At 34.7% G+C, this 72,089-nt stretch overlaps 3 protein-coding genes and 1 pseudogene across 3 annotated transcripts; all 4 read left to right on the top strand.

Moving 5' to 3' along the window:
* The first annotated feature begins 3,635 nt into the window (after window positions 1-3,635).
* LOC110717030 lies at window positions 3,636-37,848 on the top strand (annotated as a pseudogene).
* Window positions 37,849-53,029: 15,181 nt separating this feature from the next.
* On the top strand, window positions 53,030-53,620 carry LOC110717031 (uncharacterized mitochondrial protein AtMg00860-like). The gene has a single exon (XM_021895670.1). The coding sequence runs from the start codon at window positions 53,030-53,032 to the stop codon at window positions 53,618-53,620; it is 591 nt and encodes a 196-aa protein (XP_021751362.1).
* A 1,309-nt stretch (window positions 53,621-54,929) lies between these two features.
* On the top strand, window positions 54,930-57,720 carry LOC110717032. The gene is made up of 3 exons (XM_021895671.1): window positions 54,930-55,313; window positions 57,505-57,583; window positions 57,677-57,720. The coding sequence occupies exons 1-3, from the start codon at window positions 54,930-54,932 to the stop codon at window positions 57,718-57,720; spliced, it is 507 nt and encodes a 168-aa protein (XP_021751363.1).
* Window positions 57,721-66,136: 8,416 nt separating this feature from the next.
* Window positions 66,137-69,194, top strand: LOC110716925. Its single transcript, XM_021895578.1, has 2 exons — window positions 66,137-66,335; window positions 68,634-69,194. Exons 1-2 carry the CDS (start codon window positions 66,230-66,232, stop codon window positions 69,095-69,097), a joined length of 570 nt encoding a protein of 189 aa, XP_021751270.1. The 5' UTR covers window positions 66,137-66,229; the 3' UTR covers window positions 69,098-69,194.
* The last annotated feature ends 2,895 nt before the right edge of the window (window positions 69,195-72,089 follow it).

Genomic DNA, 72,089 nt, shown 5'->3' on the forward strand with positions numbered 1-72,089 from the left:
AAGCAGTGTCATTTCATTCCAAATTGTGATCTTTTTCTGATCGTCTCGACTCTCTTTTTCCTTATAAATAGAAGTCGTTTTCCCCGTTTTCATCAAATCAGTCACAATCATCAACAATAACCATCAACTAGCAACAATCATCATCAATTCTCATACACAACCCGGAATTCTTAATTCCCATGTTCTTAGCCTTAGCCCAAACACATCCTTGATACTCCCAAATCATCCACAATACTTCCTTTGCGTGATTCGAATACTCCAAATCATATTAGGCGTTGCCTTCGACCTCAACATGAAAGGTTGATGATTCTGAGGGTTTGGATAACGCTTTGATTTCTAGTAACATGTTTAGATAACGTTTGATTTTATTATTAGTGACATGCTAAGAGTTGTTATTAATCTGTTTAGTATCATGCCTGGGATCTTATTACTAACGATGTTTTGATGATATATTTATGATGATTGTTATGTTAATCATATGTTGTTTGGTTATCTATGATTTATTGCTATTGCTTGATCACGCCCCTTTTTGCAGGATTAAAGAGAATTTGTACTTGAATAATCACGCTTAATAGGATAATTAATAATTGAATTTAAGTTCAATATGATTTTAATTCAAGTGATCACTAATTTAGATTTAATTATGTATTAATAAGCAACCAACATAGATTAAACAGGTTTAGGATTAATTTGAGGTATGTATGTTGATCGAAAAGCGCGCATGAATATCAATAAAAATCAAGTAGAGGACTATTTTAGGGCGGGCTTGACCTCTTTTAGGTTAAGTTCGTACCATCATTCCCGAACATCCAGTCATGGTTCCAGACTACTATGGTGTTAGCAATCTCTGTGATTGTGAATGGGGTGTAACCTTCACAATCGTGAACGATTTACAAGTTCCTAAAACTTGTTGGCGACTCTTTTCTCTAGCTTCTTTTCTTTGGAGCCCCGCCATGCTTAAAAACATGACCCACATGTAGGGCAGGAGGTGTAAAATTCCCTACAATAACAAAATTATAATTTTTCATATAATAATTCAAACAATTAAATCAAAACCCAAAACAATTGTAAATGAAATTAAAAAAAAGTAGTAGAAATAAAAGGAAGAAGGGGGAAGGGCCATGGTGGCTGGCTTGTGGCAGTTCGCCGGCGAGTAGGGGGACGGCGGCCTGCAGGGCGATGGGCGGTGGGCGGCAGTAGTGAGCAGTGCTCACGTAACGGAGAAAAGGAAAAGAAAGAAAGAAAAGGAAAGAAAAAAAGAAAATAAAATAAAGAAAATAAAAGGAAAAAAAAATTAAACTAACCTTATGTGAGGGGAAAATTTTGGGGATTCATGGGGTATTTATAGGAGAAGAAATAGTAGAGTAAGTAGGGTTAGATTGGGCCTCATAAAAATAGTGGGCCAATCAAATAATAAAGTGGTTTGGACTTTATTTTGATGGTCATGAGTTGAGGAATATGGGTACATAAAAAAAATTCCTTTGTGATAACATGATTAATCAACCCAAATTAATAATTTAAAACTTTTGAAAATAAATTCCGAAAATATACAAATAAATGTTGTAAATAAAATAAATTTTCATTTATAAAATATTTAAAAATACGAGGGGATTAAAGGTTTCTCATGTGAAGAGAGTTGGGAATACAGTGGCTCATCTTGTCGCAAGATGGGACACTAGTGGTAGATCTGAAATTCTGAACGCATTTGTATGTACTCTTTCCCCCAAAGCCCTATAACTTTGCCGGAACTTGATTTGCAATAATATTGCCACTCATCACGATTTTCTTACCAAAAAAAAAAAAACTATCACGTGATGTGAAGTTTTTCAAAAATGTTTAGCCATTTGTTGACTCAAAGGCCTAAATATCAAAATGGAAAACATTTTCTCATTGAGTAGTAGTATATAATGGACTGTATAATCATTAAAATATTGTGGTAGTCACAAGTCAAACGATCGCTATAAAATTTTCAATGAAATTTCTATCATAGTTGTTTGAAATAATGACTGCCACAATTTTAAAAATTAGACGGCTGTGATTTAATGATTTTTGAATTAACTTTTAATGTTAAAATTAATTTTCCTTATTTTAGAAATTCAATTTAAATTTTTGAAAATTAATTACTTTAATTTTCGATTTTTTTCAAATTAATTTATGAAATTCTGTTTTTATTATTAATAAAATTAAAAATCAGAAAATAATTGAATTAATTTGCAATTAATATTAACATATAAATATAATTCAAGACTCATTAAATTTTAACCATTCAGTTTAAAAAATTATGGTTATCATTTTTCAAACAACAACCATAGAATCGCTTTCAAACCGGCTACCTATATGGCAAATGATCACTGTAAAAATTTCAAACCGGCTATCCATCTAGCAGTCCGACAGCGACAGCCGACAAGTCAGTCCCGCAAAGATAAAGTGAACCAGTTTCAAGGTCCGCCTTAACGTGCAGTGTTTGTGACTTTGTACATGGCCGGCCCTTACCCGGTGCAGGGTGTGCTGTTGCTCAGAGCCCAAAATCTGATGGAGCCCCAAACTCATGAATATAAGTATTTTGTTGCAAATGCATCATAATGCTTAGAATTTGGCCTAGTAGCAATACAACAATACAACAGGTAGCCTGGTCTAGTGATTGAATCCTATAACAGTTTATATGTTTTTTTTCTGTTTTTAAAAAAAAAATTGATTATAAAAAGTCATCAATACATTTAATTAACTATAAAAATTTTGTGTTCTTGGCTTTTTTTTCCCATACTCCTTAATCAAACGACTAATTGTAATTATTTATTCAAAGTTACCAAGGTAACTACACTACATGAGTCTAGTTTTGTATATTGTATATCTTTAATATAGAATATAAATAAATTAAAGGGCCTATAATTGTCTAAATTGCACAGGACCTCCATATTTATTGGGACGGCCCTGACTTTATAAGTCATAACTTGAAGGAACTAAACAATAAATTGGAACAGCTTATCTCGTTGTCGGATCGATTGAGGTGCCGTGACGAGTCACTGCCCTAAGTCAGAAAAACCCCAACTACGGTGCGGCTAGACTATGGGTTCTGACCCCAGGGTTAACACCTCCTCCGTCGGCGAAGGCACACTCCAATGGACGGAGTGAGACCGTCTTTGTTGGCTGAGATCTTGGGACAATTTTAGACAAGATACTATAAAGAGAGAGAAATAAGTGCTACAATGTTATTTTAGAGATAAGTAGAAGGCTCTTTTTCACACCCACTTGAAAAGAAGAACTTGATTTTTATAACCAGTAAAATGAACGTTAAAATTAATAAGAAAATTAAGAGTTTTGTAACTGAAAAATTATTTGACAATAAACTCTTAATTTTGTAACAGCTCACATATTATTAGTAAGATTGTAACTGACAATATCTTACTAGTAATTGTGGTACCGTTGACCAAGGGGAATAATTATCAATTATGAGCACTATAATTATAATTAAAAGTTTGGAGCAAATCTCCTACAATACTATGGCTGCTAAACTAAACCAATGTCGTTGGCGCTTGTTGTACCACAAAACCTAACTACCTTGACTACGACACGGTATATATTTCTGTAAACTAAAATTCTAAAGTCTAGTTACTAACACTGTAGTTCTAAAAAAGAAAAGTTTTGCTTCAATTTCTTTTGGAATATTTACCAACTAAACATGGTAAACTTGGTAGAAATTTTAATCTTGTCAATAATCTCAGCATTAATCCCTATCTCTCAGTCTCAACCTAATTTAATCAAGTCTCTACCCGGTTATGCTGGCGATCTTCCCTTCACCCTCGAAACTGGGTAATTTAATCAAGTGTTAACCACCCTGTCTATTATACACTCGGTTGTATCTATATTAATAGACTCTGATAATTCGCATCCGAGTATGTATACGAAATAGCGTAAATCCAATACCACTTACTCAATGCTTTTCTTCTACTAAAATGCAGATATATAGGGGTGGGAAAATCAGAGGAAATGCAGTTATTTTATTACTTCATTGAATCAGAGAGAGATTTTAAAGAAGATCCACTAATGCTTTGGCTTACTGGTGGTCCTGGTTGCTCTTCTTTCTCTGGGCTTTTCTTTCAAATCGGTAAGTGATAATTTCATTTCTAATTTTGAATATTACCAATCAACATTCAATTATTGTTTTAATCATTATCATTTTAAGTCAAATTATTTAGTCCCAAGTTATTCAACTGTTTTCAAGATAAGGCTATTCAACTGTTTTTTTAAGAAAGCTATTCAAATTTTTTTTTAAGTCTAACGTTATTTAAGCCTCGAATCCGTAAAACCTTAATTAGATACTTTGAGAGTAACGATAAGGGGATCTCTACTCTTAAAGTAGCCCTAATGGAGATTAAATAAATACTTAGGGTATGCTTGGATTGAGGGTAATATATTAAGGGGGTAATAAAAGTCAAACTTGAAAAAACATAAGTAATTAGAGGTGTTGTTATAGGAGGTGTGGTATTTACAAATGAAATATGATAGTTGTTTCATGAGGAAAAGAGAGAGATGGAGGAATTATTACCCTCATAATGAGGGTAATAATTACATACCCTCCCCTAGTGTAACAATTATCCCTAAAATGAACCTCATTCTTCACCTCATATCTCCACCATCATCACATAAATTGTCTTACAAGCACATCATCACTATCTCCTTCTTCCCTATTTACTTTTATTTTGCTTAGTTTGACTTTTATTACCCTACTAATACATTTTCCTCAATCCAAACATGCGCTTAAAGGAACGGGAAAAGGAAGAGAAAAGGGAGATGAGGGGAAGGAGGGACCCAGTCGTGGGAGGGACTTGTTAATTAAAAGAGAAAAATCAAGTTTATAAGTCTCTTTGATTAGCAGTTTTTTTTTCTTTTTTTTTTTTTTTCACGGGTGGCATGTGCTACATACCCCTTGTGCCTTCCTAGATCCGCCTATGCCCCCTTATAACCCACCAAATCTCCAATTACCCTTCCTTTTCCATCCTATTTTCCCTCCTTGTTGTGTATTCCCTTGTTCTTGCTTCTAATATAGGCTGAACTATGTTAGAACCCGTGCGATTTATGGTTACAAAAATTCTATTTTTATAATTTGTACATTTAAAAAAAATTGATCAAAATAAATAAGAATTATGCACCTTGTAACAAAAATATTTGTAATTTTAAAATTTTACATTTTCATCAAAATTATGATATAATACTTGTTCAACATCACCTAATACATATTTTAATGTAGGAGTCCATTTATTAGTATGCTATTTATAATTGTTTCATATTTTTACCATAAATTGATAGGCTGAAATTGAAATGTAGAAGCTTTTAATATTCAAATTTCAAAATTATTAAATATGGTAGCTCCACACAAAAAAAATTAAAAAAATTAAAAAAAAAAGACATCATCATTTTGCATTTAGGCGGTAATTTTTTTTTTTTTTGTGAGAGTGACATATGGACAGTGATGACGTCAGCAACGTTTTATTTTACTAATAGTTAATAGATTTCTTCATAACGAACACAGAAAAATAGAGAGGGAAATGGTTTAGAATAGTCATGTGAAGGGCACGTGTGTGGGTCAACGCCGAGAAAAATAGTCAACAGTGGAAGTCCGACAAAGGATTACAACATTTTTTTATTATTTTATTAATTAATTTCTTACAATATTTTTTTTATTAGATAATTTCTCACAAAATTTGTAATATAATAGGTAATTTCTCGCAAAAAATCCAAAATGAAAAATTATTATGAATTAAGTAGTAAAAAATTAAAGCTGTGGATTGAAAATATTAGATATCATTTTTGAAACTTATGAAAAAGAATGACAATGACAGGTTGTGTTTTCAAAACGTGATACACGTGAATATAATACTCTCTTCATTCCTAAATAATTGGCACAGTTAAACTTGGCACACAAGTTAAGCACTTGTTTGATTTTAGATATACTTCGTATATAATTAATTAAAAATAAATATAAAAAAATACTCTCTGTCTCAGATTATCTGATACAGTCAACTTTGCATACATGTCAATGCATTAGTTTGACTTTATTTTTATATAATTAAATACTAATGAAAATTATTGTAAAAATTATATTATGAAACTCTTTTTTTCAAAAAAAATTATATTATGAAACTTTATATCAAACCTATCTAAAAACATATTTTATGATAAAATATGTTTTTATTATGTTAGTAAAAATTATGGTCAAAGCTCATATATGAATAGTGAAAAAAATCCAACGTCCCAGATATTCTAGGACAGAGGGAGTAGTTGATATCATGAAACTTTATATTAACACCTGTTTAACAATATACTTCATGATAAAATTTTGTTGAAACAAAAATAAATTCTCATTATACACCAATTTAAAAACAAATTCCCAAAGTACCGTCCATGTAGGATTGGTATCTGGTTTGGCTTAAATCGCTAATGTCGTCAACGGTTTTATGTTAAAACCGCTAACATGGCTTGTTTGACATCGTTTTTTGTTTTCAATTTGAAAACAAAAAACCAAAAACAGGAAACAAAAAAGGTGTTTTCACTTTTCAGTTGTCATTTTTCAAAATTATCATGATTTTAATAAATTTGAATAATTTTTAATTCATTATGTGACATATTTCATATGATTTTGAAAAACAAAAAACAGAAAACCACAATGATATTAAACAAAGCCATATTACCAGTTTTAAAAGGAAAAGGGACCAGTTATTACTAAAATTTGGTCTCTTTGAACATAGCAATATTAATGTCATTTGCGCTCTCTTTACTGCTTTTGGCTAAGGCACCTGTCAATTAAGTAAGGAGGCAAAGAGACGACCTCTAAATAGTAAAAGGTGGTGTCTTTTCTGAAACCTCTAATTGTAGTAGCGGTTTAAAAGCTACGTACAATCGCTATTGCCGTTAGCGGTTTGTTTTAAGCTAAAACATTTTTAAAAAAAAAAAATTTGACACCCATCACCGATCCTACGTGGACTATATTTTTAGAATTTGTTTTTAAACCTATGCACAAAAGAAATTTACTTTTATTTTAACAATATTGTGGAAAATCGCATTAATATTTATACGTTGCTAAAAAAAAACATTGATTGGTCAAAATAAGTACTCGGTCTATGTTTGTAGTTGTTTAAATGAGTTAAAACTTACTTGACACTTTGACAGGTCCATTAGCCTTCAATTACAGTGGTTATCTAGATACAAGAATGCCAACATTACAATTAAATCCATATGCGTGGACCAAGGTACACCAAAATTTGTGTTCTTTAATTCCCTAATAAAATATGAAGAAATCAATTATACGAAATTGTTAATATAGCTAAAAAAATTCAGGTAGCTAGCATTATTTTTCTAGATTCACCTGCTGGCACTGGTTTTTCTTATGGAACAACTTCAGACTCATACGTCAACGATGATATTTCGCAATCACGAAGTATATACGAATTTTTGAGGAAGGTAAGTGATATATATATATATTGTTAGCTATTTATTTTGTTGCGTAAATAATTCTCCATTTATTTCCTTTTTATTTTTCTATAGGAAAAATTGGTATTATTAATCCCAACTTTGGGTCATTTACTTTAATTAATTCCAACTATTGATTATTTTTAAATAATTCCAACTTTGGAGGGTGTTTTCTTTTATCAGTTCAAATGGCCGGTGACCTGATTAAAGGGTAACTTTTTTTTTCTTAAATGCCACGTGTTGCAATTTCATTGGTTAAAAAAATAAAAAACAAACCCAACCACCTCCATCCCACCGCAGCCCCACCGCCTTCTCCCTAGCCCCCACCGGAAACCACCATCTCCCTCTCCAATCCCACCGAAAACCACCAAATTCCCCCGAAACCACCTGCAGCTTCACTCCCTTCCCTCGAAACCACTCGCAGCCTCACTCTCTTCCCCCAAAACAACTCACAGCCCCCACCTTCTTCTCTTGAAACCACCATCAAGCCACCATTTTCACCCCTAATTTCTCCCGAAACCATTGAAACTCCAGCCCCCTTCGCCAAAACCCATTTCCCTCAAAACACTCGAATCCACCAACCCAATAATCGAAATTTGGAGCCTAGCAGCCTCATTCACAAAAAATGCCGCGAATTGAACAAGGTAGGACATGAGACTGAGGGCATTGCGAAGAGAAATTAGGGTTCAAGTGGCTGAAGTTGGGTTCTTGGTGGGGCTAGGGGGGTCGGTTTCTGGCGAAGGGAGGGAGACGGTGGTTTTGGGTGAGGGGCCGGGTTTAGGGTGGCGATGGGGCAAGGCTGCTTTAATTAAAAAAAATCATTTTTTTGATTTTATTTTTTAAAAACTTTGATTTTATTTATTTTTAATTTTTTTTAACAAATCACGTGTTGACACATGTCCAATAACCTGATATAACAGGCCATTGACTTTTGTTGACTGGTTTGGGCCTGATGAAAGAAAATGCCCCTCGAACTTGGGATTATTCAGGAATAATTGATAGTTGGGATTAATTAAAGTAAATAGCCCAAAGTTGGGATTAATAATTACAATTTTTCCTTTTCTATATTGTTAAGAATCTTGCAATTATTTACAAATTGAGAGAACTTATAGATTATTTATAATTACTCCGTAAGATAGGTCCTGTGTCGTTACACACGGTGATTTTCAAGAATATTCTTGAATTAACATATATTTGATTATAAAAAATAAAAAAAAAATAAAAAATAATTAAATGTCTAAAATAATATTGGGTAATGCTATATGCAGCCCATAACCATTAAATACACTTTCTAAATAATAATTCTTGAATTAACACTATATTTTATTATATACAAAAATATGTCTTAAATAATATTGGGTAATAAGCATCAAATACACTTTTTAAAGTTGTAAAATTTAGGAATTTATGACAAAAATCTGCGCAGATCAGTGAAATTAATGCTTATTTGATTTTGAAAAAAAAAATTAATGTTATATGCATACCTAAAGCATTAAATACACTATCTAAAAATAGTGTAAATTAGGGAATTCATGACAAAATAAACACCCGTAACTTAGTGTAATAAATATTTATTTTTTCAAAATCTTCACATTGTTAACATTATTACATTGATCTACGCATGTTTTTTTTTTCGAAAAATAATAATTAATTATTTACTGATTTGCGCGTGTTTTTGCCATGATTTCAGAAATTTGTACAAGTTTAGAGAGTGTATTTAATATTTATATGCAGGCTGCATATAGCATTACCTTTAAGAAAATATGTGTAGATCAATGTATTAATGTTAAAGGAATAAAGGTTTTGAAAAAATAAACATTAATTACACTGATCTATATGTGTGTTTGTCCAGGATTCATAAATTTAGGGATGTCAATGGGACGGGGCGGGGCGGGCCGGATGTTGGCCTTCCCATCCCATCCCCACCTAAAATTTTCATCGATCCCCATCCCCGCCCCAACGGGTATAATTCCAAAACCATCCCCACCCCACCCCCCACTTAGATATCCACCCGCACCTAATCCCCACCCAAGACCCGCCTAATCCCTGCCTTTCAATACACAACAATACTACATAATTAATATCGATTAAAAAAAAAAAAAGTTATTGTTAATATTACATTACACACTTTTTTGTTTATAATATTAGCGTATTATAAAGTATCATATCTACTATTTTATTTTACATAATTTTATTTTTTTATTTTATAAATAGTATAAAAATATATAATTTTGATTTTAAAAATATATAAATATGGGTATGAGGTGGGGATGAGGTGGGTACGAAGTGGAGTGGGTGGGGCGGGGCGGGTATAGACCTAGCAATCCTGACCCAGACCCAACCCGAAAAATAGAGTTGACCCGATCCTGACCCGACACCTGAACTGACCTGAAGTGTTTGACCCGAACAAACCCGATACCCGAAATTGACCTGATACCCGAAATGTCCCAAACTAAAATTACCTTATAATTGAACTAAAAATGTCTGGTGCTAAAAATAACTCAAATTGTTCATCTTCAACCGTAGCCAAGATCATAAACCGAATTGATAGCTCTTATTATAACAATAACAAAACATAAAATTATTGATTTGAGCCGCTTGATCCACAAATAGAACAACCGAACATGAACCGACCTGATTTTGACCCGACCCGAATATGACCCGAACATACTTGACCTAAAAATGGTCTGACCCGAACATACTCGACCAGAAATTGACCTGACCCGAACTTGACCCAATACCTGACGCGAGTCATCCTGAAACCCGAAATGACCCGACCCAACTCGTACCCGACCCGAATGTGACTCAACCCGAAATTGACTCGACCCGTACCCGGCCCGACGACCCTTTTGCTAGGTGTAGGCGGGTACAACCTAAAATCCACTCCCTCCCCATCACCCATGACGGGTATGGTTTTTATCCCTATCCCCGCCCCACCACCCGCCAAACCGAGACCCATCCCTACTCCATTGGGGCGGGTCTCTTACTTGACCCGCCCTACTGACATCTCTACTTTATACAAGTACTATTTTAGGAAGTATATGTAATACTTATATGCAACCCAAAGCATTACCCAAAATATAATTAAAACATAAAAAGAATATATGATGATATGCCATAAAAGTTTATAATAAATAAAATGTTGACATGAAATATATGGAGTAATATTTTAAGTTGCTTGATTATTGAGAATACTACATAAGAGAGATCAAATTAATGGCATGTAAAAAATAAATCTATTCACCAGTAAATACATAGTTTTAAGATATTAATTTGATTAACAAGAAGAAAATGATATCAATTTGTTTATAAATTAAATAAATATATACTCCCTCCATTTTTAATTTTTTTTTTAATCTCCCTAATAAATTACTGTAATTGAAAAGTGGGTCCCTATTTTTACTTATTATGTAGGAGAGAATTGAATTGTTTAAACATTGGTATTATCATTTAATTTCATCTAGACCTATGGTGGGGTAAGATTGTAAGAAGGGATAAAGTGGAAATTTTCTCTCTCATATATAAAAGGAATAAACAAGAGTGGGAAGATAGATAAAAATAAATAAATAAATAAAAAAGAAAAAGAATATATTTAAACGGAAAGTGGAAAGATAAAAAACGGAGAGAATGCATATTGCCAATTTCGTATTTTAAAATACATATAGGGCTATTATAGACCCTTTCATATAAATCTTTACTTCTTTAGCATTATTATTATATTAATCTACGTAATTTTATTTTATTTTTTTAAAAAAGCATTAATTACACTTATCTACGCGTATTTTGTCATAAATTTTTAAGTTTGTACAATTTTAAAAAGTGTATTTAATGCTTATATGCAGTTCTTAGAATTGCATATTAGTATACTCCCTCCGCCCACGATTATCTGCACCAAACGTCCTTTTTACGGACTCCTAAGCAACACTTCTAGTGGAATTTACTTAAGTTTGGGTGGGTTAATTGTGGGAAAAAGGAGGGAAATTGAGGACCCCTTTTATGAGTGGGAAAATTGAGTGTAATTAAAAAATGTTAAACAAAGTTAAAAAAATAAAAGTAAGGGTAAGGTGGTCTTTTTACTCTTTAAAATTTACTAAAAGAGGAAAGAAAAAAATTTGTTGCACATAATATAGAGCACCCATTTATGATAAATGTTGCAGATAATTGTGGGCGTTGGGAGTATTACCTATAAATTTATTCTTGAATTGCTATACGACGACAAAACGTTACTAATGACGACAATGTTAATGACATTTTACCCTTATTTTAAAGGAAAGATTGTCAAGAATAATACGATATTTTACCGGTATTACAAAAATAAAAGGACTTTTTAATTATTCCACAGTAGAATGACCTTTGACATGCATCTGCTCAAAATAGAACGTGACCGGTTGGTGATCTATTTAACATGTTAATTGTAACACATGTCACAATGTAATTGGTAGTTTTTTTTAACAATAATCTTTAAAAAAATGATTTTAATTAAAAATAAACCCCCTTAAACAAGCCCCTTCCCGTTAACAGCCAAGCCACAACCACCACCACCACCCCTTTTACCGCCAGAGCCATCCAACCCCCATTCCCCAATCACGACCACCCTTCTCTCTCCTCTTCCCCAACCTCACCGGCCATCCAACTCTGAGACCCCCGCCTGCAACACCGACCAACAACGACCACCTTTTTCTCTCTCTCCTCTGCCTTCCCTTCTTTCTTTAGTAGAATAGGTCACGACTAGCACTCGAATTCCTTCCATTCCTTTCCAAACTACTGACAATTGAGCCAACCAAAATACCATGAAACAGGTGAATTCAAGTGGAGATGTTCCTCAACAAGGTAAAACATCTGCCATGGAAATGTGCTTGATTGAATGTGGCAATTACATAAAAGGGTGGTCGTGGTTGGGCGGTGTTTGGGCTTGGGTCTGACACGTGGGTTGGACGGCGAGGGTTTCAGCGACTGTGGGCGGGGGTTTCGTTGCTGGTGGGGGATGGTGGTGGCTGGGTGGGTGGGCAATGGGCGATGGCTGGTGACGAGGATGGTTGATCGAAGTGGGTTTTGTTTTTTTTCTTTTTTTTTTTTCAATTTAAATTATTTTTTTACAAGAAAATTGTAAAAACTAAAAAAGAAAAAAAAAAGTACCACTCATAATGCGCCACATGTAACAATTAACCTAACAATCAGGTTATCAGTCTTTTCTTCTATTTATAGAAGAAGCATGTCAAAGGTTATTTTCTTTCAAAATAATCAAAAAGTCATTTTATTTTTGTAACTTCAATTCGATAAAAGGTCGAATTATTCCTAACAATTTTTCCTATTTTAATTGTTACTCACCTTCAACCCACAAAATCAGACTACCCCTCACACCATCACCTAGACTACCACCACGAGTAATACCACACCCATCGCCACCACCACCGTACCACTGCCACAACCGTGCACCACCACCCTCTAATCATTGCAATGACGAAATGCATATATTTCAGAGGCATTGGGTGGGGAAGAAGCGTTAGAGGTTAGTAGAATAGCTGTCGAAAATTGACGCTTGTCAAAGACGTCTACACACTACAGTATGGACGTCTCTTACAGATGTCCATACCACAGTATCGACGTCTCCTACAGATGTTCATACCAAGGTATCAACGTCTCTTGCAAACGTCCATACCATGGTATGGAAATTTGTAGGAGACAACCATACCACGGTATGGACATCGTCTCCACCAAGGTGTTGTCGTCTTTGATAAACGTTTGTAAAGTAAAAAAAAAAAGTAAAAAAGTAAACTTAATTACCGACCCTCTAGCAGTGTCGGAGCCAGGAATTTCAACCGGGGGGATGGACTACAAACGTTGAACACATAAAATGTTTATCACTTAAATTCTAACTAAAAATCCAAAATGCTTAGTCATATATATGATCGAAGAAAGATGAAAAATAATTACCTAATTTTTAGGGTTTCATTCTTTTAAACATGAATTGTCATGAATCGGACCAATTTTCCATTGAATAGACTAGTTCAAATTAGGTGAACTATTTTACATTTTATAATTAAATTGAGAAATATGAATCAAGTACCAAATAGTATGTTTAAAACTACGGATTTTGCATAATGTGTAAATATGAAAATTTCAATTATAATAATTTAACAAAACATTAAAAATTATTAACAACCTTAACAAAATAACAATATTTAATTCAATATTTCAAAAAAATAACTCAATTAATCCGGTGGTAAGAAACTTGTTATATAGTTATAAGTTGACTGCTATTAGATATAACAAAGTATAGTCTCATTTAATTATCATTAACCAAACAAATTAAAAGTGAAATTACCATGGTAATCCACAAATTGTGAGGAATTAGTCCATACATAACATTGTAGAACCAAACCATACACATTACTACATCAATATTAGGCATAACTTAGTAGTCACTTATTTACTAACATACACATAATTCCAAGTAATTAATCTAACAATTTTAACCCAATAGAAATAAAACAAATTAAACAAAAATCTAAAAGATCAAGATGAAAAAAATACTACACTCTCTCTTCTATCTCTCTCTCTTCTATCTCTCTCTCTCTTCAAAGAATTCCACTAGTTTGTGATTTCCAATTTCTCCGTGACTGTCATACCTCCTCTTCTCCCTCCTTGTGTATCCACCAACTCTCCTCCTCCTACTTATTATCTCCTCCTCTTACTCCCTACTTATGTATCCCTCTTTATTTTTTAATTTTACTGTTTTATTTGCTTTTTTTTTTAGAAATGGGGGGTGTCCCCCATGTCCCCCTTTCCCTCCGCCCCTGCCCTCTAGCCGGCGTTTTCCCCTTAGTTGCTTCCCTTGCCGAGGCATGGGGGTGGCGGCGTCGTGCTTGTCTTGCTCGATGCTAATCTTTGATCAATAATATCTTTAATTATTAATAAGTATAAATTCTAACAATTGAAATTGATAATCTATTTATTGAGACGATTCTAACAAGTACCCACAAGATTAAATTTTTTTTCTTATATACAAACACAAACATTAATCAAAGTTGAACAAATAAATAGTACAAAAAGTAAAAATGGAGTAAGTATTTAAAAACGAAGCAAAATTTATGTATGCAGTGGCTTATGGGACATCCAATATTCGAAGCAAATTCTATGTACATTTCAGGGGACTCGTACTCAGGCGTTACTGTTTCACTTGTTGTCCACGAGATTTTACAAGGTAATTAGAATTGTACATGTCTTCGGTCATTTTATGAAATTATTAATTACTGTATATGTTTAATTCATGTATTAATATAGTCATTCATTAAAATTTAGTCTTTTTTTTTTCCAAAAAGAATAAGATATATGACATAGCTTAATGATTAGATAATAGATATCTAGTGTTTAAAGGTTGGACGTAAGGTTGCATATTCAAATCTTGTATAGTAAACAAGATGCATTGTTTTTTAATGTAGTTTGTTGACATGGATTGAGAAATAGTCGCGTGACCTTGGAAATGCTTTTAAAATCAACACAAATTTTCATACTTATGCGGCTGGCCACACGGTGTGGCCGGGGTTACTCGGTCAAGGGCTGTATAGCCGGGGTTACACGATCGGTTAAGGGTTACCTAGTCAGTGTTTTTTTGTGTGTCAGCTTGCTGCATAGTGTTGCTGGCTACACCAAAAAAAACGCGGTAAAATTTATCATTTCATAATTTAATCAATTACATACTACTAAAAGCAAATAAAAAAAGATGCTTGTCAACATTGCATTAAAAATTTTCCCTCCAAAAGTACCTTCTTAAAATAAATCATTGTTACTTAGGGAAAAAAATGTATCTAAATTATTACATTTGTTTTATATAAAATACTTTCCAAAAATATTAAACTGTCCATTATAACTGTTACATGTAACTTAAATATTTTCTCTTGCTTCTTTTTATTTTTAATATACACCATATTTTTAATACTCAAATCATTCTATTTATATAATTTTTATAATATTATTTTCAAAAGTATTTAATAAGTGTGCATCGTACGGAATTTAGCCTAGTTAAAGTACTATGTATAAATAATAATATATTCCCTCTGTCATTTTTTTCCCCATTTGATTTTTACATAATTTTCAATGCAACATTATAACTAAAAATTCTGAAGGTACATATTACAAAAAATAATACTCGTAAAAATTATATACAAGTATTTAGAAACTAAAATTGAGATGAATCACAAAAAATTCCCCATAACTATATTTTGAAAAACACAAAAGACATTAAAGTATAAGATTCTAATTATATTAAATCATCCAAAATTTCAAATGAGTCAAACAAAAGAATATGGAGGGAGTAGTTTTATACTTTTATTGTAAAGCTAGACTAGAAATACTTACTTTTTTTTTTAGCAACAACATAAGTAGTACACAAGTATTTATCTAATAAAGTCTTTCTTTGTGTATTTATAGGGAACAATAACGGATTATTGCCGAACTTTAATCTAAAGGTAAGTATCCCCTCCGTTTGTTTGTACGTGTCACTTACGTACCTTTTTTTTTTTTTTTTTAAACCGTCACTTACGTACCTTAATCGATTTTATTTATTTAACTTTATTTTGGCAAACTTTTACGTTTTTATAAAAACAAATCAAAATAGCTTCCCAATTAATTGCTATATGGGCACAAGCTATTAGACTTGTTTTAAGAAGAGATACTTTGTACTCTATATTTTCTATATTCCATTTTACTTACAACATTCTAATTTTTATGTATGTTGATGAATAATTTCAACCATTAATATCTTTAATTATGATTATGAAAAATATACAAAATGTTAGTATATTGAAAATAGGATAAATTGGTCGCAACAACACCAACTATGATAAAGGTGCGTGTAGCATCACAATCTTTTAAGGGTGCGGTCCACAACACAAACTATGTAATTGGGTGCACATATTAGCATAAATGACACGAATGAACTAAGGTTCCATGGAAAAAAGTGAAATCTTCATTATTTTATAATTGTTTAAACATTTTTTAAACTTACATGATTTTCCATCATGCGTGACTAAATTAGCATTTCCTTTTTTTTTTTTAATCTCCACCATTTAAGCGGATTCCTTCAAAAAGTTAGTGCTATTATTTTCCTTTGTTTGCTTCTTCAATTACTTTTTTCTAATATCAATCTCACATGATTGACTTAGTTTCCTTTCCCTCTCCACTTAGTCATATACAAATTGATAAATAAATAAATAAAAATCATTCGAAAACCTTTATTCTACCAGAGTTCAGGATACATAAGTAACTATCTAATACCAAGCCCCACAAAATGATTCAAAATACTTAATTCAAACTACAATTTTAGAATTGGATTTTAGGATATGCCAAATTGATTTTCTGGTTTTTTATGTTCAACACTTTAATTGTGGAGGTTGATAGTGAATAATATAAAGGGGAAAATTAATTATAATGGAAGAGGAAACTAAGTCAATCACATGAGATGTAAAAAAAAGTAATTGAAGAAACAAACGATAGAAAATAATGGCGATTTTTTTTTGAAATAATTCAATTTAATGGAGGAAATTGAATAGTGTTTAAAGTAAAACAATTAATGGAAGAGAAGACTACTTAGGTACGTGAGATGGAAAATTACGTAGAATGGAATTAAACAAAAAAATATATAAATAAAAAAGCATTAAAAATATTTAAGATTCCACTTTTGAAGAAATCTAAGATATGCCAATGTCATTTATGTTGTTACGTGCACCCAAGTGCAGAGTTTGTGATGTTGAGTTCACCCTCAAAAGGTTGTGCTGCAACACGCACCTTCATCATAGTTATTGCGGCCAATTTTTCCTTGAAAATATGCGAATCTAATAAGATGTCACTTGACTACCATTAATATTTTTAATTATAAAATGTTGGTATAATGTTTTAAAGTACCATTTTACTTTTTAAAGGTCTCTACCATAGCATGTGGTTTTGAAATGTGTCTCAACCATGCCTTAATAGTTATTTCTGGTTTTATAAATTTTCGTTAATTAGATACTTAATATATCATGCATGATTGCATTCTAATACTTCCTCCATTCTTTTTCACTTAACCAAGTGTAATTTGAATACACACGCTTACCTTTGACAGTCTCTTGTGATTTAAGCATAAGAAAAAACATTTATAGTCATGTGTGCTTGTTTGAAATGTTTCAAAAAATGCTACTCCCTCCGTCCTACATTATATTTCCTGTTTTTCTATTTTGGAGACCCAAAATGTTGCTCATGTTTCTATTTTTGAATAGTGTGTAAAGACCATAAAACCCTCATTGTTTTAACTTTATTTATTGAACTTCCTAAATTATCCTTGAATTTTTCACATGTCTTGTACTTTTTCCCACTTTCTCTTTTGTACTTTTTTCCACTTTCTCTCTCTAAATTTTGTTTATAATTTTACTTTTCACTTTTTTTAATATATTTTATCCACTTTCTCCTCCCATTTCTTAAATACCATGAAAAAACACAAATTGGAACTATAAATTGGGATGTAGGGAGTTGAGTACCATAATATGTGTTTTTATATTTTTTTTTACTTATTTTACCTCAGTTAACTATTATGTGCAACAATTGCCAAAAAGGAAGTTCCCTATTATGTGCATCAAATGTTTTTTTCCACTTATAGTAAGTTTTTTTGTGTGAAATGACCAACCTGCCCTCACTTAACCAACTTACCCCCTTAATCATTTCACTAACCATACTATATTATAACCCTAACTTAACTCATCTAATCTTTAAAAAAAAAATTCAAATCTCTCAACATTTAGCTTCATCATCAAATTTCTCTCTCCTCCTTCAATATCAAAATCTCACTCCTCCTTCCTCTTCCCCATCATCTGTCCAGATGTGGAGGTGGTCACCCATTGGTTTCGTGGGTGTGGTGGTTCTGGGCGGCACAAGTTTTGTGGATGGTTGTCTAGGTTTTGTGGGTTTCGTTGGTCGATCTAGGTGTCGGGGTCGTGGGTCTGGGTCTAGGTCTAGGTTTTGTGGTGGTTGATTTCCGAGGGTGGTAGGTGGCGTGGTGCAGGGTTTCGTGGTAGTGGTGGTTTAATTGAGATTAATTCAATTCGTGGTGGTGGTGGTTTAATTGGGGCTTTCGTGGTGGTTTCGGGTTTCTAGTGGTGTTGGTTTTGGAGTGGGTTCATGTTTTGCGGTGGGTTTTGGTGGTGGTTTTAGGTGGGTTCGTGGGTTTTGGTGGTGGTTTGGTGGTGATTGTGGGTTCTGGTTTTGTTGTTGGTGGTGGTGGGTTCGTGGGTTTCGGTGGTGGTTGTGGGTTTTGGGTTTCGGTGGTGGTGGTGGTGGTGATTCTGAGTTCTGGGTTTGGTGGTTTAGTGGTTCTGGTTAATTGTGGTTTTTTTTTTTAAAAAAAAAAATGGATTAATATTTAAGTACATGCTCTTATATTTCAATAATCATGTTTAAAAACTTTTGCCTACGAGCCCGTGTGCAACCCATAACTTTTACATTTTAATTTACGGATTTTTCACCAAATGCCCCGAAGTTATTTTTTTTTATTCACCATATATACCCATGAAAATTTTCAAATTCACCATACACACTTGAGTTTCACAAAAATGTTACCAAATACCCTTAATGACTAATGGCGGTTAATTTCGTTTGTCATTAAGGTTAAATATGCCACATGGCAGCAAGTTATTGGTTATTTTTTAAATTAATTAATTAAATCTTATAAAAAAAAGCTTAAATTTTTTTTTTAAAAACAAAAACAAAACACCACCTCTAACCCACCACCAGCGAGCCACCTTAGCCCAGCCACTCCCCACAACCGACACGGCCACACCCAGCCCAACCTCACCGCCACCGTCGCCTCCTCACCGCGCCAGCAACGCCTTCTGTACAGCCCTGCGCTAGTGCCCGCCCGTTCTCCTAAGCCACCATACCCCCCTCCCTCTTGTTAAACCTTAAAAACCCCTATCCACCTTAGCCGGACATCAGACAACCACCCAGAACCCCTTCGCCGACAGCCAGGTCACCGCTCACTCGCCGCTGCCCACCTTAGCCAAAAACCACCACTTGAAATCCCAAAACCCCAAAATCGAAACACTAAAAATCAAAATCTAGGGTTTCAATTATGGAGTTTTTTTATTTTTTTTTATTTTGGGGTTCGACGTGGTGGATCAAGGGGTGGAGATGGCAGGGGGAGGGGCAGTTTGGGTTCGCCGGTGCGGGGATGGAAGTTTGGACGCCGGCGGTGGTTTGAGTGAAGGGTTTCGAGGGAGAAAGCAGGTGGTTTGAGTTCATCCGTGCGGGGAGTGGGGAGTTTGGCGCCGGCAAGTGGAGTGTCGGGTTTGGGGTGGCGTCAATCCGGGGGTTCAGGCGGTGCAGGAGTTGTGAAGGTGCTGGGATTGCGCCGGTGGTGGCGATGGCTGGCTGTGGTGGCTTGGTGATTTTTTAATTTTTTTTTTTACTTTTTAATAGTTAAATGTATAATTATTTTAAAATTAAAAAAATAAAATAAAAAAACATCCAATAAATGGCTACCACGTGGCATATTTAGCCTTAATGACTAACGGAGTTAACGTATGTTAGTCATTTGGGCATTTAGTGATATTTTTGTTTAACTCAAGGGTATATGGTGAATTTGAGAAATTTCATGGGTATATGATGAATAAAAAAATAACTCATGGGTATTTGGTGAAAAATCCATTTAATTTATATTGTATATACGATACACTTTTATAAATTTGGGCATCGAATGTCACTTTTAGTTTATATTTATATTGTATATCGTATATAAACAATACGTCTTGTATAAAGCAGATTTGTTAATGACAATGCAATATTACACGTAACTGTATTTGTTTATAAATATTAATGTGAGTTTTTGATCAAAACTATTAAAATTTGACTATGAAAAGTCAAAATGGTACTATCAAATTAAGATAGAGGGAGTGGTAGATATATATTTTATTCAAAATTATTTTAAATTTAATCCGTATGTTTCACCTTTATTCAATAAAATGTGATTTAATTTTGTTTATTAAATAATTTTTAAAGGAAAGGTATACATCCTAAGAGTTTTGATATATATTAAAAATATTGATAAGATCATTATAAAAATTCGAGGAGGTCCAAGTTTATCTCTATGATAAATAAAAATTGTTTATCATATAACATTTTGGTAAATAAATTAACTACTCTATTTAGTCATGATCAACTATGGTATCGTTTTTAATGAAAAAGCCATTAATTTATTTACAAAAACACCATGTAATAAACAAAAGTTGTTTATCTTAGAGATAAACATGTATTTCCTAAGTTAATTCGTCAAAAAGAAGTAAATTATTAGATAAGTAATTTCAATTTAGCAAAAATTAGATGGGAAAATAAGAGGGTACTTGTGAATAAATTGATTTTTTTATAGTCAATTACATACATCATTTTGTATCTTTTCTTGATATGGTCGTTGATAACCTTAAAATATCAAATTAAATCTGTTGGACTTAGGGATTTACATTAGGAAATCCAAAGACAGATGATCCCACAAATTCAGTTTATAAATTTGGGCATCGAATGACACTCCTCTCTGATGAGCTCTATGAGGTAATATTCTTGACTCTTATCATCTTTTACATTTTAATTGAAATGTGCTTGAAAATATATGCCCTCTATTCGCCACAAGTAAAGAATAAGTTTATAGCATCATTTTACTCTTACTATTAATGAAGTGAGAAATATGTACTCTCTCGGTTCATCTATAACTGACACATTTTGATTTTCGTCATTATTTAAATAATACCCTAATAAGAAAATAAAGTAGTTATATATGTAATATGTAGATCATTTTATTTCAATTCATCTCAATGTGTGTTTACTACAAAATATTTTTTTTTTTTTTATAATTTTTTCTTACTAACAGCTATATATTTTTATAATTGGGTTTTTGCATTGTTAAATAACAAAACATATGTCAACTAGAAAAGAATAGATGAAGTATATCATTAGCTAATGGCGGATAGTAGCATTATTTTTTGCAATTCCTACTCCCTATCATTTTAAGCATGACTATAGTAGAATTTTTACCTCAAATAATGTAAATTCTCACATACCAAACACCCCCTTAGACACATTGTTTTGTCAATTACTCAATTTCTTTAACCATTTTATTGTCTTAACCTTTGCTAATTTGTTTACTTTGTCTCTTCAGTCTGCCAAAGTTAATTGCAATGGTGAATTCGCAAATTTATATGATAAAAATACGAAGTGCTTACAATATTTTCAAGCTATATCTCATGTAAGTCCTTGAAAAATTGTGTTGGGTGAAAGCAATAAGAAGAGTTTGTGTTGCTATAATTTATCGATGATCATTTATTTAAATTATTTCCTTTAAATAAAATAACTTTCTAATATTCAGTTTTAATATTTTATACATGCAGGCAATGAATGTTGTCTACTTACCAAATATCATGAAAACTAAGTGCTCTTATGTATCTCCTAAACAAGTAAAAAATTCAACACAGAAGTGTATAATAGAAGATCCAGTCGATTATCTGCGTTCCAAAGTTTATTTGTCCACACAACCGTGCCGGCGGGTATATCTTCTTACCTTGATTGTTAGCTTAATACTTCCTCTGCTTTTTTTAGATGTATCACTCTTAAAATTATAGACTCTTAATTAAGCAATTTTGAAGTAGAGAGAGATAGTGTAAAAAAAATAAAAAGGGCTCATATGATATATATGAGAGAGAGAGAAAATTTTAGGTGAAAGGAAATTAATGTATTTAAGTTTAAACTTTTATTTTAAAAAAGTGATGTATCTAAAAATACAAAACAAGTATTAAGAAAAAGATATTTTCTAACATGCATCCATGACTCCATGAGCACACATCAACTCTTAAAAATTTCTTTAATAATATATTCTAACAAATCAAATAAAAATCTTTTCACTACACGGGGTAATTTCCTTAATAATATAATTAAACCCGAAATTTTTTCGAATATTCAATCCAAAATATCCGCAATCAAAAAACCAGATCAGACAAATTAAGTCTTTGACTTCATGTTTGATTCAATATCACATAACATAAGACATTGAATCAAACAAAAATTTCCTACGTAAAAACTACGATCGTTGGGTAAATTTTGCACTATGAAACATCTCTCGCTTATATTGCGGGAAAATACAGACTTATTGGAGAGACAATCTAACGATCCTTTATAGTCGCCCGTGAGTATGTTTTGCTTCTGATTCATCTGATTGTATTCGAAAACTTGATAACTTTTGCAATCTCGCATAATTTTTCACCAACAAATCAATTTCATAACAATCCATAAGATTTACTATCACAAATTTAAAACTAAGAAATTTCTCCCTTGAAAAGAGGAGATAATCAGATAAACCTTGTCTATCGAAAGAGGTTGAAAAACCCTTTATATTTCGAAAGAGATCGGAAACCCTTTCTTTCGAGGGAGAAAGGTTCCTCTCATAGGAAGGAAACTAGGACATTGTCAAGGCTTAAAACTAGTTTGTCACATTCATTCGTTTTATTTTTTCTGAATTTTCAATATAATTGGTTTTTTTTTATTTTAATTTTTTTTAAAAAACCAAGTTTACTTGCTAGCCTATACTTGGGCTAACGACAAACAAGTTCAAGAGGCACTTCATGTTCGAAAGTAGAGGTGGCCAGTGGGCCGGGTTGGACCCAGCCCACCCTAACCCGCACGGCTGGTGGGTCACGTGGGTTCGACCCGGTTTCAACCCGGCACAGCTCAGCACAGCTCGGATGTAACCCGGGTTGTGTCGTGGGTCCAAAATTTTCAACACAACCCATTTCAACCCAGCTCGGTTTAACCCGTTTGATTCGACCCAACTCGCACAACCCGTTTTGACCCATTTAATTCGACACACCTAGCCCGTGAACCCACCTAACCCGACCCACCTAGGCACAACCCAGCACGCACGGCCCACCAACCCGCACGAACCAACTTGCCCAACCCGCACGACCCAACCCGCCCAACCCGCACGGCCCGCACAACCTGCACAGCCCGCACGGCCTAACATCCATTTTTTAAAAAAACGGCTTGTTTTTTGTATGCAATTGTATGTAACGGCTAGTTTTTTGTATGTAACGGCTAGTTTTTTTAGTGTATGATCATCCCTTCAATTTTCCCTATAAATACCAATTCCATTTCATTCAAATTTCCACACAACTCAATCTTTCTTTCTCTCTTACTCAAAAATTCTTAATTGTTCTCAAATTCTCAAGTAGAGGTGTCCACCGTGCGAGTCGTGCGAGCTGGGTTAGGGTTAGGTGGGTCGCGGGTTGGGGTTTCATGACACACGGCACGACACACGTAGGGTAGGGTGGGCCGGGTCGTGGGTTGGGTCGGAGAAGTTGGACACACCAGGGTTAGGTTCGTGGGTTAGACGAGTCGTGGGTGGGTCGAGCTGGGTTTGTGGGTTAGACGGATCGTGGGTGGGTCGAGCTGGGTTTGTGGGTTAGACGGGTCATGGGTGGGTCGAGCTAGGTTCGTGGGTTAGACGGGTCAAGGTGGGTTAGTGAGTTAGGGTGGGTCGAAGGGTGGGTTAGTGGGTTAGGGTCGGGTGGGTTTGTGGGTTAGGTGGGTTAGGGTCGGGTGGGTTAGTGGGTTAGGGTCGGGTGGGTTTGTGGGTTAGGTGGGTTAGGGTCGGGTGGGTTTGTGGGTTAGGGTCGGGTGGGTTCGTGGGTTAGGGTCGGGTGGGTTGTGTGGTGTTTTAATTTTTACAAAATTAACAATTTGATGGCTTGCTCTTAATTAAGATGCCTACGTATCCTTATATTATAAAATAAGGAATCAAAGCCAGCGTAGTTCTTATATTGTACTTCTTTTGAAATTTGGGGGGGGGGGGCTTGGACCTATCTTTAGAAAACTAAAATTTAATTTTGCAATTAAATTGTAATTTTCGAAAAATAAGTTGCCTACGTATCCCGAAAGAATCAAAGCCCACGTAGTTCTTAGCGTACCTGATTTAGACTTTTCTAGCCACCCATGTTTGTTGCATCATCATCCCCGGAAGCTGCATCATCCGTTGACGACTCCAATATCATCACAGGATCATCTTCATCGTCTTCGTCTTCCTTTAAACCTTGAGTTCTTCTTTCAGCTTGATCCCAATCTTTCTTACAAACACAAATTTGAATGCTTTCCGGAGTTAAGCGAGATCTTTTTTCATCTAACACTCTTCTACCTGCACTAAAAGCAGACTCGGAAGCAACAGATGAAGCGGGAACTGCAAGTATATCTTTTGCAATTCTCGCCAATATAGGAAAACTTTTTTTATGTTCTTGCCACCATTTTATAATTTGAAAGTTGTTGTTGGTCTCATGTTGATATGACAAATAATCATTAATAGCAAGTGTTGAAGAAGATGATGATGAGAATGATGTAGATGCTTTGTGTTTTTTTTTCATAACTTTATCAAGAAAACCAAATCTAGAATCGGAAGTGCTAGTAGTAGTTGGTGCCAAATCAAAACCATAAATAGATGCATAATGATCATAAAGGTCTCCCAAAACAGATTTGCATTTGTTAATATATTCACTAACATCATAATCGATACTTAAACTTGTATAATAAAATTCTAAAAGATTTTCCAAACCTTCAGCTTTGACACCGGGGTCAAGAATAGCAGCAATTCCATAAATGATTGGAAATTCACTAAAATAAGTATGCCACTTACGTTTCATGCTATCAAGAACGGGACGAAGTCCATCAATCTTCATATGCTCTTCGATGGTGTGAACAACTTTAACACACTCAATTATGACTAAGTGAATGTTAAGCTCATAAATATAAGAGAAAGTATGAGTTGCATTATCAAAAGCATTTAAAACATCATGAACAAAAGAAGCATTAGTCCAATGACTTTCGGTTATTAACTCAGTAGGATCAACACGAGTCTCATTGTAAAGTTGGGTTAAAATGTCACGATACTTTATAGCATCACTCAACAACTTGAAAGTAGAATTCCAACGGGTAGGGGTATCAATAGACCATTGTCTTTTCTTAAGACCTCTCTCTTTACACATAGCTATGTACTTTCTTCTAACTGACTGAGTAATCCTAATCCATTTTATAACTGTTCTAATTGGGTTTAGCAATGGTTGCAACTCAGCGGGTTGTGCGGGTTGTGCGGGCCGTGCGGGTTGTGCGGGCCGTGCGGGTTGTGCGGGCCGTGCGGGTTGTGCGGGCCGTGCGGGTTGTGCCGGCCGTGCGGGTTGGGTGGGTCATGCGTGCGGGTTGGGTGGGTCATGCGTGCGAGTTAGGTGGGTTGGCTCGTGCGGGTTGGGTGGGTCATTCGTGCGGGTGGGCCGTGCGGGCTGGGTTGTGCCAGGTGGGTCGGGTTAGGTGGGTTCACGGGCTAGGTGTGTCGAATTAAATGAGTCAAAACGGGTTGTGCGATTTGGGTCGAATCAAACGGGTTAAACTGAGCTGGGTTGAAATGGGTTGTGTCGAAAATTTTGGACCCACGACACAACCCGGATTAAATCCGAGCTGTGCCGGGCTGTGCCGGATTGAAACCAGGTCGGACCCACGTGACCCACCAGCCGTGCGAGTTAGGGTGGGCTGGGTCCAACCCGGCCCACTGGCCACCTCTATTCTCAAGTGTTATATAGAGTTTTATTTTTGTTAAAAAAAATCTCCTTAATAATATTATTAATATTCTTAAGATTCTAAAAAAAAAAAAAAAATTCTTCTCCATATTATAATTAGTAATCATAAAAAAAAAAAAAAAAAAAAAAATGGGCTCAAGAGGAGGAATGGGAAGGAGTCAAAGTGGTGGTCGAAGTGGTGGCCAAAGGAGTGGTGGTGCAAATTTTTCGTATGAAATTAATACGGAAAATTTAAACCAATTTGTCAATGAATATGGAGATTATGGTTTAGGAGATAGGCAAAATATTCAATCGCCTCCACCACAACATTTCTCCCACCAATCATCGAGTTCAACTATGCCACCACCATCGCAACCAACATCACAACCAACATCTCAACTTTCATCTCAAGGTAATTTCTAATTAAATTTTGGGTTTTTCTAAGCTATGCCCTTAAGGTAGTTGAGTTTCTAAGGTGTACCCATGCTTTTTCAAATTTCTAAGTTATGCCCCTCAACTCACTACCATTAATGAATGGTACCCTCCTTGGGACTTCCACGTCATCTAAAGTTAGCTATAAGTTTAATAAAAAGATGATAAAAGGTAAGGAAATGATAGGAGAAAGAAATCTTAGCCACCGCAACCCTAATAACAAAAACTGAAGCCACGAAATCACACTCTCAATTAACTTTTAAACAACTAATAAGGGTACATTTTGGTATTGATAAGTAGTTGAAGGGCACGTCTTAGAAACTTGAAAAAGCATGGGTACACCTTAGAAACTCGACTACCTTAGGGGTATAGCTTAGAAAAACCCTTAAATTTTTATTGTTATGAATATTTAAAAAAAACTATTATTAATGATTATAAAGTTAGTTTAGTTTCCAATTTTCTATGATTTACAATTAGTTAATTACCATGAAAAATGCGTTTAAATAATTATAATTAAAATATTTAAAATTTAAAAGCTTATCTTCATGAATAGAGTTTAAAATTAAATTCAATAATTTGATTTATGAAAGGTGGTGGCGGTGAAAGTAGAGTTCGAGCACAATATTCTTGGGTGTGGAAACATTTTGAACGAGTTGAGGTCACACCCCCGGGATGGCAACCCGGTCAACCAAAGAGGTTCACGTGTACATGCCTAGTTTGCAAGGCGCTAGGTGCAACTGTCAAGTCATATAATTGGAAAACGGGAGATTGAGCCGGAACCTTGAGTCGGCATTTGCAAAATAAACACGACTTGTTCGAAAATGGCCCCCGTCCTTCGATGGGTGGCGTCCAAACACAATTGGGTGGATACATGAACCAACCCGGCGGAGGTACACCTTTCATTTATAATAAAGATAGAATGATTGATGAAATGAGTACTTTAGTTATTGCTAATGAATACCCTTTTAGTTACGGTGAAAATGCAAATGTTGAGCATTTTAATAAAGTTGCATAACAACCTGCATTTACTCGTGTCCCCCGAAATACCCTAAGACGTTGTACACAAACTTCTTATTATAAGTATATGAGTGGTTTGATTGAATTATTTCGTACTTTTGATGGTCGTGTTAGTTTTACAAGTGATACATGGACTTCTAGTTTTGGCGAACCTTTTCTTTGCATTACTGCTCATTGGGTGGATGATGATTGGTTTATTCAAAAACGTATACTATGTTTTAAAGCTATGGAAGAAAGACATACTGGTTTTAACATCAAAGTTCGTATTTTGGATTGTTTAAAAGCATTTCACTTGAATAATAAAGTTTTTTCTTTGTCTCTTGATAATGCAACTGCAAACACAAAGTGTATTGACTATTTGAAAAATGACTCCGAGTTGCATTTGTTGTTGGGGGGTCTCTTGCATGTTAGATGTTGTGCTCATATTTTGAATTTGTCTGTTCAAGAGGGTCTCGCTGAGTTGCAACCATTGCTAGACCCAATTAGAACAGTTGTAAAATGGATTAGGATTACCCAGTCAGTTAGAAGAAAGTACATAGCTATGTGTAAAGAGAGAGGTCTTAAGAAAAGACAACGGTCTATTGATACCCCTACCCGTTGGAATTCTACTTTCAAGTTGTTGAGTGATGCTATAAAGTATCGTGACATTTTAACCCAACTTTACAATGAGACTCGTGTTGATCCTACTGAGTTAATAACCGAAAGTCATTGGACTAATGCTTCTTTTGTTCATGATGTTTTAAATGCTTTTGATAATGCAACTCATACTTTCTCTTATATTTATGAGCTTAACATTCACTTAGTCATAATTGAGTGTGTTAAAGTTGTTTACACCATCGAAGAGCATATGATGATTGATGGACTTCGTCCCGTTCTTGAGAGCATACTTATTTTAGTGAATTTCCAATCATTTATGGAATTGCTGCTATTCTTGACCCGGTGTCAAAGCTGAAGGTTTGGAAAATCTTTTAGAATTTTATTATACAAGTTTAAGTATCGATTATGATGTTAGTGAATATATTAACAAATGTAAATCTGTTTTGGGAGACCTTTATGATCATTATGCATCTATATATGATTTTGATTTGGCAACACCAACTACTACTAGCACTTCCGATTCTAGATTTGGTTTTCTTGATAAAGTTATGAAAAAAAAACCACAAAGCATCTGCATCATTCTCATCATCATCTTCTTCAACACTTGCTATTAATGATTATTTGTCATATCAACATGAGACCAACACCAAAATTCAAATTATAAAATGGTGGCAAGAACATAAAAAAAGTTTTCCTATATTGGCGAGAATTGCAAAAGATGTACTTGCAGTTCCCGCTTCATCCGTTGCTTCCGAGTCTGCTTTTAGTGCAGGTAGAAGAGTGTTAGATGAAAAAAGATCTCGCTTAACTCCGGAAAGCATTCAAATTTGTGTTTGTAAGAAAGATTGGGATCAAGCTGAAAGAAGAACTCAAGGTTTAAAGGAAGACGAAGACGATGAAGATGATCCTGTGATGATATTGGAGTCGTCAACGGATGATGCAGCTTCCGGGGATGATGATGCAACAAACATGGTTGGCTAGAAAAGTCTAAATCAGGTACGCTAAGAACTACGTGGGCTTTGATTCTTTCGGGATACGTAGGCAACTTATTTTTCGAAAATTACAATTTAATTGCAAAATTAAATTTTAGTTTTCTAAAGATAGGTCCAAGCCCCCCCTCCCCCCAAATTCCAAAAGAAGTACAATATAAGAACTACGTTGGCTTTGATTCCTTATTTTATAATATAAGGATACGTAGACATCTTAATTAAGAGCAGCTGAGCAAGTCATCAAATTGTTAATTTTGTAAAAATTAAAACACCACACAACCCACCCGACCCTAACCCACGAACCCACCCGACCCTAACCCACGAACCCACCCGACCCTAACCCACGAACCCACCGGACCCTAACCCACAAACCCACCGGACCCTAACCCACCCGACCCTAACCCGCCTAACCCACTAACCCACCCTTCGACCCACCCTAACCCACTAACCTACCTTGACCCGTCTAACCCACGAACCCAGCTCGACCCACCCACGACCCGTCTAACCCACGAACCCAGCTCGACCCACCCATGACCCGTCTAACCCACGAACCCAGCTCGACCCACCCACGACTCGTCTAACCCTCAAACCTAACCCTGGTGTGTCCAACTTCTCCGACCCAACCCACGACCCGGCCCACCCTACCCTACGTGTGTCGTGCCGTGTGTCATGAAACCCCAACCCGCGACCCACCTAACCCTAACCCAGCTCGCACGACTCGCACGATGGACACCTCTATTCGAAAGGTATGGAAGATTATTGACAAGTTATTTATGGTCCAATTATTATTTATGCATCTTATTAGATATCACTTACCAGTAAAATGATTTAATCTATAGTTATGACAGTAATTGAATTATATCAGGGCATGGTAAATTATTGGGTAAGATGTAATGTAAGCATATCATATATACAAAGTGTGGAAAGTACTGTAAGCTATCATCAAAGCTTTGGAAAAACGTTCCTCCGTTCACTAATATACAGGTAATGCATCTCTCAATCCTAGATTTCCTATTATGTCGTGTTTCATATTGGTTTTATTTAGAGGATTTACGTATTTCGAAACCCAAAAGCATTACTATAAACTAAGTTTAACCCTGTGCAATGCACTATTATCATATAATGATAGTGGAATTATAAAAATGACTTAATTCAACAACTAACTCTTAAAAATTTTACAAAAAAAAGAGATATACGCAAGAGAAAATATAAACATAAAAAAAGACATATAATAATTTAAATGGACAACAGGAAGTTTATTTTATATTTTAAATGCACTATTTATAACGTTGTTAAGTAATACTCCCTCCGTCTCCAAATATTCTTCCCATTTGGACTGTGTACGTTTGTCAATGCAAAACTTTGATCATAAATATCGTTAGTTGCTCATTAGTGAAAAATAAAACAATTGAATATTAATAAGGAAAAATTGCCCTGAATAATCCGACCTTTGCCTCATTTGCCCAAAAATAATCCCACATTTGGATTATTTTTTAATAATCTATCCTTTATACTCAATCTGCTCATAATGGTCCCAAGTGACCGGTTACCTATTAAATAGGTAATTTTTTTTTGTTTAAAGTATACGTGTCACCGTATAATTTGTGTAAAATTTTAAATTAAAAAAAATAGAATTTTTAAAAAAAAAAAAATCGGCAGCCACCCACTCCCCCGGCCCCAGCCACCGCAATATCCGTCGAATTGCATCCACCCACCGTGAGATCGAAGCTCGCGATGCAAGATGTACTGTGTCATCCTTGTCCCTACTGTTGGTGATTTGAGCGGCCGAAATCGGGCCGGGGGAAGGTAAGGGAGGCCGAAATCAGGGCGGGGGAAGGTAAGGGAGGCCGAAATCAGGGCGGGGGAAGGGAAGAGAGGTCGGAATCGGGACATGGGAACGATAGAGGTGCCGGAATCAAGACGGGGGAACGATAGAGGTGCCGGAATCGGGACGGGGTTTTCCGAAATCGAGGGTGAGGGATGGTTATTGCTTGCTAGTGCATCCCGAAATGCTGCCTGGTTTTCGGGGGAGGGTCTGGGGTGTTAGTGGTTCAGGGGAGGGGGGTCAAGCGGCCCCGGCGCTGGGTTGAGGGATTGGGTGGCTTGAGCCGTAGGCCAGGGACGGGGAGTCAGGCGGCGGGGAGAGTGGCTTTGACTAGTGGGGTGGTTTTGTTAAATAATTAAATAATTTTTTTTTTCTTAAAAATATAACTTTTTAAAAATTTATTTTCTTTTATTTTTATTTTTTGACCAATCACTGGTCGACATGTGTCAGGTAACTTGTTATAACAAGTTACATGAGCGGTTGGGACAATTTTGAGCTGATTGACATCAAAGGTCAGATTATTAAAAAATAATCGAATGGTTGGATTATTTTGGGTGCCTGAGGCAAAGGTCGGATTATTCTGGGCAATTTTTCCTATTAATAAACTATTCATTAAGACGAATCAAATAAAACCCGATATGACTATGTTATATGCCACTACAAGAAAACAACTTGATTCCGACGGAAAAAATCCGTCGGAAACATCGGAAATTCTGTCGGAAAATGGTCTTCCGATGGAATTTCGTCAGAATCTGTCTGTCGCAAAACCCTTTGTAGGAAATTCGACCTTTTCCGACGGAATTTCCGTCAGAAGGCTTGTTTCCGACGGATCTAATTCTGTCGGCGCCTTTTTTGACTTTAATTGAAATTCCGTCGCAATTTTCCGACGGAAATTTCCGTCGGAGTTGGAGAGGTTTCCGACGGAAATTTCCGTCGGAAGAGGTGTATTCCGACGGAAATTTCCGTCGGAAAAGTCAATAAAAAAATTAAAAAAAAACCTACCCCACCCATATCCACCACTTCCCACACCCCTGCTCACCACCCCAACCCACCCCACCGCCACCCCCTAACCCACCACCCCACCCACCAGAACGTACCAACGTAACCCCAACCCACCCCACCGCCACCCCCTAACCCACCACCCCACCCACCAGAACGTACCAACGTAACCCCAACCCACCCCACCACCGTAACCCCATTAGCCACCCCCTAACCAACCACGACCCACTGAACCCTAACCCACCACCAAATTCCCCACCCAACCCAAACCCACCCAATCCAGATCAACCACCCAACCCAAACCCACCCAATCCAGATCTACCACCCAAACCACCCCACCACCCACCTAAAACCACCGCCGCCGCCGCCGAAACAAACCCACCCACCACCACCCCACCCCACCTAACACCGTACCCACCCTCCACCACATGAAAAAAAATTAAAACACAAAAATAAATCCGAAAAATGAGAAATAAAAAAACGAAAAAAAAAACTAAACAACCACCCACACACTACCACCAGCCACAATTAAAAAAAAATCCGAAAAAGTAAGAAACACAAAACAGAAAAAAAAAAATCTAAATAAATTTTTTTTGCAAACTAGATCTAAAAAAAAATCAAACCAAATTAATAGACCGAAAACGAAGACATACCTTCAATTCCACAGGAAAAACGTCGAATTTGGGCTTTAAAGGTCAAATTCGACCATGAAAACTCTAGATCTAGAGTTTTCATTGTCGAATTTGATCATAAACACCGTAATTATTTGCTTGTTGACGAAAATCCGAAAACCCATAGTAATTTGTTGTCAAAAATCGAGGAAAAAAACCCAAGAAGAAACAGAGAACAAAAATGAAGAGGAAAGAGAAGAGGGAGAAAGGAAAGAGAAAAGAAAGAAAAGAAGGAGAAAGGTGATGGAGAAAGGAAAGAGAAACGGAAAAGAAGAAGGAGAAGAGAGGAGAGAGAAGGAGAAGAGAGGCAGAGAGAGAAGGAGAAGAGAGGAGAGAGAAGGAGAAGAGATGCGGAGAGAAGAGGAGAGGAGAGAGAAATGAGAAATAAAAGGAGAGGGGGGAATCCGGGTTTTTTAGGAGATTTAAGGGTTTTTTTTTTTATTATTATTCAATTATATTCCGACGGAATATTCCGTCGAAAAGCCCATAAATTCCGTCGGATTTTTTATTTCGTGGGAAATCCGTCGGAAATTTCCGACGGAATATAAATCCGTCGGAATATATGGGATTTTCGAGGGAAATTCATGTTCGTCGAAAATAGGCCTATTTCTTGTAGTGTGTATTAAGAGTAATTTAGAATATTCTCTCACCTTATAAATAGTGTCTAAATTACAAATAGGAAGAACAAAAAGGATAATAAATCAAAGTGCTTTTATTTCTTGGAGGTCTATCTTGGATAATATCGTGCTCTGCCAGGACATTTTAAAAGACTATAATAATGTAAGAAAGGCCCCTAGATGCACAATTAAAGTAGACATCAAGAAAGCTTATGACTCCATTAACTGGGTGTTTATCAAAGATATGCTGTATAGTCTTGGGTTCCCCTGTCAGTTTGTAAACTGGTTGATGGAGTGCATCTCCACCCCTGCTTACTCTATTATGCTCAATGGTGGGCTGTTTGGTTTTTTCAAGGGTGCTCAGGGTATCAGGCAAGGAGATCCCATGTCTCCTCTCATTTTTGTTCTGTGCATGGAGTATTTGAGTAGGTTGCTGAAAAAAGTGGGACAGAAGAGAGGTTTTGCTTTTCATCAGAGATGCAAGCCTATGAGACTGAATCATCTCATCTTTGCTGATGATTTAATGCTTTTTTCTAGAGGGGGTAAGTTTTCTGTTAACCTGTTGTCAAGAGCCCTTAAGAGGTTTGCTAAGGTTTCTGGCTTACAGGCAAACACTGATAAAACTTCAATCTACTTTGGGAGCATGGATGATAATGAGAAGACAAGTATCTTGGATATGACTGGTTTTAGGGAGGGTAGCTTTCCTTTTAGGTCTCTTGGAATCCCCCTAATGCCAAGTACCTAAAAGTGACTGATTTTGATGTATTGATTGACAAAATGCTGGCAAGAATTTAGTGTTGGTCTATTAGACACCTGTCCTATGCTGCTAGAACAGTTCTTATCAATTCTGTCCTGTTGAGCCTTCACACTTTTTGGGCTTAATGTGTTATGTTACCAAAGAATGTGATTGAGAGAATTAACCAGCTCTGTAGAGCTTTTTTGTAGGATGGTTCTGCTGTCCTCTCTAAAGTCCCCCCAATCTCTTGGGACTGGATTGCTAGGCCTAAAAATATTGATGGCTTAGGTATTAGAAAATGTTCTCTATGGAACAAGGCTGCTTTGGGGAAGTATGTATGGAAGGTTGCAACTAAAGAAGATTCTTTGTGGGTTAAGTGGGTCCACTCTGTCTATATCAAGAATAAAGATTGGAATGGCTACAAACCAAGCAAGTGTGCTTGTTGGGCATGGAAGAAAGTCTGTAGATTAAAGGATGAGATGGCTGAAGGTTTTCAAGACTGTAAATGGCTTGATTCAGGTTATACTATTTCAAATGGATACAAATGGCTACAAGTCTGAATTCTAGAGTCAACTGGACTCCCTGGATTTGGAACAATTTTAATATTCCTAAACAGGCTTTCATTGCTTGGCTTGCTGTTCATGGCAGACTGAAGACTAGGGACAGGTTGATCAAGTTTTCAGCCTGTGTGGATGGGGCCTGCTTACTGTGTGGGGATGCTGATGAATCCCATGACCACCTGTTCTTTGACTACAACTACAGTTTAGAGTGCCTGAAGATCATTTGTCCTTGGCTGGATTTGGGTGTGAGAGATTACTCATTAACCTCGGTTTGGAAGCATTGGAGAAGGATCACCTGTGGTTCTGTCAAGAGGAAGCTAGTGTTGTCCGTCCTCACTGCTCTAGTATATCACATCTGGCAGGCTAGGAACACAGCTTTATGGCAGAAGGCTGTTATGCACCCCCGGAAGCTTTGTAAAGTGATGTGTAATGAAGTTGTAATTCGATGTTAGCAATTAATTACTAATTCTTGGAGTAGGTCGGATTGTAAATGGCTTATGTTTGTTAAGGCTAGCATGCCAAGATAAGTTGGCTTTGTATTCTTGTATGCCTTTTTTTCCCTAGGTTTTGCTTGTTTTTTTTAGTTTGGTGTTTTGGTCCCTGTTTGGGGCTGTTGTAGTCATGATAAGGGCTTTTTGTGACCTTTTTTTGGTAATAAAATGTTACTTACTTACCTAAAAAAAAGGAATTAAAATAAAAAAAAAAAAGGAGAAAGGAGACGAAGGTAGTAATGATTTAAGAGAATTTGGTTGTAACTGCACCAACTAAGCACAATACGCACGCAATATCATAAAGTATTTTGGGTGCAAACAACATCATAGAGGTAATCATGCCTGACTAGGATTGTTGGCCCTGGCCTCGCCCAACTTGGCCTAAAAAATGCCCAGGTTTGGGAAGCCTTTTTGGGTTTGAAGTCCGGGCTCTAGTCAGCACATCTATTAGGTAGCCTAAAATTAAATTATTAGTAATAATTTTGATTTGGCCCGTAAAATGACCAGAAAAACCTGCTACTTTTGGCCCAAAGGCCCAGAATAACAAGTTTGGACATAAGTCTTTTGGCTTGAATTTAGACATAGCTTAGCTCGAATATCGTTCTTATAGTCATGTGAAATCTTGTTAGATTTTGTTTCAGTTTATACTTTACTAATATCAAATTTTTATAAATTTTACGTATTAATATTAAAATATATTAATGATTAAAACAACGCATTAACAAGCTTATAATGAAAAGTGTTGTATTAAGAAGAAAACTTTTATTTCTTGTGTACACTGCAGTGGGGATCAAGATGCACGAATACCATACTTGAACACGCAAGAGTGGATCTATAAACTAAATCTTTCGACAGAGAATAATTGGGGCCCATGGTTCGTTAACGGGCAAGTTGCTGGGTAAGTTATTATTGCAAGAGTGCCATGTATAGGCAGGCGTATAGCTGTATACTTCAAGACCACAAAACAAATTATATTACAAGTACATTGGTGAAATTTTTTAATAGAAAATAAAAGTTAATCACCTTATTAATTAAGATAAATATTTTTTAAAAAATTGGATATACAATAAACTATTGTACATACGCTAAAAAGTTACCTTAAAATAATCAAAAGTTACCCTGTAATGAATGAAATTTACCCAGTATATAAGTTACCTAGATATAAATAAAAGTTATTTATGCTATATTGATAAATGTTACCTAAAAAAGTCTAAAAATTACCTCGATGTACAATAATATTACTGTACATTGGATGTATACAAAAGTTTTTGATTTATTAAATGGTAAAATTGTAAATAAAGAAACAAATTTTTAATAAATATGGGGCCCACAATTGTTGATACTTACTCCGTGTTTAAATAAATGAAACATTGTTCTTTTGCGGCCGTGTTTAAATAAATGAAACGTTTTATTTAACTCTATTTTTTAATAACTAGGTTAAATAGCGTGCCATGCACGATGATTTATAGTTATATATAGTTATAGATTATTGATCGATAAGTATTATAATCATAAATTAGTCGAGGAATAATAAAAGTATGTGATAGGCTGATTTGTTATTTACATTTTTTAATTGTAGCATCTAATACACAACTTTTAAGAATATAATATTGTGATTTATAGTTGCCCAATTTTTTTTAAGAAAGATTTTTGAAATCTTTTTATTTTAAATATATTATTTACTACATTTTTTTTAATATGGAATACGTATGAAACATAATATTATTTTGTAAATGATTTGTTACCTTAACTAATAGATTTTTTTAATAAAAAATGAAAAATAACTAAGGACACACCAGGAGATGACACGTGTCATTACAGGTGTGTCTTTTAGTATATGTTATTATGATTGATTGATTGATTTATTGATGATTCTCTCTATTTTTTAATAATATTCTACTAACTAATGATCTCCATAAAACCCCTTACTTTCTTCTCTCTCCTCAAACTGATGCTCTAATACCTATTATTTTAATAAATTCAACTAACCTTTTTAAAACTCCGTGAAAATCAAAACGTTTTATTTATTTAAACACGGAGGGAATATAATTCTGAAAATGACATGCCGACTCGACATTTTTGTTGATTTATTTATGATTTTGCCACTTGATAAACGAATTTTGTTTATCAGGGTGATAAATTGTAGCTTCCTCAAAATTTAATTGTCACACAACTTGGGTGTGATTGATTCATTTTGTTGAAAAAAAATTTGTAGGATGGTTTAAATGATGTAGAGGAGTGAGAAAAGGTAAATTGAGATTGAAGGATGATATAAAATTTCACCTAACTTTTATATGTGGCTGATCACACGTATGACCAATTATTATAGAAATTACTTCATTACCTTTATAAGAATTACTCAATCAGTGTTATAGGGTTACTTCGTTAGTGTTATAGGAGTTACTTCATTAATTTTATAAGAGTTATTTTGCTCTTTTACGAACAGCGATATGGTGTGGCCAGCCGCACTCTGCACACAAAACGCACTGATAAAATTTTATTATCATGAATGATGAGGACCTAACTCTTTAAAAATTATGTGCAGGTATCTTACGGAATATTCAAGTACTTCTTATCATTTAGCTTTTGCTACTGTTAAGGTAAGATGTATAATTTTCTTTTTATATTTAATTTTACATAAAAATTTAATAATTGCCAAACATAATTTACTAATTTTTTATATTATTATTGATTATTAAAAATTTATAGGGAGGAGGGCACACTCCTCAGGAGGAGAAGCCTCGAGAATGCTTTGCCATGATCAATAGGTGGTTAGGAATGAGCCCTATGTAATTAAGGATCATGTTAACATTATGTTACTACTCCATATGTTAACTAGGTTAGTGTTCATGAACAGATAATTGCTGTAATAAGAATATTTGAGTAGACTACGATTACATATGATTATCGCTTACATGCCATGCATTAGAATTATTTTGAACAATATGGGTGGATTTGCCGAGTAACAATTTGTGTTGTTTTAGTTAATTTTGCCTTTAAATAATGTAAGATATTTTGACATACAATATCATCCTATATTTACGGCTTTGGAGCAGTCGATGGAAGAATGCGGGGTAGCTTGGCGTTAGTACGACAAAAATGGAGTGGTTTTCTTCATATCAGCAGAAAGTTGGGGAAGATCAGTGGTGGTTCTGAGCATATGTAGGGTGGTCGATTGCTTAGGGTCCCTCAATTTTTGAAATTTACTTGTACAAAATGAAAAGAAACTTCTTAATTAATAATCTTATCTTGAATTTTATCATAAAATTTATAATATAGTAAAATATTGTTGTTGATAAAAATCAACGGAGTTTCTATATCCTTCAAAAAATGATTTTAGGGCCCAATTTTACAAAAATTGCACAGGACCATTTTTAGTGTTAATATTTTAGCCCCGCCTATGGGGAAGATAGATTATGGGAGCAGTTCCTACGTGATGGTGTGAGTAGCCAATTTCGCTCTCTCTCTTTCTCTGTTTTCATATCTCCCTCTATCTTATAATAATTGGCATAGTTAAACTTTGCACACATGTCGTCACATTAGTTTGATCTTGTTTATGTATAGTTAAATGTTAGTAAAAATTATAAAATAATATTATATTATGAAACTTTATGCTAATACATAGAGTATTTAATAACATACTAGTCTAGGGCCCGTGCCATGCACGATTATTATTAAAACTCAATTTATTATTACGCTAACAATATACTTGTAATTATTATTTTTGTAAGGACACCTATCAATATAGTTAATACTTCTCCAATTTGTTAATATTTTTTTATAGTAAAATCAATTCATTAAAAAACAAAACTACAGATGTACTATGTGTGTTTTATTTAACTTACTTTCTCCATATTTTTTTTTGGTGTTTAGAGAGCTATAAGGGCGGGTGTTGCGAATCGATTCCAAGATCTCGTGGAACTGGGAGGAAAGCTCTAACCACCTGAGCTATCCCTCACTCTCTTCTTACTTTCTCCATTTTGAGTAACTAATACTTCATCTATTCTAAATTAATACCTTTAGTTAGTTGAACACTAACTTAAAATATATATGATATATACTACGTATTTTATATTTATACTATAACAAAGACATTGTTAATATCCGTATAACACTCTCTCTATCCCTGTTTAATTGGCAAATTTGATCGACGCAAGATTTTAAGCAATAATATAATTGACTTTTAGGTACATCTTGCACCAAGGTGTATATAAACATTTTTATTATAGGTTAAATTTGACAACAAAAAAAAAAAAAAAAATCGAGTTAAGGAAACATAGATAATATTGTTTTTTTTGTGTGAAAAATAATATTATTAATCTATCTAACAAATATTATATGGTTAATAAATTAGAATACTCACTTACTAATCTATCTAATAAGTGTTATACTTTGATCAGCACATAATTTAAGGCAACTTATTATTGACTTTAATATAAAATATGTAAATGAGATAATTGAAGTATTAAAAATTATAATAAAATATATGGAGTTCATTTTTTATTGAAAAGTGAGAGATGTGAGAAAGAAAGAAAGAAGCAAGGAAAATTTTTCATGAATAAAACGACCTTTCAGCGGTCTTCTAAAAATAAAATGACCTTTTGATTATTTCGGAATAAACGACCTTTGACATGCATGGATCTGCTCAAAATAGGACGTAACCGGTTGGTAACTTGTTTGAGAGGTTAGTTGTGACACGTGTCGTCATGTGATTGGTCAATTTTCTTTTACATTTTCTTATTTATTCTTTTTTTTAGAATGACGTTTTCTTAAAAAAATCTTATTTTATTAAAAAAAAAAAACAAAGCATCATCCCCACCCCATCACCGCCCAACCACTACCAATGCTAACCCATCCTCTCCACCCACAAGCCCAGCCAAATCCGGCATTCATCCACCACCGGTACCAAAATCCACCAACAACCCCCAACCGTAACTTGTTTGGGAGTTAAACTTTGAAACAGGTTAGCGGTTTTTTATCCTATTTATAGAAGATGCATGTCAAAGGTCGCTTTATTCCGGAATAATCAAAAGGTCGTTTTATTTTTGGAACACCGTTGAAAAATCGTTTTATTCTTGACAATTTTTCCAAGAAATTATAAGGTAGTTGTATTGAGTTTGACCAAGGACCATGAAAGGAGAGAGAAATAACATTTAAATAGAGTAGTTTACCAAAAATAATTAAGGAAGTATACCGCTTAAATAAAAAAGAAAACAAAACAATAGGGTAACACTTTAAAAAGGTGGAGAGAGTAATAAATTGAATGGAAAAGTTTGACTGAAATATATTATTATTAAGAATATGTACTTGCTATTATTATAAGTATTATTATTGTCTATAGATGTTGTCAATGAAAAAAAATATATAAGTATATAGAAAATAAAGAAAGAATATTTTTTTTTTGGAGGGAAATGACAGCACTAGGAAGTGACACGTGTCATTCCTGGTGTCTGTTTTAGTATTATGTTATTGATTTTTTTTTTTTTTTTTTAGGAAAATGTTATTGATTGATGATTTCATAATAATATATGTTTTTATTTAGTCTGTTGAAAACTATAGTCAAAGTTGATATATGAATATAGTGAAAAAAGTGTAATGTTATACTCCCTCCATGTTTAAATAAATGAAACGTTTTCCATTTTCGGCTGTGTTTAAATAAATGAAACGTTTCCTTTTTTAGTAACTTCTCTCTATATTTTTAATAATATTCTCTGTATTTTTTATAGGAAAAATACACTTTATTAATTCCAACTATTAGCAATTAAATTTTAATAATCCGAACTAAGATTTATTATCTAATAATCCCAACTATGTTATGACTTTGCCTCCAATGGTTTGAATGATTTGCCACGTGTCAGCACATGATTTGCCAAAAAATTAAAAAAAATTAAAAAAAAAAACCAAAAACCCTACCCACAAAACCACCAGCCACGATCCACCCCACCACCTAAACCAGTATCCTATGCCAAATCAAACCCTAACCTACACCGTAACTCCACCAACAACAAAACATAGCCAGCCACCTTCTCTCCACCATCGCAATCCATACGCAACCCCTCTCTCACCGCACCAACCGCAACAACCTCCATTTCCACCACCAACAACCCAAATTTCAGCAGCAAACGAACACCAATTCCCTGCTCACCAACCGTAACCCCTGCTCGCCGCCTGACACCGCAACAACAACAGCTACTACAGCCGCACAAATCCAGTCACCCAATTGCTCCTCCCGCACCGCTAGCGACACCCACATAGCAGCCACCAATTGCTCTAACAATTCAACCACCGATTCAAACCGATTCAAACCATTTGCCGAAAGAGAGTGGTTGGTTTGGGGGTGGGAATGGGCCAACTGGGGTAGTTTCGGGGGTTCAGAGGGGCCGCCCGGCCGTTTTTGGGGGTTAGGGGAGGCGACGGCGTTTTCCGGCGGGATAGGGGTTTTGTCTTGGGTTTCACGGTGAGGGGGTGGTGACTGTTAGGTTTTTGGATTTTTTTCCTTTTTTTTTTTTTTTTTAAAATTTTGGACTAATCACATGTTGACACGTGTCTGGTAACCTGTTATAACAAGTCGTTGACTTGGTGTTGACCGGTTGGGAGTCCTTGGGACTATTGGAGGCAAACGAATAGAATGGTTGGGATTATTAGATAATAAACCTTAGTTGGGATTATTAGAAGTAAATCGCCCATAGTTGGGATTATTAAAGTGTATTTTTTTTGTTAATAATATCCTACTAAATGATGGTCCTCACAAAATCCCTTACTTTCTTTTTCTCCTCAAACTTATATTACTACCATTTTAATAAATTTAACTAACATTTATAAAGCTCCATCAAAGTCAAAACGTTTCATTTATTTAAACACAGAGGGAGTATATAAAGATAAGCTATAAGACATAGACAATTTGACACTTAACATTTCCCTTTTCGCCAATTATCGCACCACGTCAACAACAATTATATATTAGTATAAACACGTAAGATACTAATAAGTGAAGTCTGAATAAATGATTTAGAATTAAAAAGTTATTTTAGAGTATTATTATTGGTATACTATTAATATTTCATATGTATAAAAAAAAGTACTTGTATAATTTCCAGTAAATATATAATTTTTTTTTTGTTCTTCATAAAAATTGTTTTAAAAGTAATCTAGGCCCTACTCATAAGTTAACTTCAGTGAGTTCAATAATCAATAACATAATACTAAAATAGATACCATGAATGAGACGTGTGACTTCCTGGTGCTGTATTTTCCCTCCAAAACTCCCCCTCCCCTTTTACAAAAAAAACTTTTATTTTTTAGAATATTTGTATAATATAACTACAATAATATTATTCCAAAACTTGTATATTATCTTTACATAAAATGTATTTCTTTTTATTCCGTTGTAATACCCCGTATTTTTCATATAATTTATAAATTAAAGTATTACTTTATAATGTATTTTAATAATTTGAAATGAATTATTTATGATATTTTAATATTTTAAAAGATGTATTTAAATTAAAAACCCCTTTATTAATTATTGAAATGGTTTTGAATTTTTTTTTATATTTAAAAACTTTGGGGCATATTTAATTTATAAAAGAATTTTAAAGTCAAAGGAACTTTAAATAAAATCAAATGACTACTTGAGTGGAAGTGGGAATCATTAAGGGTAAAAAGGGGAATCTAAGGTAGGAGGGTTTTAAGAGGGAGTATAGATACCCACCTAAAAGCAAATCTAGACTTTGTCAAACGTGAAGAATACCCAAAGGTAAACTCTCTCACTCTCCTCTTAGTTTCACTCCCCCTTAATTTTTCCCCCTCTCCCTCTCCTTCACGGTACCTACACGCAACCACACCAAGGTGGTCGGCCGCCACCACCATTCCACCGATCGGCCACCACCAGTAGCAGCCCTTCCTTGTGCGCGTGGAGTGTGTGTTTTAAAAATGTTCTTGCTTTGAAATTTTAATGAAGCCTTGATTAATTATTGTTTGGGATATTTTGTGATGAAATTATGATGATTTTGATAGTGTTTAATATATATAATTTATAGATTTGATTTTATATGAAAAAACCCCAAATTAATTAAACCCTAGGTTTTTAATAAATTGATGTTTATTGAAGGAAATTAATTGTGGTTGATTTGTACTATTGAAATTGATGTTTTTAAGTCAAATTACAGCAAGTTTTAAGGTTTTTATATTATTGAAATATTTATATAGAGGCTAAATTAAGGTTTTCTAGAAATGATTTTAAATACCATTAATTAAGAACAAAATTTAGTGGTTCTAAATAAATTACATCATATTTTTAGAGGTTTAAAGGTGTTTTAAAGTGTGTTTATATTGCTGGAAATTTAATAAGAATAGGTATTAATGCCTCTTAATGTTTGTGGGTTGTAGGCGACTTCCAAGTGAGTGATTTCGTATAGTCGTGGCGATTTTGAAATCATATTCAAGGTACGTACGCGTACTCGATATTTATTAAGCGTGTAGAAGCATGCTAGGACTTATTTTAATTGGTTTCAAATTAGTATCATGCTAGGAGCTAGTTGAAATTGGTGAATTGAATTGAATTGTTGAATTGTAATGGTTTTCGGTGAATTATTTATGAAGCATGATTGGTTGAAATAACTTATTTGTTGGAATTGGTGATCATGGAATATTGTTATTGAACCACACTTTTATTTTTTGCATGATTGGAGGCATGTTTAATTAAAATAAATGTTAAATTTGGTTTGGAATATAAAAAGGGAATTTTATTATAGATCATATAATTTTTATTGATGCTATAAGCATGAGAATTGAGCTATTAAGTGTCTTAGTACATAGGAATAAATATATTGAGGTGCCTAAGTGCACTTAAGGTGTTATAAAAACAGAGGGATAGGATTTGTGGTGCATTATGCGCTTAAGGTGTTTTAACACCGAAGTAGTTTAAAAAGGGTTCGACATTAAATTATTTGTGATCACTAATTATTCAAGAATTGAATTGATATGATTAATTACTTGAATGAATGGTATTGATTGGTTGTGTTGTGGATTAGAAGTCATCACCAAGTCTAAAATGTAACTAACGTAACGTGAAAGAGATTACACACCATAACACTTGGAATGTGTATACCACGAGTATGGACATATGGGGAGGGTTATGGGGTTTTATATTTAACCATAGCTTCTACTGAGAGTAAAAGATGCTGTATTTACCTTTTTATTTTATTATGCACAGGACGTCCGTCACTCACAAGTGACATTTATGCCTACTCGGTTAGCTCCCGCAGTAATTTACCTCAACTTATTTGGGGCAGGGATTTGGTTGAAAACTCGTTCGATGCGTAATCAATTAAATGAACAATTAAATTGTTTATTGTATGAGTTGTATGTCGTATGCTTGAAAGCAGGTGAAAGAAGGTATGTTGTGTGATGCTAGGTTGTAAGCATGTTAGTGTGTTTTGTTTACACTTATGTACTCAGCATTGCTGATTGTGTGTTTGTATGTTTGTTTGACATTGTCTTTATCTTGTCCCTACGATGACCCATTTCTAATGGCGAGTAGTGGGGATAAAGTAAAGATAAACTTTTCAGGTGATGCAGCATATTCATGTTGGGTATGAGTAAAGAGCGAATCTTGTTTAGTTTCTTTGAGGATATGAAGTTTTTATTTGCTTTGAATATTGTTAATTTTCTTGTGGGACTAACGCAATGATTTTAATTATTTAGTTTGGATTTTGAAAGGGCCTACAATGGTTCTAAGTTGTAGGCTGACTTTGTTTGACTTGGGTTTGAATTTACTTTCGTTTGGTTTGACTTTAAAGTTAGTTTTATGTTTTAAAAAGGATTTTTGAAACGAGTCTTCAGCTGTGTGTCTTTGATAATTGTCTTAGCCATTATCACGGTGGCAGTAATGTCTTAGAATTTCCTATTTCGCATTTTAAAAAGGGCAAAATAGGTATTTTAAAGGAAATTTTTTTTAGGGTGTTACAATGTGGTATCTGGGAGATTTGGTTGAAATTTTAATTACCACTAAAGTCAAAAACGTGTTTTAAGGTACTTTTGTTTTAAGGTACTTTGGCCAAGTTTATATTTTATGAGTCATTTTGAAATTGATTTTATTTGAAAGTTATTTACTAATTTATTTATTTATTTTGAAAAAGGAACATTTTTTTTTTTTAATGGGAGAGGTCCGAAATTTTATTTTTTTTAAAGAGGAGAATCCAATTTATTTTTCTAAGAAGGTCCAATTTTTTTTTAAGTGAGGGGTGTCCGAATTATTTTTTTATTTTGGGCCGAAATTTTTTGCCCCATTTTAATATTAATTTTCGAAAATTTTGAATAAAAAGGGGAGTTCAAAAATATTTTTAGTTTGATCGTTTTGCAGGAAAACGAAGGATTAAGGTATGAGTTATGTGTTAAACGCTTTAAAAGTATATTGTGTGCTTGGGTAAGAAAGAATTTGGGCATTTAAGTTAGAATTATTCATGTTCTTGTATGCATTAGTTATTTGGGTTGTGATGTTTGATCATGTGAAGTGAATTATGTGCAAAGCATGTATTTATGTGGTTAGACTTAAATAAAATTGTATGATTGTACATCAAACTTAAATTCATGCAAGAACTGTATTGTTGTATTTTTCTTTTGGGAAGAGAATTCTTTTCTAAACCTTTTCTTTTATAGGTTGCCGATTCTTCCTAATAAACACTCGCAAATTGGAATACTAATTAAGAAAGATTAAAAACACCCCTTTGACTATGTCAAGAAAGTCCGTTTTTATAATACCTACCTGAGTAATGTCCTTGGGGATAAACAATGGGATCTCCCTGATTGTATTTTAGCTCTAATTGTGCATTGTCTTCCCTGATGAAACCCCTTTTTTGCTGTAAAAAAACAAAATTTGCTGATTTCTATTTGCCTGGGCACATTCCCAACTACTCAAAATATAGAGATTACTATGGACAGTGGTACCCTGATTACAGATATATGATTTCCTATCTTGTTCAAGTTGAAAAAGATCATTGTGAGCGCCTACATATTCCATATCCAAATTATTATACTCAAGATAACCAAACAGGGAATAATTCCCCTTCTTCAAGCCATCAATCCGGGAGTGCTTTCCCATCATAGGGTCACCAACCAGGAGCAAATGGAGGGCAAGAGGAAGGAGAACTAATGGAAGAGAGCAACCATTTTGTAGACAATACCATCATGGAGATTCCTAATCCAAATCCACCCTCATCACCAGTCATTATTTACATTTCTTCTAATGATGAGGAGGATGAGAAGTTTGTTCAAGTTAAATAGGAGCCACCCTATGTTAATTTTGGGTTAATTATTTTGTTAGTTTTGTATTTTATTTATCTTCCTTAAATTCTTAATTTCCTTAATTCCTATTCTCCATCTCACAAAGATTTGATCATACAATTTATTTGCCTCAAATCATTCTTGATTATTCCCCAAGCAATGCCATTTACCATTTAATATTTCATGACTACATACTTACCTTATTTCTTCATTTCTTAATCACCATAAACTAGACTTTCCTAAATTCTTTAACTCTCTTTTCCAAGTAATTCCTTAAACTAAACTTACCACAATTCTTCCTACAAAATCTTACCTTAATTCTTTCATTCATGAGCCTATAAATACCCCATAATACCTCTCATATTCTTCACACCAAAAACTCAACTATCTTCTTCTCGATTACTCTTCTTTTCCCTCAACCTTTTCCTACTTTTTTCTCCTCTTTTCTAAAAGAAAATCAGTCTGTATATCTTTGGAGCCAATTTTCGAGAACTTCTGGTCAGTTTTGGGATTTTTCTCTTTCATAGAAAGTTGTTCCTCTTAAAAAAATCCTTGAAGTTAGGCTCAAGAATCACTCAATTCGGAGTTATATTGAAGAAGTTATAGTCTCAGCAAGTTCTGCTTATTCTTTCCAACTCAAATTCAATTCTCTTTAATCCTATTCCTTTATTTTCTTCACGATTAGTTTTCTAAAATATAAATACTTATTTCAAAGCTATAATTTTATATTAAAGTATTATTTTTAAGGAGTTTTATAGTCCATGCACATTAGATTTGGGTTTATGTCCAAAGATGTGGTGATAACCTTATGGTTATGTTAATTGCAAGGTGTATTCGTGATTGAACTTTGAAAGTGCGAAGTATTGATTGAGATTTGGAATCAAGGTACGTTTAGGTTGCTAAAAATACCTTCGAAATTGTTGAATTAATAAGCATGTTTGTGTGATTTTAATTAAATTGTTTTGAATTATGATTTATAAATTAACCTTGAGAATTCATGTTTTAATAAATATGTTTGAGGATGGATTTCTATCTTGTTTTGAATGGTTTGAAATTATTTATTATGTTTAATGGAATTTGGTTTTTAAGGGTATGTTGGATTGATTCAAAGAGTTTATTATAAAGGTTTGATTTTAAAAGCTTGTTGAATTAAATACAAAAGAAGTTTTTGAGTTATTCTATTATAAAGTTTGATTTTATTCAAAAGAGGAATTTCATGAGAATTTTTGAATTATTTATTAAAAGCTTTACAAGTATTATTATTATATTAATCCCACTATACGGATTCATTGAAGACTATGGACTTTGTATGACTTAGTCTTTCCTCAAGAATAGTCTTTCAGTATAAAGATACTAGCTTGAGGGGTGTGCACACTTAGTAGAGGAATTGGGTTTTTAAAAAGGAATTGGTTTTTATCACTTGAATTATTATTCAAATTATTATTGAGTTTCTAGAATTGTTTTGAGAATTTTGAGAATTAATTTTGAATTATGAGGTTTGAGTTATTGAATTAATTATTGGAATTTCATGATTGGTTTTAAAAGCATGTTTGCAAATAAATTGAGTTTACTTATCTTGCACTTATTATACTCAACATATTTTGCTAATTTGTATTTCCTATTTGTTTTGGTTCGCCCTGTTTACCTTAATGGTAAGCAGTGTTGACTATTTTCAGGTGGAGTCAATAAATGAGCATTTGGGAGTCTCGGGATATTCTTCACCTAGTTAGGAATGTTGGTCTTTGTTTCTATTTTTGAATACTCTTCACAATGGTTATTACTATTTTATAAGTATTAATAAAAGAAGAGTTAAGTTTTCCGCTGCAAGTTTGTTATTGAGTTAAGTATTTTGAGTAGCCTTGCGTAATTACGCGGCATTAATATGCCTAAGTCTATCTCTACGGTATAATTATACGTATTATACTAGTATTTCCGTAGAGGGAGATTTGGGGGTGTTACAAAGTGGTATCAGTTTACCAGGTCTTAAAAAAGATTAAAATTGGGAAAAATAAAATGGTGGGTAGACATTAAGAGGACATATAGGATAGAGTTTCGCATTTGTGTGTGAAGGTCAAAAGCATTATTTTTAAATAAAAACTATTTCTTTATTTGGAAAGATAATTGAGAAAAGGATTCTCGTATACGACTCTCTGTCTAGGTAAGGCTCGCCTCGACGCTGTAGGTAACTTACCTGGGAGACGCGTGCTCGATCGTCTAATATCATGATTCAAGTACATTATTATTATTTTCAAAAATAAAAAGAATTAAAACTATTTGAAAGCTTGAGTCTGTGTGATTTCTTGTGCATTAAAGTTGGTGTTATAACACCTTGGTCTATGGTCAAGAGGTCCGAAATTTTTGAGCTATTGCCCACAGTTGTGTGATCTTGAGTTATACTTGGTTTATTATTAAGTTATGTATTGCTTTTGCAATTGGAATTTATGAGTTGAGTTGCTTATGTGAAATGGCATTGAATTGATTGATTTATATGTGTAAACAAGAAGATAAAAATGATTGATGATATGAGGAATAAATTCTTTGATTTATATTATTTTAAAGGTGATGGGAGGTTCGAAATTTTGGTGTCTTGATGCTCATAGTTGAGTCATCTTAAGTTATACTTGTTGAATGATACGTATTGCATCATGCAAATGGAATTCATTGAGTTTTGATTTGAATTGCTCATGTCAAATAGTATTCATGTGTTTATTGAAGTGATTTAATTATATAGATGTTGGATTAAATCAGAAAGAAACTCTTTAATATTTGTTACTTGAAAGGTGAAGGGATTAGTATGTATTAATGATTTTGTGACTAGAATAACTTCCTTTGTTCAGTAGCTTTATGAGAAGTTTGACCTTGAAGTGTTTACTCAACCACCATGGCTAGTACTATTATCTTTAGCCCATTTACTTAAAGTTAAAAAGTATGAACCTTTCTTTGAGAATGAGAAGCACCATCATGAGGGAAAGTGGCTAGCAACCTTGACTCGATTCAAAAGTGATTTGTACTACCTTAAATTTGACTATGAACTTAGGAGGAGAGTTGTGGAACCACCAAAGTTGGGGAGAACCAAACCTTGAAAGAATTTGACCAACTTCATTACTTGAACTCCCAACTACCTTTTGTTTATCCTAGACTTCACAAGGTGTTTGTTTCCTCCATTGATGAATCTATACAACCTTTTGAAAGGCAAAAGAATGATCCTTCTCCTTCTCCTACTCCAAGTTATGAGACTCCTACCTTTTTGGTAGACGTCCAAGCCCAAAAGCCAATTTTCATATTGTAAAAGGCCCAAAAATTCATGATGCTTCATATTCATATATAAGATTACCAAGCCTAAAGTATCATCCACCTTTTCTCCAAGGGTCCAACGTAATTTCTTGTAAGCCAATTTGTGGATGTGCTAGCCCACACTATAGCCCAATTTATATTCCAAATTAAAGCTCGAGCCATACTCTAAAGTACAGTGATTACAACCCACTTTACCCAACTAAAAATCCTACTACACTTGGCCTAGTTATTGAAGCTTATTGAGTTGAGTGGATGGTAAGACAAACTATGACGATCTAGATTATGATCTTTCCAAAGAAGACTTTGATTATGAGAATTCAGATTAAGTGGTTAAATTACTTTGATATGCTTTCAATAAATGTCTTAAGTGAAGTTATTCTTGTTTCAATTTTTCTATGTTTTGGAATGAATTAAGTGTATTCATGGTGTGTTCCTTTTAATTTTCAAGTATGGTATGAATAACCAGGAATTATGTCTTCAAGAATGGGAAATAAGCGATCTGGTTCCAAAGTAGGCAAGGTCCTTAGGAAGTTAACCAACATAGCTGAAAACATCACGCAAGTGGTGAACCAAGGAAACTGTCATTTTGACTTAAATTCTTACAGTGAAACCTTTAAAAGGATAGTCACAGCTAAACCACCTGTGTACTTGGGGAAAGGAGGACCCAGCCAGTCTTGAAAACTAGTATCACGCGGCAGTAATACGCCTAAGTCTATTTCTACGGTATAATTATATGTATTATACTAGTGTTTCCGTAGAGGGAGATTTGGGGGTGTTACAGGTTATTCAACTCATTTAATTTCCAGTCATTTCTTTATCCATTAATAAAATTTTTAATCCATTTATTTTCCAAATAATCCATTTCTTTTCCAAATAATCCATTTCATTGCCAATTAATTCATTTCATATCAAACCACTCCACTTATCCATTTCTTACTCGATTACCCCAATCTTCCATTTCAAACTTTGGGAATCATGGGAATTATTTTATGTATTATTGCTATGCTATTAAATGAATGGTAGGTTAGCAATAAAAAATGTGTTGACCAAGCTACAAGTTGAGAGTAGTGACTTTTGCAACCTCAAATTGGTAGTTTAAATTAAATGTGTATGTATGCTTGGTGCAAGTTAATAGGATGGGTGTTTAATTTGAGAGCTAACCATAACCATAAGTAACAAGAGACCCCTTGTTTTAATTCAGGAGACATAAGATGACAGGAGGTAGTGGAGATAATAACAATGGAAGGAATAAGTTAAGTGAAGTAGTGAGGCAACTAGCCGCAGTGGCTCAATAGTTGGTAAGAAACTCGTCTTACTAATGGCCAGGGTGAAATACTCAAGAAGGTTGCTCAAAGCAAAGCACCAACTTACTAAGGTGAACCTTACCCTACTGTGTTAGAGAATTGGTTAAGGGAGTTTGAAAAGTTATTTGGGGTGGTAGGATGCCTAGAAACCTTGAAAGTTGGTTGTGCTACTTACTATTTGCGAGGAGAGGCAAATCTTTGGTGGCAGCAAAATGCATCGACTATTAAGAAATTGTGGGTTTTAATTGGACTATGTTTCAGGAGAAGGTTGGGGATAAGTTTTACCCTAGTTTTCTATAGAAACAAAAAGCTGAAGAGTTCTCTAATTTAGCAATGGGGGAAATGTCAGTGACTGAGTACTACACGAAGTTCATTGAGTTGTCGAGGTTCGCTAAGGAATATGTTGCTATAGAAAAGGCAAAAACTAGGAAGTTTGAGAGTGGATTGATCACTGACCTTCAATTTAAGCTGTGTGAACAGGTGTTTGATACTTTGGATGAGGATTATGGAAGGCCTGGACATCTCTACACTTTAAAGTTGAAGAAAAAGGAATTGGCTGAAACAGAAGGGAAGGAAAGAGAAAAGATATGGGACAAAGTTCTGAGAACCATTAGGGTAACCATAATAATTTTAAGAAGCAGAAGTTCACCCATAACAATAGCAACTTCCACAACAACAATAATTTCAACAACAACAACCGTCAGGGTGGACGAAACTTTAATGGAGGAGCTAAGAACTTTAACTAGGGAAATAGCAAAGCACCAAGACATTACTATTGTAAAAGGTGTAGAAATGATCACCCTAATAAAGACTGTGAAGGTAACTTAGTCACTTGTCGTGCTTGCAACAAGTTAGGCCACAAGGAATATGAGTGTTTCTCTAGGGATTCTAACCGGAACAAGCAAGGGAGCAACCAAGGAGAAAATCCATCAAGGAATTTCCAAGGAAACAACAACTAGGCAGGAAACAAAGGGCTACAACAAAATAGGGTAAAGAACAGCAACAATGGGAATAACCAAGTAAAAGAAAGAGCTCTAGGAAGACTGAATGTGATGAGTAGGCATGAAGCTGATGCAACAAGGGATGTGATTACTGGTACTTTCTCTATTAACTCTGTTCCTGTTAACGTTTTGTTTAATTCTGATGCAACTTTTTCTTTTATTTCTAAAGCCATTGTTCCAAAGCTATTACATTGCTTGAAAACCGTAGATGTTATAGGCGTACCTATAGTTATTCCTACGGGAGGGGTAGTACAGTGTACCAAAAACTTTAAGGATGTGCCATTAGAGATTAAAGGGAAGGAATCTGATCTCATTGAGTTTGAGTTGAGTGATTTAGATATCATCTTGGGAATGGATTGGTTAAGCAAGTATAACGCAGAGATTCGTTGTCAATCACACAAGGTATCGTTAAGGACGTCTGAGAGTGAATTGGTAACTCATTGGAGACATGGGGAACAAAAGCGTCCAAAGATCATTTCTATGCTGAAGTTGGCTAAGTACATCAAGAAGGGGCACCCATTGTATTTTTGTAGTGTAAGGAATTTGGATTATGAAGAAACATCTACGATAGAGAATATAGAAGTAGTGAATTAATTTCTGGACATGTTTCCAGAGGAGATTCTAGAGATGCCACCTAAGAAAGAAATTGACTTCACAATAGAATTGGTCCCAGGAACATCACCAATTTCCAAGGCACCATATCAAATGGCACTTGCAGAAATGAGTGAATTGAAGGATCAACTGCAGGATTTGCTAGAAAAAGGATATATTAAACCAAGTGGAGCACCTTAGGGAGCTCTAATGTTGTTTGTTAAGAAGACAGATGGGAGTATGAGGTTGTGCATTGACTATAGAGAGTTGAATAAAGTCACTATAAAGAACAAGTACCCATTACCAAGGATTGATAACTTATTCGACCAATTGAGGGGCGCATATGTGTTTTCCATGATTGACCAGAGGTCAGGATATCATCAGTTGTGAATTGCAGATGAAGATATTCTTAAGACAGCATTTAGGACAAGGTATGAGCATTACGAGTTCACGGTGACGCCATTTGGGTTGACGAATGCTCCAGCAATCTTTATGGACTTAATGAATTGAGTGTTTCATCCATTTATGGACAAGTTTGTTGTCGTATTCATAGATGATGCATGTATTGGTGTATTCGAAGAATAAGGAGGAGCATGTGGAACATTTGAGGGAAATCTTACAAACCTTAAGGGAAAATAAGCTATATGCGAAGTTTTCCAAGTGTGAGTTTTGGTTAGAGAAGGTAGCATTTCTAGGTCACTTTGCATCCAAGGATGGGGTAGAAGTAGATCCAGCAAAGATTGAAGCAATAAAAGGATGGCCTACGCCAAAGATAGTGTCTGATGTCAGGAGTTTCTTAGGTTTAGGAGGATATTATAGGCGTTGTGTGAAGGACTTTTCTAAAATTGCTAAGCCTATGACTTCTGTGATGAAGAAAGACCGTAAGTTTGAGTGTGATGAGAAGTGTGAAGAAGCATTCTTACTATTGAAGGAAAAACTAACTACTGCACCAGTGTTGACATTACCAGACGATAGTGGACACTATAATGTGTATAGTGACGCACCCAAAAATGATTTGGGATGCGTGCTTATGCAAAATGGTAAGGTAATTGCAAATGCATCGAGACAATTGAAACCTCACGAGGCAAATTACCCTACACATAACTTGGAGTTAGCTGCAATTATTTTTGCATTGAAGATTTAGAGGCATTACTTGTATGGAGTGAAGTGTAGGATTTACACGGATCATAAGAGTTTAAAGTACATCTTCACTCAAAGAGACTTGAACTCACGCCATAGAAGGTGGTTGGAGTTTATCACGGAATACCATGAGGACAAGCAAATGTAGTTGTCGATGCTCTAAGTTGAAAATCAAGCCATGGAGTGAATACTTTGGTAGTGGCTGACGAATAAGCAAAGAGATGAATAAAATGAACTTGGAAGTGGTAGGGAGAGGGGCGGTGGAAGGTATGCTTGCAATTCTGAGTATCCAACCAATGATATTGGATGAGATAAGTGAGAATCAAGCAGGAGATGTTAAGTTGGACATGATTCATGAGAAAATTAAGCAGGGACATGCTACAGATTTTAAGATTCATGAAGATGGAATCTTGAGGTACAAAGGTAGATGGCGTGTACTCAAAAGTGTGAGGAAGTAAAGAGGAAGTTGATGGAAGAAGGGCACAATACACCCTATTCAGTACACCTTGGTGGAGACAATAACTGTATAAGTACACCTTGGTGGAGACAATAACTGTATAAGGACTTGAAAAAGGTGTACTAAAAAAGATCGAACACAAGAGACCAAAAGGAACCGTGCAACCATTAGATGTTTTGGGATGGAAATGGGATAGTATTTCAATGGATTTTGTTACTTGCCTCCCAAAGTCGAAGAGTGGAAATGATACCGTTTGAGTTGTGGTGGATAGACTTACGAAATTTGCAGTGTTTATACCAATGAATGAGACTTGGAAGATGGAGAAACTTGCAAAAGCTTACATCAAAAACGTTGTGAGGTTACATGGAGTTCTAAGGGATATTGTGTCGGACAGAGACTTTAGGTTTCTTTCAAAGTTCTGGAAAAATGTTCAGGGAAACTTTGGTATGACACTAAAGATGAATACAACATTTCACCCTGCCACATATGGGCAAACGGAGAGAAAAATTAAAACCTTGGAGGATATGTTAAGAGCCTTTGTTATAGATTTCCAAGGTGGATATGAAGATAGCTTGGACTTAATTGAGTTTTCTTACAACAATAGCTACCACGCAAGTATTGGGACGGCACCATTTGAGGCATTGTATGGAAGGAAGTGTCGTAGCCCTGTGTGTTGGAACGACATAAGTGAAACAATGATTTTAAGGCCTTAAATGATCGAAGATACAGTCAAGCAAGTGAAGGAGATTCAAGGTAAGATTAAGGCAGCACAAGACCGTCAAAAAGCTACGCAGATTTGAAGCGTAGAGAAGATAAGTTTGAAGTTGGTGACCAGGTGTTGTTAAAAGTGTCGCCAATGAAACGTGTTATGAGATTTGGGAAGAAAGGGAAACTCAGCCCAAAGTATTTTGGTCCATATGAGATACTACAAAGAATAGGCAAAGTAGCCTATAGATTAGCCTTACCTATGGAGTTGAGTAAGGTGCACGATGTTTTTCATGTGTCCCAACTGAGAAGGTATATACCTGATAAATCACACGTGTTACAACCCGAAACAATTGAGTTAGATCAAATCTTAACTTATGAGGAAAGACCTGTTAAGTTCCTTGACAGCAAAGTGCATAGTACATGCAACAAGGAAGTTAAGATTGTTAAGGTGCTATGGTCTAACCAAGAATATGAGGAATCAACTTGGGAAGCCGAGGATGAGATGAGAAAGAAGTACCCTGAGTTGTTTAAGGTATGTTGAGTTACGGGGAAGTAACTCGTTTCCTTTAAGGGGGGTAGAGTGCGGTAGAATTTCACGTTTTTTCCTTGAATTTCCATTAAATTTAGTGCTTTTTGCACATTTTTAACGGTAATTTTGAGTATTTTTGGTTTCAAAAAGACATTTAAGGTAAATTTATGTCAAAAGAGTACAACAATATTACACAAAATGAGAAAAAAGGTTTTCAAAAGTTGGTATTCTTTCACTCATGTAGTGTGGATTTTGTTTTTCGTTACCCAAGTTTCGGGGACTAAACTTCTTTTAAGGGATAGACTGTAATACCCCGTATTTTCATACAATTTATAAATTAAAGTAATACTTTATAACGTATTTTAATAATTTGAAATGATTTATTTATGGTACTTTAATATTTAAAGGTTGTATTTAAATTAAAAACCCCTTTATTAATTATTGAAATGGTTTTGGAAATACTTTATTTTTATATTTAGAAACTTTGGGGCATATTTAATTTACAAAAGAATTTTAAAGTCAAAGGAAATTCAAATAAAGTCAAATGACAACTTTGAGTGGAAGTGGGAATTATTAAGGGTAAAAAGGGGAATTTAAGGTAGAAGGGTTTAAAAGGGAGTATAAAAACCCACCTAAGAGCAAATGTAGACTTTGCCCAAGGTGGAGAATACCCAAAGGTAAACTCTCTCTCCTCTTATTTTCTCTCTCCCTCAATTTTCCCCACTCTCCCTCTCCCTCTCCCTCACGGCACCCACACACAACCACACCAAGGTGGTCGGTCGCCACCACCATTCCACCGGTCGGCCACCGCCACCAGCAGCACACCGGAGGAAGGCGGCAGCAACCCCTCTCTTATGTGTGCGGTGTGTGTGTTTTTCTTAAAAAATGTTCTTGCTGTAAAAATTTAATCAAGCCTTAATTAATTATTGTTTTAGGATATTTTGTGATGAGATTATGATGATTTTGATAGTGTTTAATATATATAATTTTTAGATTTTTTTTTCCTCAGAAAAATAAATTCAGATTTGATTTTATATGAAAAAGCCCCAAATTAATTAAACCCTAGGTTTCTAAATTGATGTTTATTGAAGTAAATTAATTGTGATTGGTTTGTATTATTGAATTGATGTTTTTAAGTCAAATTAAGGCAAGTTCTAAGGTTATAATATTGCTGGAATTTTTATATAGAGCCTAAATTAAGGTTTTCTTGAAAGGATTTTAATTACCCATTAATTGGAAATAAAATTAAATGGTTCTATATAAATTTCAGCCTGTTTTGAGAGGTTTAAAGGTGTTTTAAAGTGTGTTTATATTGCTGAAAATTTAATAAGAATATGTATTAATGCTTCTTGATGTTTGTGGATTGTAGGAGACTTCCAAATGAGTGATTTCGTGTAGTCGTGGCGATTTTGAGATCATATTCGAGGTACGTATACGTACTCGATATTTATTAAGCGTGTAGAAGCATGCTAGGACTTATTTTAATTGATTTCAAATTAGTATCATGCTAGGAATTGGTTGAAATTGGTGAATTGAATTGGACTGCTGAATTGAAATGGTTTTTGGTGAATTATTTATGAAGCATGATTGGTTGAAATAACTTATTTGTTGGACTTGGTGATCATGGAATATTGTTATTGAACCACACTTTTATTTTTGGCATGATTGAAGGCATGTTTAATTAAACTAAATGTTTAATTTGTTTGGAATATAAAAAGGGAATTTTATTATAGTTCATATAACTTTTATTGATGCTATAAGCATGAGAATTGAGCTATTAAGTGTCTTAATACACAGGAATAAAATATATTGCGGTGCCTAAGTGCACTTAAGGTGTTATAAAAACAGAGGGATAGAATTTGTGGTGCATTATGCGCTTAAGGTGTTTTAACACCGAAGTAGTTTAAAAAGGGTTCAACATTAAATTATTTGTGATCACTAATTATTCAAGAATTGAATTGGAATGTTTGATTACTTGAATGAATGGTATTGATTGGTTGTGTTGTGGATTGAGAGTCATCACCAAGTCTAAAATGTAACTAACGTAAAGTGAAAGAGATTACGCACCAAAACTCTTGGAACATATATACCTCGAGTATGGACATATGGGGGGGGTATGGGGATTTATATTTAACCATAATTTCTATTGGGGGTACAGGATGCTGTATTTTCCTTTTTATTTTATTATGCACAGGACGTCCGTTACTCACAAGTGACATTTATGCCTACTCGGTTAGCTCCCAGAGTAGTTTTCCTCAATTTATTTGGGGCAGGTATTTGGTTGGACACCCGTTCGATGCGTAAACAATTAAATGAACAATTAAATTGTCTATTGTATGAGTTGTATGTTGTATGCTTGAAAACAGGTTTAAGAACTCAAGAAGGTATGTTGTGTGATGTTAGGTTGTAAGCATGTTAGTGTGTTTTGTTTACGCTTATGTACTCAGCATTGCTGATTGTGTGTTTATATGTTTGTTTGGCCTTGTATTTATCTTAGCCCTACGACGACCTATTTCTAACGATGAGTAGTGGGGACAAAGTAAAGAGAAGCTTTTCAGGTGATGCAGCATATTCATGTTAGGCATCAGTGAAGAGCGAATCTTGTTTAGTTTCTTTGAGGATATGATGTGTTTATTTGCTCTGAATATTATTTATTTGCTTATGGGACTAACACAATGATTTTAATTATTTGACTTGGAATTTGAAAGGGCCTACAATGGTTTTAAGTTGTAGGTTGACTTTGTTTGACTTTGGTTAGAATTTACTTTCGTTTGGTTTGACTTTGAAGTTAGTTTTATGTTTTAAAAAGGATTTTTGAAACGAGTCTTCCGCTGTGTTTCTTTGGTAATTGCGTTATCTACGGTGGTGGTAATGTCTTACAATTTCCTATTTCGTATTACAAAAAGGGTAAAACATGTATTTTAAAGGAAATGAATTTCTAGGGTGTTACATTCGTGTTCTTAATTCTTCCATACACATTTACCTAAAATATTATTTGAACTCTTTTTTTAATTATAGAAAATGAGCCACTGCTTTAGGTACAAGATACTATCATTACTTCCTGGACATCTTTTAAATGGAGTATTATTTAATTTTGTCCAAAAAGTAATAATAAAATTGATTCATATAATTGATATTTAAGAACTTACTTTAAAATATCACTTTAATTTTTTTTTTTTCAAATACCTCTAATATTTTATTTCTTAGACTAATGGAGTATTAGATATGACTATATAGAAAATATATGTTGTGTTTGACAACTATATCATATGTTTAATTCTAAGAAAATGTGAAATATTAATCAATTTTTTGTTATTACGTAATTAAATATATTAATATCTTAGTAAGTAGAAAAAAAAATTATCATCTTTTGCTAAAACATTTGATTGAGATAATAAATTTATTACATTCACATTATAAATAAGGTGCATAGTAAAAGACACATCGTACTTAGTGACAATAAATAAGGTGCATCTTCTTGTGTATCTTTTTTTTTTGGATAAATAGTTATTATCTACAAATAAACTTTTAAGACAATAAAAAAACAATGATCTAACTACAATTATTGGATAGCCTCAAACACATTTTTATATAATAACAAAGAGCGACGATGTCATGTAGAGCATCAATTCATAAACAGAAAATGTAATATTAAAAATATAGGATAGTGTTGCCTAATTGTGGATTACTATTGGTTTTAATGATCCAAGTAGTATTTATTTCCATTGAAATTATTTTATTGGATATAAAGGTGATATATTATTTGTAATTTATATATTTATATGCATGTTGTGCTATTAGTTTTATTGTAGATTTTATTCTGTTGTTTGATTAATATTTTCTAGTTTATTAAAAAGTATTTATAAATAAGTCTTTAGTATAGTTACTAGATTGCATAGTTTTATTAGGATATAATATGCATCATAATTTATACTACTTTAAAACAATTTCAACAATAATTTTTTTTTTCTCAATTATAGTTTTAATTATTTTTGTCTTATTATTATTTTTTTTATATGCATTGCATTTGTTTATTCCACATTAATTGCCTCATTTTGGTCAAGAGCACTAATCTAGTCTAGTTTTTAATAAAAAAAAATCAGTAACTTTAAAGAAGAACTATACTCGTAAATATCGTAATAGAGTATGGTTAAGTGGTACCCCGTACCTTTTTTTAGGCTTGTACAAAACCATCCGAGAATCCGAAAATCCGATCCGAATTTTTGGATATCTGATCCGAGTTTTCATTATCCGAAAAAACAGATATCGGATGTGGATTTGGATATTGATTTTCAAAATTTCGAATATCCGATATTGATCCGAAATATAAAGGTTGAAATAGTGAAATATATATAAAATTTTTAAATTGTTCATATAAAATTGACCTTGTCTTATTAACTTATTATAATATTCTTAATATATTTGATGATAATTTTTATTGCAAAAAGACTACTATTTTGTTAAAATATGTTGTACAACTTGATGTAAATCTAAATACACCCTCCCGAATATGGGTTGATGGATTTAAAATTACTTATAGTTAGAATACTCAAATATCATGGAACAAGATAAAAGGGCCAAAACTCAAGGACACACTCAAAGTTTTGGGGTTTTAGGCCAGAGATAAGACTCACTCAATCTCTCCTAAGCTTATCACTCAAGACTTACTCAAAGCAATAAGGGAACACTTGAACTTGAGACAAACTCTAAGTTAAAATGCTAAAACACAAGGTTTTTTATCCAAACTCAAAACTGGTTTTTATTTCTGTTTTGCTCTCCCTTTTATAGAGGAAAGGAGCAGCAAAAACACACCAAAAGTCAAGGAAAACCGTCCAAGCATGAACAGCCAAAAGCCAGCAGTTTTCCTCCTTGATTTAAGCTAAACAATAAAAGCATAATAAAGCCTAATGATAACTTCCTATTACAACCGGCCAAAGAGCTAAACTCTTGGCATTATTTCAGCAACATTAACTAAAATATAAGATAATAATAGCTAGTAAATGGCTTAGGATCCACACGCCCAAAATAGCATGAAATGCGTCCAAAATGTGATGCTAGCCAACCGTGTACCAATCTTCAATCTTCCCATGAAATGCAGCATAGAATTTCACCCTTCTTTGTGAATGGGAAAAACCCAAGAGTCTCTAAGACTAAAGCAACAGGTTCATTAGATGTCCACTTTGGATCATTCCCCCCTTCTTCAAAAGAGTTTGCCCTCAAACTTGAATCATCAAAGTATGGTGATAAATCCCCTACATTGAAAGTCGCACTAACACCCATCAATTTGTCTGGTAGCTCAATTTTGTAAGCACTATCGTTCACCCTCTCAAGAACCTTAAAAGGACCATCAGAACGAGGCATAAGCTTGTTTTTGCGAAGCTTAGGGAACCTCTCCTTCCTCAAATGCACCCAAACCAAGTCCCCGGGATGAAAAATAGGCTGTTTGCGTTTCTTATTGGCTCGCTCTTGGTATTTTTTATTCATCTCCTCAATTCTTTTCTTCACTTGCTCACAGGTTTTTTGAAAGGTTTCCACCCTCTTTTTAGCATCTTTCTCTACCATGTCACTCTTAACCATAGGAACAAGATCAATCGGCACAAATGGGTTCACTCCATAAACTACTTCAAATGGAGAACGAGAAGTAGTTAGGGAATGAGCTCTATTGTAAGCAAACTCCGCATGGGCTAATTTCATGTCCCAATCTTTTTGCGTTTTGCTCACAAGACCTCGTAACAAAGTACCCAAAGTTCTATTAGTGACCTCGGTTTGCCCATCGGTTTGGGGATGATGAGAGGTACTAAATAGTAACTTGGTACCCACAAGTTTCCATAGGGTTCTCCAAAAGTGACTAAGGAATTTGGAGTCCCTATCAGATACTATACTTCGAGGAATGCCATGGAGTTTGACAATTTCCTTGAAGTACAGCTCGGCCACTTTCACGGCATCATCAGTTTTATTACAAGCTACAAAGTGTGCCATTTTAGAGAATCTATCTACAACAACCATGATGCTATCTCTTCCCCTTTGAGTGCGAGGCAATCCAACAATGAAATCCATGCTAACACTTTCCCATGGAGCATCCGGAACTGGCAACGGAGTATAAAGACCCTTTGTGAAGTGTCCCTTAGCCTTTTGACAAGTAGCACATCTCTCCACAACATGAGTAACATCCTTGATCATTCTAGGCCAATAGAAGTGTTCACCTAGAATATCAAGAGTCTTTTGTATCCCAAAATGACCGGCTAAACCTCCACCATGCACTTCTCTCACTAATAACTCCCTAACCCCACTCTTCGGAACACATAGCTTGTTACCTTTAAAGAGGTAGCCATCTTGTCTCACAAACTCTTTGGTAGGATTCTCTATCTCGCTAGCAAAGTCGGGATCATTTATGTAACATTCCTTGAGTTGTTCAAAACCCAAGATCTTAGCATCCACCATGGAAAGTAAGTAGCTCCGACGAGACAATGCATCGGCCACAACATTACTCTTTCCATCCTTGTACTTGGAGCTAAAGGTAAATGATTGGAGAAACTCCACCCATTTAGCATGTCTCTTGTTGAGTTTTTGTTGCCCATGAATGAATTTCAGAGCCTCATGATCGGAATGAAGAACAAATGGTTTTGGTCTAAGGTAGTGAGACCAATGATCAAGTGCTCTAACTATGGCATAGAACTCACGGTCATAAGTGGAATAGTTCAACTTAGCCCCATTCAACTTCTCACTAAAGTAACTCACGGGCTTCTTCTCTTGAATCAAAACAGCACCTATTCCAATCCCACTTGCATCACACTCTACCTCAAACACTTTGTTGAAATCTGGTAGCACAAGTATAGGAGCGTTGCAAAGCATATGTTTAACCTTCTCAAAGGCCCGTTGAGCATTTTCTTCCCATACGAACTCACCCTTTTTGGTCAACTCGGTGATTGGAGCCATGATGGTAGAGAAGTTTTTGATGAACCGCCTATAGAAGGAGGCAAGTCCATGAAAACTTCTAACTTCGTGCACATTGGTTGGAGCCAACCAAGACTGGACTGCTTTTACCTTCTCCGGATCTACATGAACCCCCTCTCCTGTTACAATGTATCCTAAGAATACAACACTAGGAGTCATGAATACACATTTTTCAAGCTTACCATACAACTTCACCTCCCTCAATTTTTCAAACAATCTCCTCAAATGAATTACATGATCATCATTGTTTTTACTATACACAAGAATGTCATCTAAGTAAACAACAACAAAATCATTAAGAAAAGGACGGAGAACTTCATTCATCAATCTCATGAAGGAGCTTGGGGCGTTGCAAAGCCCAAATGGCATCACTAACCACTCATACAACCCTTGTTTTGTTTTGAAAGCCGTCTTCCACTCATCCCCCTCTCGAATTCTCATTTGATGGTACCCACTCCTTAAATCTATTTTGGAAAAGACTAAGGCACCACTCAACTCATCTAACATATCTTGCAATCGAGGCATAGGAAAACGGTATTTGACCGTTATATTGTTAATGGAACGACTATCAACACACATTCTCCAAGTACCATCTTTTTTTGGTACTAAGAGGGCTGGAACCGCGCAAGGACTAAGGCTTTCTCTCACATAACCTCTCTCAAGTAATTCGTTCACTTGCTTTTCAAGTTCCTTACTCTCTTCCGGATTACACCTATAGGCAGCCTTGTTGGGCAAAGGTGCTCCTGGAATTAAGTCAATGGCGTGCTCAATGCCTCTAATTGGAGGTAGGCCTTTGGGCAAGTCATTGGGGAACACATCTTGGTACTCTTCTAATAACTCATTTAGCATGGATGAGTTAATACAAGTAGTACCATTATCATCTTTGGTCCTTACCACCAAAGCATACCCTCCCCCCATTTCTTTCATTATTCGTTCATATTCATTACAAGTTACAAGATAATTGCTTTTCTCTTTTTCTTTCTTAGCAACTTTAGGAGGTAAAGGCACTAACTTAACTTTTCTACCATTTTTGGTAGTTACAATATACACATTAGTTTTCCCTTTATGCTCCGAATCATGATCAAACTGCCACGGTCTTCCAAGCAACAAATGACACGCATCCATAGGAAGAATATCACACCAACGCTCATCTTCGAACCCTCCAATGGAATAAGACACCAATGCTTGCTTCTTGACTCTAATGCTTGTGCCATCATTCAACCAATTGAGCTTGTAAGGTTCACCATGGTCTCTAGTGGGTAGCTTCAATTTACTCACAGCCTCGGATGAAACAACATCTGTTTGGGCACCACTATCAACAATCACATTGCAAGTCTTCTCTCCTATCTTGCATCTAGTGTGGAACAAGTTGTTTCGTTGTTTAAGATCAATTTCGGGTTCATTATACAAGATTCTACGAACCACCATCATGTTGAACTCATCTTCGGGTTGAATCTCTTCCTCATACTCTTCATCAAACTCGCAACCCTCCTCATGAGCCACAAAGTTATAGACCTTTTCTTCCTCATCCATGAGAGCACATTGAGAGGCTGTTAACACACTCTTACTAGGACATTCCGATGCAATATGTCCTCTCCCATGACACTTGAAGCATTTTCTCCTAGTTGAAAGCTCACTAGGCGAAACTACTTGTTTTTCTTTCCCTTTTGATGAGCTAGGTGAAAAGGTTTTACTTTGAAAAGTACTCCCTTTAGAGTTGAAAGGAGTAAATTTCGAAGTATTCTTGAAAGAAGAAGTTTTGGGCTTCTCTTTCTCCCTTTCTTCTTTAAGTTGAGACTCATACTTCAAAGCTAGTTTGCATACATCACTAAAAGTGGCATAATGAGTAACTTCCACTTTCCTATTAATTTCTTTGGTCAACCCCTTGACAAATCTAGCAATTTTGTAAGCCTCCTTTTCTTGCAAGTCGCAAGTCAAGCCTAACCTTTCAAATTCTTTTATGTAATCCTCCACACTCATGTTTTCTTGTGATAGGTGGGTTAATTTTAAGTATTGATCTTGCTCATACTCTTTACTTACCCATTTTTCCCTCATTTTCTTTTTTAATTTTTCCCATGAGTCTATCTTATCTTTCCCTTCTCTTCTTCTATTTGACTTGAGGTTTTCATACCACAATGCAGCTAGTTTAGTGAGTTTAAGGACAGCCAACTTGAACCGTTTCCTATCATCATACCCCTTGTAATAAAAAACGGTTTCAATTTGCCTAACCCAATCTAAGAAAGCCTCACAATCATGCCCTCCATCAAATTCATGCATATCAATTTTTAGACCCCTATCTTCATCAAATTGTCTAAAATTGTTACCACTATTTTCATCCTCCTCCTCTAATTCATTTATTTTCCTAGTGGCTTTAAGGAGCATATCAGATATGGCATCCATCCTAGTATCTTGTTGTGCCCTAGAGACTTCACTCTCTTCTGTTTTTTTCTCCAAATTCTCCAATTTTTCAGTGATTACTTGCAACATTCTAGCAAGCTCCTCACTAGACATGATTTCCACTATTTTTGCTTGGATATTACAAGTACAATGAGTGAAAACTGCCGAAATTAGAGACAAAATGAAAAACGAAAATTGCCTCTAGATTCTCAAAGGCTTACAAATTCAGAAAATTCAGATCAAAACAACCAATTTGCAAAACAGAAATTCCTCAAAAGCTTTTCGGATGAGGGAGAAATCTTCAATTGAATTCTGCCTTCCCGGTTTTGCCTCTTTTCTGCGTTGCTGCGAAAAACCTGCCCAGTTTATTAGCAGAAAAATTCCAAAATATCTGTAAATTTTTGTGAGTAATCTACGCAAAAAACTATCCAGATTCAAAAAAGAAATAACTCGATTTGGACAGAAAACGAAGGAGATATGTCCTTCTCAAACCGCAACTCCAAACTGATTGAATTCTGCCGTTTTGCTCCAAACGCCTTCAAACTCGATTTTCTTCAAGAAACCCTTAACTAGGCTCTGATACCAGATGATGTAAATCTAAATACACCCTCCCGAATATGGGTTGATGGATTTAAAATTACTTATAGTTAGAATACTCAAATATCATGGAACAAGATAAAAGGGCCAAAACTCAAGGACACACTCAAAGTTTTGGGGTTTTAGGCCAGAGATAAGACTCACTCAATCTCTCCTAAGCTTATCACTCAAGACTTACTCAAAGCAATAAGGGAACACTTGAACTTGAGACAAACTCTAAGTTAAAATGCTAAAACACAAGGTTTTTTATCCAAACTCAAAACTGGTTTTTATTTCTGTTTTGCTCTCCCTTTTATAGAGGAAAGGAGCAGCAAAAACACACCAAAAGTCAAGGAAAACCGTCCAAGCATGAACAGCCAAAAGCCAGCAGTTTTCCTCCTTGATTTAAGCTAAACAATAAAAGCATAATAAAGCCTAATGATAACTTCCTATTACAACCGGCCAAAGAGCTAAACTCTTGGCATTATTTCAGCAACATTAACTAAAATATAAGATAATAATAGCTAGTAAATGGCTTAGGATCCACACGCCCAAAATAGCATGAAATGCGTCCAAAATGTGATGCTAGCCAACCGTGTACCAATCTTCAATCTTCCCATGAAATGCAGCATAGAATTTCACCCTTCTTTGTGAATGGGAAAAACCCAAGAGTCTCTAAGACTAAAGCAACAGGTTCATTAGATGTCCACTTTGGATCACAACTTTACGATAAAAAGCGGTAAAATTAGTGAAATTTAGAAAGTAATCATAATAAATTTTACTTAATATTGGATAATGAATATCCGAACCATCCGATCCGAAAATATTGGATTTCCAAAATTTTCAGATCGAATTTGAATATCAGTTTCTGATATACTAGATATCCGATCCGTGAACCGGCATGCCTTTTTCAACAAGTTTTCTACTGCTACACCATCGTTTGTTTTCTGAGTCCTAACCTCAAAACAAAAGCGCCGAGCGAAAAAGCGCCAATGGAGGAGAAAGTAAAGCGTCAATTCTTCCCATCCATGGATTCCCGAATGCAGCGCTACAAATCTGTTTGGAGAGTTTTAATGGTTGTCAACTTAGGTTTTGGAGGTCACTTTCTTTCTCTCTCTTCCCTTAATTTTTTTTTTTTTTTTTGTTTTTTTTTGCTATTAATCTCAACTTTTCTGCTCTAATTTGCTGATTTAGTTCTATAATTTTTCAATTTCATTGATTAATTTCTTGTTATTTCTTCTGATTATTGCAATTTTAATCACATTTTTCTTGCCCCAATTTGGATAATTATATGTTTAGTGCCTGAGATACTTCGAACTGGGTAACGGAATCAGAAGTAGGATTCAGTTTCTAATTAATACCTAGTTTTATAGATTTTTCTGGTGTTTGGTGTGATTTTCTTGGGATTAGGGATACATGGGAACGAGATTTTTATTGTGGGTTTGTATTAGAAGGGTTTAATTTGCTACATTGATGAACTGAAGAACTGGAAAAGAGGGGAGAATAGGATAAGTAGGGTATGAGGTGAATTTGAAGTTAAATACGAAGTAGTCTAGAATGTTTACGAATCTGAGGAATGGGTTAATCTCATTTTGTTTTCAGGATTACTTTTGAATCAGATTGGGTCTGAATCTTTAACTAACATGAATGTTTAATAGCGAGAATTCTATTGTTCTTTGATTCAACGGCTGGGTAGTATATAACTAGAATTAATACGATTTGCATCGATGAGTGTATTGACTTCATAATTTCTTAGTGGAGGCGGGAGGATTGATTTTATCAATAGAAACTTCTATGTAAACGTTGGTGAAGTATGTTATTGCTGAGCTCTACTAGGAAAATTCTGTTTTATGTATGGAGAGATGGTAAGGATGAAATATTGAGGTAGTCGATGCTTACTTAGCATGCATTTGTGGAGAATTTGCAGGGCAATGTGAAAAATCTTAGCTGAGTCATTACTCAACATTAATTAGCATTTTTGTTACTAGTTCCATTGACGGGTGTAATAGATTGATGACCAAAGTTGTTGAAGTTCAAGAATCTTGCATTTTCAACTTTTAACAAAAGGTTGAGGGATAGGGAAAGATGACAATATGATTGCTCAACCTTTGTTACCTTTGTTGCTCGTTAGTTGCTTGCTAAAGTTAACTTAACTGCTTTTGATTTTCATACTGGTTAAGGGCTTGTGAGGGTAAAATTTGTTTGAAGTCTTTAAAGAGCTACTTAACATGGTTCAATTTTGTGTAGATTTGTATGGATCTCAACCTTATTTTTACTACTCTTATATTAGGTGTTTCCTTTTTTTTTTTCCATCTCTCCTTCAGTTTTATAGAACAATCATTGTTAACTTGTAATCAACACAGCAGGGTGTAGCTCATGCTCTTTCCTTTTTTATTATTTTTTTTTATATTTATATATTTTTTCAGATTTTGATCTTGTGAAACTCTGCAGAAGGGTTTGTTTGGTTGATGTATGCATGTCATGAACTTATTCTAAATGCTTTTAATATTGTGTTGTGACAGCTTTATCTAGTTCTAACTGTCCAGTGATGAACTTTTTCACCAGAAAACCTTTTGTGCCCAACTATATAGTAGTTTGATGATTCTCTATGACTTGATTTTGATTTAATATATGACTTGTAACAGTTGTAAGTGTCATCAAATGAATTCTGCTTCACGTAGCTTATAGGAGCTGTTGTGTCACCAATTGTTTCAACAGCATCTGCTAAGTATAGATGTTGAGAAGAGTGTCTTACTTGTCCAGTCAAGATGTTTCTTCTTTGATCCAATGCCTTTGCCCATTTCAAAGATCAAATCCAGTAGTTCAAATTGATATGATTTGGTCATTCTTTTGTCTGTGGACCAAAGTACTCGTACCTGGCTTATGGATACTGAGATAAATGGCATTCAAAACAAGCAGTTTAGACTGCCACTATTGCTTAGTCCTTGTACAAAAAACAGTTTGCACTGAAATAAGTTTAACATCAAAGATCAGACAATTCCTATCTGATTCCAATTCCTGAAAATATTATTTTTACCTATTTCTAGCCCTCATTGCCCTTGCTCCCCTTCTTTTTTTGGTGCATGTTATGTTGGGTGCAATTAGGAAAGAATTGGTTTGTGAAGTGAATTCATCAAGTTATGCTTTGAACTATGGGTTTGATCAATTGTAATTTATAAGACAAACCCAACAATGCAGCTTATAATTTTGGAATGTCAAAAAATGTGAATTCATCAGTTATGCTTTGAACTATGAGTTTGATCAGTTGTCACTTATAAGACAAACCCAACAATGCAGCTTATAATTTTGGAATGTCAAAAAATGTGAATTCATCAGTTATGCTTTGAACTGTGAGTTTGATCAGTTGTCACTTATAAGACGAACCCAACAATGCAGCTTATATTTTTGGAATGTCAAAAAAGAAAGATGGGAGTTCGAAAAATGAAAAGCATAAAGATGCTCCGCCCCCTGCTACTAGTGCAAATGCACCAATAGTCAATTCTGTGGAGAAGCCAGAATATGCACCAGCAACCCCAACTGCAGAGCTTGCACTTCCTGCTCAAACAAGTGAACCGGCAGTTAATTTTTATGGGCAGCCAATCGCACCAGCAACCCCAGCAGAGGATGTACTTTCTTCTGATGCAAGTGTGGAGCCAGAATATCCACCTGTTACCCCGATTGCAGAGCTTGTGAAGGTGCATGAGCCAATTACTGAGGATCAGCAACGAGAGCTCTTCAAGTGGATACTGGATGAGAAAAGAAAGGTCAAACCCAGGAATAGAGATGAAAAGAAGCAAATAGATGAAGAAAAGGCCATTCTCAAGCAGTTTATACGAGCGAAATCAAACCCTTCCCTTTAGCCTCCTCCATAAGAGACGTCACATTCATCCTTTGAACCTGATTTTTTGGATCCTGCAACTTGTCTAACTTCAAGAGATAGTATCTCAGAGATGTGAGCCAGTTTTTTTGGGTGCTCCATTTAGTGTTTCGAGGGCTGTCTTAGGGGTAAATATACATGCAATTATGCCTACGCTTTTGAAAAAGGAATTAACTGCGCTTTAGATTTAGCGTTTTCTTACACTGAAAATCTGGTCATTTGTAAGATGGAAAAATGCCTCAACTGATGAAGCTCATGGAAAGAACGTTCTCTATTATGAAAGTTGTGTACAGCTCGGCTATAGGGCTTGTGATGAGTTTGATGATTATGAAGTTTTCTTCATAAAATATGTTCTACCTTTTGCTCTGAAAGTAGTGCTCTCCATGTTTGGTGACATTCATCAGATTCTCTTATTATTTTGTGAAATGCACCATTGCAGGTATCCTTCAAATCCTGAAGTATAACTTCACTTTAAGAGAAAGTGAGTTTAACTACCTGGCCAACCTGTCAACATTTAGCCATGTGACCTGAGCTTGATTTTGGCAGAATTCCCTTTACCCGCGGTCCAGATTGGTTCCTTCATCGTACCCTAAAACCCTAATTTGACATAAAACAGATTAACTTGTTGACATTTGAAGGAATGAAAATTCACCAAATGTCTTAAAGGTTTCAATTGACACTTGCATGTAAGGGTGTTCGCGGTGCGGTTTGGATCCTAAATCACACCGTGGTGCGGTTTATAAATTTTTCAAACCGCGTCGCAAAATGTGGTTTAACCATAGTTTTTTAAAATTATAATTATTCTTTTTAAAATAAAACTTTTATTTTATTTTGTAATATTAATTTATAATTCAAATATTAAACTCTTTTTTTAACCTTTAATTAACTAATAGTCAAAGATTAGCTCATATATATATATTAGTTCTTTTATATTTTTTTTTAATAAAAATGCAATATAAAAATCGCAAATCGCATTAAAGTGCGGTTTGGTCTAAATATTATTTGAAACCACACCAAGTAGCAAACTGCGATTTGGTCATTTTCAAAAACCGCACCGCAATTTTTAAACCACACCAAATCGCAAAATTGCGGTTTGGTGCAGTTAGACTGCACTCTGTACAACCCTACTTGTATGTGTTGTTTGAGAAGGTTACGTTTCAAGAAGCTTGCAAGCAAAAACAAACTGGTTTCAGAAATCTACAAGAAAACTTTTAACATAATTGTAATTACATATGAGTGTCTTAATTACATATGAATGTCTTGTATCGTTACTTACATGCAGTATGCTGTATGCAGCCCATACAGCTATAGAAGGGTTGTACATCTATGGTAATTTGTCGCCGTGGATGATTCTGCAGTGATAAATCTGATGATAGTCCATGACAGGCGCCCTTGGCTCAACCTCATTTCATGTGTATTATATGGAGATGGTTCTTGACCTGGAAAATATAGCTCATGCCCGGTTTTATTGAGCAATGCCTTGTCAACAATATTAGACGGACAAAAATTTGGACTTGGGTAATTTTTAGTCTTCACATTGGCTCCTCTGTTATCCTAGTTGTAGAAAGACCCATAGGAAAACGCTTTGGAAATAATAATAATTGAAAGATTTTAAACCACAGCTAGTTTTTGGGTCCAGGCGATGCCTCAGATTATTACATGAAACTGATCATTAATATACGTTGTAATTTATGATTCAATTTTCTTGTAATTAAATTTGTTCTTCATATTATTATTTGCTACATATTAATATTTTGTATTCAAAAGATTATATAAAAAAATCACATATCTTAGTGGTAAGAAACTTAGTTGTAGAATTTGTTCTTCATATTATTATTTGCTACATACATCCACAAAACTTTCCCATTCCACATATATTGCCATACTACATAAAATCCACCTTACTAAACCAACTTCCTTATTCATATTTTTCCTCCTTGTATAATTCCACTATTCTTTTTAATACTCCCTAGTGAGTTCTTTATTTGTGAGAGTTATATTGTAATATTTCTCACCCTAATAAATTAGGGTCTTTGTACTCTCATTTTAATATAGTGAATTTAATTTTTCAAGTGCTCGTTGAGTGTTATTTTCTAAATAGCTTTTTCTTGTCGTTTATACTTTGTCAATTTCTCAATTAATTACGTTTTCGCTAGCACTCTTACCCTAACAAGTGGTATCAGAGCTAAAGGTTTATAATGTCGAGCGTTACAAAGTTCGACATTGAGAAATTTGATGGCAAGATAAGTTTTAGTATATGGAAAATCCAAATGCAAGTCGTTCTTATTTAGAACGGATTAAAAAAGGCTCTAGATAAGAAGCCATCAACCATGTCTGATGAGCAATGGCAAGAGTTGGATGAAAAAGCCATGTCGGCAATCCAACTATGCTTAACCAAGGAAGTGTTACGTGAGGTGGTACACAAGAAGACTACAACTGGCCTATGGACGAAGCTCAAGTCTCTCTATATGACTAAAAGCCTTGCCAACAAACTTCGTCTCAAAGAGAGGCTTTATACAATTCGTATGGCTGAGGGTACGTCCATCCAATCTCACCTTAATGAATTCAATTCTATTACCACGGATCTTGAGAATTTGGATGTTAAAATTGATGATGAGGATAAGGTTGTATTATTAATTGTCCCATTACCTCTCCTTACAAACACTTCAAGGAAATTATGTTATATGGATCCAATGAAACTATTTCTTTTGAGGATGTAAAATCACACTTACTCTCAAAAGAAAAATTTGACCTTGAAGTGAATGATGAAGATAAAGGTGAAGGGCTTAATGTAAGAGGGAGATGTCATGAAAGAAGTAACACACACAAAAAGAAATTTCGATCTAAATCTAGGGGACGTAAACCTAATGTCACCTGTTGCTACTGTAAGAAACCGGGGCACGATGTTTTTGAATGCTTTAAATTGAAAAATAAAAAGGAAAAAGAAGAAAAATCTAAACAGCCTCAAAAACCCG

The sequence above is a fragment of the Chenopodium quinoa genome, unplaced genomic scaffold, assembly GCF_001683475.1.
Source record: "Chenopodium quinoa cultivar QQ74 unplaced genomic scaffold, ASM168347v1, whole genome shotgun sequence".
Classification (NCBI taxonomy): Eukaryota; Viridiplantae; Streptophyta; class Magnoliopsida; order Caryophyllales; family Amaranthaceae; genus Chenopodium; species Chenopodium quinoa.

Excerpts from the sequence above, each read along its gene's own strand:
- LOC110717032 (XM_021895671.1), top strand. The coding sequence starts at position 54,930 with ATGAAACGTGTTATGAGATTTGGGAAGAAAGGGAAACTCAGCCCAAAG. Across the intron at positions 55,314-57,504 it reads AGTACCCTGAGTTGTTTAAG|GACGTCCGTTACTCACAAGT; the intron begins GTATGTTGAGTT and ends TATTATGCACAG. Across the intron at positions 57,584-57,676 it reads CCTCAATTTATTTGGGGCAG|GTTTAAGAACTCAAGAAGGT; the intron begins GTATTTGGTTGG and ends GCTTGAAAACAG.
- LOC110716925 (XM_021895578.1), top strand. The coding sequence starts at position 66,230 with ATGGAGGAGAAAGTAAAGCGTCAATTCTTCCCATCCATGGATTCCCGA. Across the intron at positions 66,336-68,633 it reads TGTCAACTTAGGTTTTGGAG|CTTATATTTTTGGAATGTCA; the intron begins GTCACTTTCTTT and ends CCAACAATGCAG.
- LOC110717031 (XM_021895670.1), top strand. The coding sequence starts at position 53,030 with ATGATGCATGTATTGGTGTATTCGAAGAATAAGGAGGAGCATGTGGAA.